Source organism: Hyla sarda, chromosome 5 (assembly GCF_029499605.1).
Source record: "Hyla sarda isolate aHylSar1 chromosome 5, aHylSar1.hap1, whole genome shotgun sequence".
In the NCBI taxonomy this organism is placed as follows: Eukaryota; Metazoa; Chordata; class Amphibia; order Anura; family Hylidae; genus Hyla; species Hyla sarda.
This window is the reverse complement of record NC_079193.1, coordinates 23,429,708-23,501,796: the sequence shown is the minus strand read 5'-3', so window position 1 is coordinate 23,501,796 and position 72,089 is coordinate 23,429,708. Positions and strand designations below refer to the sequence as shown.

At 43.6% G+C, this 72,089-nt stretch overlaps 1 long non-coding RNA gene and 1 pseudogene across 1 annotated transcript; both read left to right on the top strand.

Moving 5' to 3' along the window:
- The first annotated feature begins 50,090 nt into the window (after positions 1–50,090).
- Positions 50,091–62,870, top strand: LOC130272953 (uncharacterized). Its single transcript, XR_008843801.1, has 3 exons — positions 50,091–50,151; positions 61,865–61,924; positions 62,813–62,870. It is a non-coding gene; the product is annotated as an uncharacterized LOC130272953 (long non-coding RNA).
- A 113-nt stretch (positions 62,871–62,983) lies between these two features.
- On the top strand, positions 62,984–63,091 carry LOC130274690 (U2 spliceosomal RNA; annotated as a pseudogene).
- Positions 63,092–72,089: the final 8,998 nt, after the last annotated feature.

The following is a 72,089-nucleotide window of genomic DNA, read 5'->3' as shown; positions in this document are numbered from 1 at the left end:
GAATCTATGTGCTGCCTAAAGGGGGGATCTAACTATGTGATGCCTAAAGGGGGGATCTAACTATGTGCTGCCTAAAGGGGGCTCTATGTGCTGCCTAAAGGGAGGCTCTGACTATGTGCTGCCTAAAGGGGGGCTCTAACTATGTGCTGCCTAATATGGGGGAATCTATGTGCTGCCTAAAGGGGGATCGAACTATGTGATGCCTAAAGGGGGGGCTCTATGTGCTGCCTAAAGGGGGCTAAAGCACGTTATTCCAAACCATTTAGATATGTTAGGTGATTTATGCATTTTATGGATTAAAACCAGACTCTGCATCAACTATGTAATTTTCCATGGGAGTTTTGCCATGGATCCCCCTCCAGCACGCCACAGTCCAGGTGTTAATCCCCTTGAAACAACTTTTAAATCACTATTGTGCCCAGAAAGAGTCCCTGTGGGTTTTAAAAGTCGCCTGCCCATTGAAGTTAATGGCGGTTCGCCGGTTCGCAAACTTTTGCGGAAGTTCGCGTTCGCGGTTCACGAACCGAAAGTTTTATGTTTGCGACATCACTAGTCTCCAGATCTATGCCATGCTTATTTTAGACTGCTCCCCATGTCCCCATTTTTTCTTACAGAAAACTATTACCCACATTCATGGCCCCACTTCTTATTCTCACATTGCTCTCCATGGTCTGCTCATTTGCAGACTGACTCACTGACTCATGTTCCAATTCTCCCCCACAGACTGCTCCCCATTCCTCATCCCAATGACCACACTTTCTCTCACTGCCTTCTCCCAATGACTTCCTCCCTCACAGACTGCTCACCATGGTCAACTCTTTTTTTTTTTTTTTTTTACAGATTTTTCCTCATGCCCTTCTTCAACCACACATACTATTCGGTCATGGCCCACTTATTCCCAGACTGCCCTTAATGAGCCTCTTCTCACTCACAGACTGCTCCCCATGCCTTGCCCTCATGGTCCCACTTTTTGCTTGCACACTGCACCCTGTGGTCGCTCATTTACAGGCTTCTCTTCATGCTTCTCTTTTCCCTCACAGACTGCTCCTCATGTTCTTCTTCTACCTTGTATACTGCTTTATGTTACACTCATGTTTCAGAAGACAGGAACTTCGGTGGATGTGGATCCGCTGGACCTGTGTGGCAGATGACTCACACCGTACCAGGGAGGTCTAAGGTGCCGCTGATTTTCACCAGCAAACACTTGGATGCCCAGGACGGGAAAAGGGGGTAAATAAACCAAGAAAAACCTCCAAACCCCAGTCACCAAGGGGACGGGGTAAAAAAGCCCTATTGAAAACTCCCTCCCTAACTATATAAAACTTCACTTTTATTGTACTATTATTAAAAATATACATGTGGCCATTTGTCTCTTAACCCCTGAGGACGTGGGTCATACCACGAAACATGTAGGGGAGACAGATTGATTACATTTTAATTGCAGCATTTTCCCCAATAGACAGTGGTCTGCAGCCACTGTCAAGTACATATTACTGTGAACTCCAGACAGGAGAAGCAACACTAGTTGAGGGAATAGCCTGATAATTTTATTCACTACAGGGGACTTTTTTAATAATAGTACAATAAAAGTGAAGTTTTATATAGTTAGGGAGGGAATTTTCAATAGGGTTTTTTTTACCCCGTCACCTTGGTGACTGGGGTTTGGAGGTTTTTCTTGGCTGATTTTCACCAGAGCACGCCGCAAAGCGGGATGGACTTGCTGCGGCAGGTGGCACCCAGGTCGCTACCCCTGGCACGGCTGGACCACAAAGGCGGCTGAGGAGATGTGAGGCACAGGAGGCATAAGACAGCTCGTAGTCAGGATAGCAGAACTTGCTGAATTCAGGCAGGAGCGGCAGGAATCAAGCGGTCAGGAGGAATAATATGCCTAGGCATGGAGTCAAAACCAATGACGTGAAGACCTGGTGTGAGCATCTGCTCTGATGTTCTTGTCTGCTGGACGGAAGTGGATGAAGAAGTTGAACCTAGAAAAGAACAGTGACCATCTTCCCTGGCGGGGGTTCAAACACTGAGCAGACTGAAGTTATAGAAGATTCTTATGGTTCGAGTAGATGCTGACCGGATGAGAAGAACCTTCCAATAAATGTCACCATTCCTCCCAAGCTAGCTTGATAGCGAGGAGTTCACGATCTCCAATGGAGTAATTCCTCTCAGCAGAAGAGAATGTCATGGAGAAGAACCCACAAGTAACAGTCTTGCCCTTGGCATTTTTCTGAGTAAGAACGGCACCCGCTCCAATAGATGAAGCATCAACCTCTAAAGCAAAGGGCCTCTCCGGATCAGGTCTTCTAAGCACGGGAGCAGAGGCAAATGCAGACTTTAAATGGGAGAAGGCCTCTTTAGCCTCTTGAGGCCAAGACTTAGGATTAGAAGCCTTCTTTGTTAGAGCCAAAATTGGAGCAACCAAGGATGAAAAATGTGGGATAAATTGAAGATAATAGTTAGCGAATACCAGAAAGCATTGAATAGCACGTAGGCCCGAAGGATGAGGCCAATCCTACACTGCAGACAACTTATCTGGATATCTGCAGGCCCCGATGAGAGACAATGTAGCCAAGAAACAGAAGACTAGACTTCTCGAACAGACATTTCTCCAGTTTGGCGGAGAGATGATTCTTCCGTAGTCGCTAAAGAACCCGACGAACATGAGTACGATGCTCTTCTAAGTTGAAAGAGAAGATCAGGATGTCATCTAGGTATACGACAACACAGGAGTAGAGAAGATCACGGAAGATATCATTGACAAACTCTTGAAAAACGGCTGGAGCATTGCAGAGATGAAAAGGCATTACGAGATACTCAAAATGTCAGTTACAAGTATTGAAGGCCGTTTTCCATTCATCTCCCTTGCGGATACAAATGAGGTTATACGTTCCACGTAACTTGGAGAAGACCTTGGCACCACGTAGATGGTCAAAAAGTTCTGAGATAAGAAGTAGTGGGTAACGGTTCTTGACCATGATTTTCTTAAGTTCCCTGTAGTCAATGCATGGAAGGAGTAAGCCATCCTTCTTCCCTACAAAGAAAAAAACAGCTACAGCAGGAGAAGAGGACTTACAGATAAATCCCTTTTGGAGATTCTCCCGGATATACTCAGCCATGGCTTTGGTCTCAGGAACCGATAGAGGGTATATCCTTCCATGAGGACACAAGGAGGAGTGGTACCAGTCAGAAGATCTATCGGGCAGTCATAAGGACTATGGGGAGGCAGAGACTTAGCCTGTTTCTTGCAGAATACATCAGAGAAATCTTGGTAAGGTGGAGGCAGACCAGGCAAGGAGGAGGACGAGAAACAATTTTAGGCTTGACTGGACTGAGACAAAGATTTTGACAGAACTGTCCCCAGCGAATAATTTCTCCAGTTCTCCAATTTAGTTGCGGAGAGTGGCGTCGAAGCCAAGAAAGGACAAGAAGAAGCTCAGAAGTACAGTTAGGCAGTACATAGAATTCAATATTTTCTTTATGCAAGACACCCACTTGCATGACAAGAGGCTCAGTACGGAATAGCACCCTACAGTCCAAATTTTGTCCATTAAAAGAGGAGACGAACAAAGGCTTGGCAAGCCGAGTAACAGGAAGTTGATATTTGTGGACGAAAGAAGTATCAATAAAGTCCCCTACAGATCCAGAATCAAAAAATGCTCTAGCGCTAAAGGAAGACTTGGCAGAAGCGAAGACTTGTACAGAAATGGTAAAGCGAGGAGAGATGGTATTCACACCTAGGGACGCCTCTCCTACGTGCCCTAGGTGCGAGTATTTTCCCGAATACTGTGGAAGAACAGAAAAGTCTTTGAGGAAGTGCTCCGGGCTAGCACAATACAAACACAAATTCTCACTGCGTCGTCGTGATCTCTCCTGTTGCGTAAGACGGGAACGATTCACTTGCATAGCCTCTTCGAGAAGAGGCGCAGGAAACTGTAGAGGTGGACGTTAAAACAAGGGTGCCAGGGGAGGATATCTCTCTGTTCGAGCAGGTTCCCTCTCTAAGCACAGTTCTTCCTGCCTCTCAGCAAAACGTACATCAATACGTGTGGCCAGGTGGATAAGTTCAGACAGAGAAGAAGGAGGATCACATGCAGCTATGGTATCTTTTATCCGGATAGACAGTCCTTTTTTGAATGTGGCACACAAGCCCTCATCATTACATGAATGTTCTGAGGTTAGAGTGCGGAATTGAACCGCGTAGTCACAAACGGTAGAATTCCCTTGAAATAGGTTCAGCAAAGCCGTTTCAGCAGAAGAGGCGCGTGCGGGTTCCTCAAAGACACAGCAAAATTCTGCCAGAAAAGCTGTCAAGTTGGAAGCTACCGGATCACCGTGGTCCCAAAGAGGTGTAGGCTAATAACAAAGGCCATCTTAGCACGTTCTGTCAGAAACAGTTCAGACATGAGCTCCAAATGCATGGAGCACTGTGTAATGAAGCCTCTGCATAACTTGAAATCACTGTCACATTTAGAGGGTAATGGTAGACGTAGCTGGGAGCCAGAAGACACTGCAGGAGCTGGAGGAGGGAGTGGGACAGGATGTGGGTGCTACTGCTGTTGCAAGGCCAAAAGTTGTTGTATCATAGCAGACAGTTGGGTAAGTTGCTGCGCCTGTCGCGCCAATTGCTGAGACTGACATACCGCGAGGGAGGGAAGATCGGCGGCTTGAGGCAGGGGTACCTCAGCAGGATCCATGGCCAGATCTTACTGTAACACTCACATTTCAGAAGACAGGAACTCCGGTAGATGTGTATCTGCTGGATCTGTGTGGCAGATGACTCAGAATGTATCAGGGAGCGGAGTCTAAGGTGCTGATGGTTTTCCCCAGAGCCCGCCACAAAGCGGGATGGACTTGCTGCAGCAGGCGGCACCCAGGTTGCTACCCCTGGCATGGCTCGATCACACAGGCGGCTGAGGAGATGCGAGGCACAGGAGGGATAAGACAGCTCGTAATCAGGATAGCATAAGGTCAAAGCAGGGGGCACAGTAGCGTAGCCAGGACATAGCAGGAGGTCAGTGGGCATGTGGCAGAGGAGCAAGGTCAAGTCACAGAGCAAAGGATCAGATACACGGTAAGGCAACTCTCAGGAATGCTTTCTCTCAGGCACAAGGCAACAAAGATCCGGCGAGGAAGTGAGGAGGGAGGAGGAATTTATCAATGAGCCACTGGTGAATTACACTAATGAGCGTGTTGGCCCTTTAAATCTTAAAGCTCCGGTGCACGCACGCCCTAGGGGATGGGGACACACACGCCAGAGCAGAGAGGCAGATCCAGGGGCAGGAGAAGCGCAAGGTGAATGACGGACTGGGGCGTGTCACGCAATGCGAGTCCCAGCCCCGCCGGCAACAGCAGGTAATGGGACCATGAGCTCACAGCCAGCGTGTGCGGCCGAAACGCATAACGTAACACTCCAGATGTTCTTCATCTACCTTGTATATTGCTCAATATGTTCTCCTCCATTCTCACAAACTGTGGCTTTCTAGCAACTTCCACCATTCTGTCACAAAATAACATTTTGAGACCCCGAGGTTACAGACCATGGTTCATACACATCGCATGAATATTTCATGGATTCAAAAAAAAGCTCCTTAGGGGCAATAGAAGGAAACAGCAGCAATTTTAACACGAAGGAACAGATACAAAGAAATGTATATAGGATTTCTATTAGCCGAATCTCAGATGTTTATTTGTCTCTGTAGAGTAATGATTACCGAACTGGAAACATCATAATTCACAATACAAAAAGGACATGGAAGGAAGAACCTGAGACTTTCATCCTATTCCCGTGTAATGCCTCATCTGGTTTTGTCCATGGATTTGCAAAAAGAGGAGAATTATGCCCTGGGGAAGATTAGTTCATCTAAATGTTAAAAGGAAGCAAAATAATTTCCCAAGGAGCGATAGTTTTTTGCCTTTCAGAAATCGAGTCACTTCATCATGTAACCTCAGGCGTCATTCTTCACTCAATGCGATCCAGAGAAGGACACACAAAGCCACCGCTCTGTGAATTGTCAATTTTTCTGTAATTTATTCTGCATTCTACCTACTGGAATAATTATATATATATTTCACCGGGGAACTACATTCCTGGATTTAACCATGATTTATAAGATTACACATTGTGCACCTGAAAGATGAGCAATGAATTGTTTTCAGCCCATTTTGCCCATCATTTCAAGTCAAAATGGACCTGTGTGTGGCTGGAAGATGTCAAAATGGCAGTGGAATGCCCACCATAGAGGCGAAGCATGTGACTGCTTTGGGGTCTGGTGGGGCAGGGGGTCGGGCTCTAAATCCCTTTCTCACTTGCCATGCCTATAGTTTCCGATAGCCTCCGCCAGGGGTTGATCAATGGTAAGTAGTTTTTTGACTTATAAATATATAATGAGTGTACGGAGCCCTCCCATAGGCTTGCATTGAGGGGGCGAAGTGTGACGTCACACGGGGCGGGGCCGTGATGTCACAATGCTCCGCCCCCCCATGATCGCCAGTAATCAGACCTAGAGCGAACATGCTCCGGGGACTGATTATAACAGGGTGCTGCATGCAAGATCATGGGGGTTCCCAGCGATGGGACCCCTGCGATCAGGCATCTTATCCCCTATCCTTTGGATAAGGGATAAGATGTCATAGCGCCGGAGTACCCCTTTAAAGAGAGATTATTAATATTACACAAGGGAATAAAGATATGTATCTTAAATATTTTTGCATTTTTTTTTTCATTTATTTTGATACACTAATTATTAAGGAATTTTAAAAAGTGTCATTTTTAGGAGTCTTAAATGTTCTGTCATCAGAAATTATTTTTAAAAGATCACTTAAAGGGAACTTGTCATAAGATTTTACCATAAAATCTTCTTCCTCACTATACACAGGAGACGTTCCTGCCCACAGGGATGATGAGGATATGACGTTATATAGTCTCCCCCGTTGTCCCTGTAAATAGCCCCCTGAACCGGGAGCTATATTACTCAGTCTTGTATTCTTTGGCTGTAATCCTGCCCCCTCAGTGTGATTGACAACCCGGGTCACTGCAGTGACCCGGGTTGTCAATCATACTAAGGGGGCAGGTTTACAGTCGGAGAATGACCCAGGTTGCCGAGCAGTGACCCAGGTTGTCAATCACAATGAGGGGGTAGGATTACAGCCAGAGAAGATAAGACTGTGTGGGCATAGCTCCCCGCCGAAAGGACTACCTACAGGGCCGACGGGGGACACCTTCTAACTGTATATTCTCACCATGCCTGCGGGCAAGAACGTCCCCCGGGGATGGTGAGGAAGAAGATTTGACTATATATAAAGTGTTGTTATGCATTATATATCGGAAAATCTCATGACAGGTTCCCTTTAAGACTCATACCAGGTGATGGACCAGCAGAGAGTCAAAAGGAATGTTTGTAAATTTGTGGGAGACATTCAACAAATTCCTCAATTTCTAACTTGAAAACCTTATGTCCAAGGATTTATGTGTCTCTTGTATTTCGGGGAATCCAGATGGTTTCCAGATGAGATGTAGTGTGTGTTGAAAGGAAACAGTCATTTTTGTTAATATGTGTGAAAAATACACATCACACTCCCCCCCCCCCCCCCCCAATGGATACAGATAAGGTGGACAGTGCCCCCTTCTGGTGTGCCACCTCTTTTTGACCTTGGCTTATATATATTTTTTTAGGTTACAAATATTTGACACCAGTGCCAACCTTCGATGTATATGATTTTTTTCAGCCATGTGGAGCTCCTCCCATCCTTGATTTATCTTTGTCATATTACAGAAAGCTTGTTAAGAGAAGAAAAAGCCAGTGCACTCACCCGTTCAAATGGACTTCTGTTTATTCAAAGTACATAATAGTACAAACGTGATAGTCCTGAACAATATCCCCATGTGAAAGGTGCAGAGCAGGATGGTTAGCAAGCAGGGACGTTCACCGGAGCACGGCGGTGCCGTTTCACGCCAATGGGCGTTTCTTCAGGCGCCCTCCTGAAGAAACGCCCATCAGCATGAAACGGCACCGTCGTGCTCCGTTGAATGTCCCTGCCTGCTAACCATCCTGCTCTGCACCTTTCACAAGGGGATATTGTTCAGGACTATCACGTTTGTACTCTTATGTACTTTGAATAAACAGAAGTCCATTTGAACGGGTGAGTGCACTGGCTTTTTCTTCTCTTAACAAGCTGTTATATGGATGTATGTTTGCCATTGCTGCACCCCTGCACAAACCCCGTAATTAAATACCCATGAAGATTGGCCATATAGGATTACTAGGCAGTGCCCAGTTCAACATTTTTCCTCCTACCTTGATATTACAGAAAGTGATAAACTTCAGCTTCTGTCAAACAAAATGTAATGCACCCAATAAGCCATGGAAAGGCTGACCATACAACTGGCAGCGCAGCCACTTTGTTAGTGAGCATCGGCTGCTGGGACTTGAGGTGCCCCTGAGGTCGTACCTGGAGGAGCGGAGTTGGATGACGTTAGGGACTTCAGGACGGCCAGGAGAGCCAGCCTTGGGCACCGGGACAGTAGCTCAAATGGGCACTATTATTAAAATGAATTTTTGCTATTGCACTCCTAATGGTAAATAAAAAAAAAACTTTCTAATGCACTGTGATTTAAAATTGAGTTAAGATTTTCTATATTTTACTTGTGTTTAAAAAAAAAGCTGCCACTAGGTGTCTCCCTACTAGTCCAGAACACATTTCCCACTATCTCTTGCACAGACTTTGGACTCCTGCTGGCCTGGCAGAAGTCCAAAATCAGAAAATGAAGTCTGGAGTGCTGAGAGGGGGTGCAGCCTTAGCCAGTCATACCTCATCTCACACTGAACTGCTCTGGGCTGTGTGTAGCAGAGTGAGGGAGGAAGTTCTCCCCTGTATGGCTTCAGATGATGTCACGCCTGCTGGGGAACGCCCCTTCCCAGTCTGTGAATCTGACTGAGACTGAGCAGAAAATACAGAGAAATATCAAGGTAGAAAACTAAAAAATAATAAAAATAAAGGCAGGGGGTGGTTTATCACGATGGGGGCAGTGAACTGGGAGGATTGTAACATTTAACAAGATCATTACAGGTACTCTTTAACTACTGTCTGAATCAGCTTTCAGTACTCCACTGCTTCTCCAGTCCGGGGACCAGCCATAGCAAGAGATAGGTCCTGACTTCATACCAGATGAGCAGTGGAGCATCAAAGTAGGAGGCAGAATGGCTGGAGGACCAGTGCCTACCTTCTATATGGGGGCCTATGATAGTGTGGGCCTATAACAAACTATACTATATTGGGGAATATAGTCTAAAGAGAAGGCCTTTGGCTGCTGCCTACAACTATATGAGGGCGTAGAACTACCTATGAACTATATAATATATCTATTGTATATATTCAGATACAATATATAGGGGCCGGGAGCCGCCTGGGGCAAACACTCTATATTTGTACATATTACATAAACTCTTAATATGGTCAGCCAAGTCATAGGTGCATGGGCAACATCTACATGGAGTTGGTATATTATGTTTTCCTCCAGCTACTATGGTTCTTCACTCTAAAATTTGTAATAACACTACCAAGCAGGGTAGGTTTGTGTGCAACCACTAAATACTACACCAAAGCAATATATTAGAGTAATTGGATGCTTACAACTAAATGTAACAAAATATACCTTCATTGAGCAAAAATTTGATAAAAACAGCCAATCACATTAAAAATAATATGGACACCAGGACACATACTGGACAGTATATATGGGAAGGCAGACTTACGCTGAACCACAGGATAAATAAACAATCCTGCAAGATCAAAGTCACCTATGGATACTGAATAATGTCAGATAGAAGATATACTGCACTTAACAAGATGAAAAGAGTGGTAACAAAATGCAATAAAGATTAAAAAAAATCCTGGGACTAACAAAGGATAACCCTAACCAACCATGTGTGCTGCCATAACCATACATTCCCACCCAACACACGTTTCACTGGGAGCTTCATCAGTGTTTCCGAACCATGGGAGTTGTGGTGCTAAGTGATACAAAGCTCAAAAGCGCTGGCCATAAAAACAGAAAGCAGAAAACTTTTAGTATGTTTTCATTTTACTTTACGCAATAAATATTTTCGCATCTTGTTTCCTTTGCTATAAATGTAAAGCAATGGCAGGTGGGATTTTACGCCCGGGGCAATTCTTTTACAGCACTGTGATCGCACTGATGATGGACAGACAACACACCGCAGCCATAGTGGGGATAAGAGCAGACACCGAACCTAGCCATTTAACCCTTGCAATCCTACAATTCAGTAGCAATTGTGCCTGGTTCTGATAAATTTAAGGGACGGCCATGGGATTAACAGAGAATGTTAGTGAAAACATAAGCATAACACAGGCCATGATAAAATATACACTCACGGTATTAGATACATCATGCTAGTCCCGGGTTGGATCCCCTTTTGCCTTCATTCTTGGTGGCATACTTTATATAAGATGCTGGAAACATTCCTCAGAGATTTGACTCCACATGGACATGATGACATCACACAGTTCCCCCATATGGACATGATGACATCACACAGTTCCCCCATATGGACATGATGACATCACACAGTTCCTCCATATGGACATGATGACATCACACAGTTCCTCCATATGGACATGATGACATCACACAGTTCCTCCATATGGACATGATGACATCACACAGTTCCTCCATATGGACACGATGACATCACACAGTTCCCCCATATGGACATGATGACATCACACAGTTCCCCCATATGAACATGATGACATCACACAGTTCCTCCATATGGACATGATGACATCACACAGTTCCTCCATATGGACATGATGACATCACACAGTTCCCCCATATGGACATGATGACATCACACAGTTCCTCCATATGGACATGATGACATCACACAGTTCCTCCATATGGACATGATGACATCACACAGTTCCTCCATATGGACATGATGACATCACACAGTTCCTCCATATGGACATGATGACATCACACAGTTCCTCCATATGGACATGATGACATCACGCAGTTCCTCCATATGGACATGATGACATCACACAGTTCCTCCATATGGACATGATGACATCACGCAGTTCCTCCATATGGACATGATGACATCACACAGTTCCCCCATATGGACATGATGACATCACACAGTTCCTCCATATGGACATAATGACATCACACAGTTCCTCCATATGGACATGATGACATCATACAGTTCCTCCATGTGGACATGATGACATCACACAGTTCCCCCATATGGACATGATGACATCACACAGTTCCTCCATATGGACATGATGACATCACGCAGTTGCTGTAGATTTGTCGGATCCATGATGAGAATCTCCGGTTCCACCACATCCCAGCGGTGATCTATTGGATGAGATAAGGTGACTCTGGAGGCCATTGGAGTCATGGAGTAATAAGAGGCATAAAGCATTACCTTTTACCTTTGAGCAGCCCCTCATACTCGCTGGGCCAGGTGTTCTGCAACTGACCCAGCAAGTTTAACGAAAAAGGCAAAGCATACACTGCCATTGACAGGAGTCCCTGCTCTTGTAAGTACTTCCTATGGCATTTAACACTTTCAGTCTAGGACACCATGTGAAGGGAATCCTAAAAGTTTTTATAAAATTCAGAATTGGTTTGCTTATTTCTACTCACAGAGCATTGTCTAGACTAGATACAATTATACTCACTTTTCAGCTGAGAACAGAACTATGTTCTATGTAGTAGTTTGGAGACCAGGTTGTTTAGCTCACAGAGCATTGTCTAGACTAGATACACTTATATTTAGTTCTCAGCTAAGAGCAGGACTGGGTATTTACAGACAGTGACTATGAGCATTTGTTCTCATTCACTTTAAAATGATGAGGAATTGAGATATAAAGTAGATTATTCCCGTAGTTTAAATGATGGCCGCCCGTCCTAACCTTTGACGATGACAACCTGTCTACGTACATGATGGATGTTTTACGAATAGCAAAATCTGGAAAGAACAGGTCCACCATACACACTTCTAGGGAAATATTTGTCAGATGATGTCACCAGCGCCCGTTCTGTTTGGGATTAAAATTCTAATGTCAATCAATATCCTGTATACTGTCAGTGTATGGAGATTGTATCACATGTCTATGCTGCTAATGATATTATCATTATTATTATTACGATATTAAGCTTTGTTATGAGTTTTCACAGCTGTAATCCCAATAAACCACTGTAATCTGTAGGAGAGAACCTGGCAGGAAGTGGCCTATTCCCTACAGCGCCACCACAGGGGAAATGAAGCATTACACAAGGGGCTGCTGTATAATGCAAGAGAGACGCTCTATGTATCCTAATAGATGAAGGTCTTGGATAGGGAAATCTCCCACTTTTAAATTAGAATGCCAAAATACGATATTAAAAGGGTACTCCGACATTTGGTAAGAAAAATAAAATGGCGCAGAAACATTTAGCATTTCTCCCCTGTCTCCTCCAGTCTGAAACCACCAAAAATCTGTTTGTTTTCAGAATCTTAGTCCCGTACTTCTTGCTTGAGCAATTGATCAGTACTTACATTCCCAGAATTCATTGCTTTCCCTCAGCTCTACATCACAGTCCTCCCACCCTGCCTATTCACCTCCCACAACACTCCTGCCAGTTCCCTGCCCAGAGCTGTTGCAGAATATCTTCACAGCAGATTATGGCACAATCAGTGATGTTACAGCACCTGCTGTATTCATTCCCTGTATGCTACCCCTTCCTGTTTCATTGTTCATCACAAAGCAGCATGCTGTAACCACACCTCATTCTTCCTAAATGTCCCAACAAAGATATATATATATATATATATACACATGATAGGGAGATGGTCATGTAGGCTGGAGGGGCTAAGGTGATGACATCACTCAGGGGGTGGGGCTAGAGCTCAGAAATAAGATCCAGTCATGCCTCTTTAAACAGTGGACAGGGGATGATTCATATCTTGATAAAGAGGAGCCGGGAAGCACACTGGCAATGAATGAACAACACAACTTTCTCAGGGGAGAGGAAAGAGCCAGGGAGCTGCTCACCCAATACCAAACTAACATTGAGAGGACTTCATAAGTTCCTGTCAGGACAGAGTGAGAAGTGTGAGAATTGCTGAGACAACACCACAGTGACAATATGGACTACACAACTTCCTGTTAAGAGAGAGGGAGGAGCCAGGAAACTGCTAAGACAACACCATGTTGACAGTGAGAGGACTACACAACTTCCTGTCAGTGGTAATTCATGCATAAGCATGCTGAAGCCAGTACAATTTGTGATAACACTATACTAGCAGGTTATACAACTTAAGTTTTATTAGTAAGTTATATATTTTGTGGGGGGCGCTTGGTTCTAGCAGTCAGACCTTAAAGATAACAATGACGAGAGGTAAAATCTACAATGACTTTTTTTGTATGAATTCGGGTAGAAAAACAGACATGGTGCACATCCACAATCTTGTATAATGATCTGATTGCTTCTCAGCATAATGTCAAAAACTAACAGGTTGTTAGTATACATTTTTGATCAAAAAGTACAAGCCCACTCGCCACGTCAAGGCCACCTCATTAGAGTGGGTCCCTAACGTCCCTAGCATAAAATGGCGCAGCACTGGGCGGCGACCACCACCGCCCCGACACCAGTGCCCACGGGGGGGAAACGACCCACTGGCAGAGCAGCCCCAATGCCACTCAAACCAGTCTATGGGCCGCACCTCCCCGCAGACACGCGCCGCGGCAGCAACGGACGCCGCACAGCAAGACTGTAGATGTGCACCATGTCTGTTTTCTACCTGAATCCACATTGTGTTTTCTATCCCCTCTTTTTTTTTTTTTTTTTCCTGCACTCTTCCCCACCCCCTCAGCCCAACCCTATATAAGTAGTAATTAGCTACACAAGGGCCTTTTCTTTCCTGGCAGCCTCCCAGTCTGACTGGGAGAGCATGGTAAGTGAGCTATTACACCTTGTTCACACTGGTGTGGTGCTGTGCGGTGTCCGTTGCTGCCGTGGCGCTGTGTCTGCGGGGGGGGTGCAACCCATGGACTGGTTTGAGTGGCATTAGGGCCGCTCTGCCAGTGGGTCGTTCCCCCTGTGGGCACTGGTGTCGCCGCCCAGTGCTACGCCATTTTATGCTATGGACATTAGGGACCCACTCTAAATAGGCGGCCTTGACGTGGCGAGTGGGCTTTTTGATCAAAACGTATATACTAACAACCTGTTAGTTTTTGAAATTATGCTGAGAAGCAATTAGAACATTATACAAGATTGTACATGTGCACCATGTCTGTTTTCTACCTGAATTGACTTTTTTTTTATGTTTTGCCAAAGCCAGGATCTCAGAAGAAAGAAAAGTATTTAAGGGGTATTCCCCCTGACATCTCTGTCCATGTCAGGAACTATCCAGTGCAGGAACAAATCCCCATAGCAAACCTCTCCTGCTCTGGACAGTTCCTGACATGGACAGTAGTCAGACTGGAAAGAACTACACAACATCCTCTGGAGCATACAGCAGCTTATAAGTACTGGAAGGGTTAAGATTTTTAAATAGAAGTAATTTACAAATCTGTTTTAACTTTCTGGCACCAGTTGATTAGAAAAAAAATAATGTTTTCCGCTGGAGTACCCCTTTAAGGAATGAAACATCATTAAGGGGTATATAAGGAACCCTTATAGATACCAGCCAAACATTTAAAGCTTTAAATTCTTACCATTCCAGTTCCACCAGTGTTTCCCAAGCATTGTGCCTCCAGCTGTTGCAAATCTACAACTCCCAGTGTGCCTGGACAGCCAATGGCTGTCTATGCATGCTGGGAGTTGTAGTTTTGCAACAGTTGGAAGCATTTTACTTGGGAATACACCACCTTCCATTATTCAATATATTTTAGCTCTATTTGAGTCTACTTTTTGAGTTTATCCTACAGAACAGTTCATCCTGCTCTTCCAGCTTCATCAGCACAATGCAACATAATAATAAAAAAAATTAAAATAATCAAAGTGATAATACCACTAATAATATAATAAAAATAATCAAAGTAATAATACTACTACTAATATAATATTATTATTATTATTAATAATAATAATAATATAGTTCATAATAATACAAATAATAATTTTATTAATCTAGCGCGAGCAGATTACGCAGCACTTTAACATTTTGGGGCACAAAGAAAAAATAAATCAGACAATGCTTCATATTTACGAAGTGTTAATTAAATCCCTGTTTGTGTGAAGTTCCAGCTTGCATCCAGAAGAGGGCGCTGTTTCCTCCCTGTCATTTTTCAGCATTTGTGACTTAAAGGGGAAATCACAGGAAAAATCAAAACACTGAAATAGTTCATATTTTTTGTAGCTGGAAAGAGACGTCTCCCCTCTTGTATAACGAACAGAAGATATTGTGTATCCAAGTGTATCCGATCAGAGATACAGTCCATACACGCAGCCTATGTGCCCAGTGCTGATTATCAGAGGTTGATGCCATCTGTTATTATTACGTCCTGTCACCTGGCATCCTGGCACTATGGGAGATATCAGAAGATACAGCCGTGCCCGGGGAACATAATGCCGAGCTGTGACAACAAACACACAGCAATCTGGGTAAAGCGGGTCCCAGTGTAAGTATATTTCCAGGTAATAACAGGGAATGTGTATAATTATGTGTAAACTGTCTCATCTATGCCAGGTATTAAAGGGGTACTCTGGTGGGGAAAAAAATGTTTTCAAATCTACTGGTGCCAGAAAGTTATACAGGTTTGTAAATTACTTCTATTTAAACATCTTAATCCTTCCAGTACTTATCAGCTGCTGTATGCTCCAAAGGAAGTTGTGTAGTTCTTTCAAGTCTGACCACAGTGCTCTCTGCTGCCACCTTTGTCTGTGTCAGTAACTGTCTGGAGCACGAGTGGTTTACTATGAGGATTTGCTCAAATTCAAGACAGTTTCTGACACTGACAGAGGAGGCAGCAGAGAGCACTGTGGTCAGACAGAAAAGAAATATACAACTTTCTCTGGAGCATACAGCAGCTGATAAGTACTGGAAGCGTTATATGTTTAAATAGGAGTAATTTACAAATCTGTTTAACTTTCTGGCACCAGTTGATTAGAAAAAAACAGTTTTCCGCTGGAGTACCCCTTTAAGGAATGAAACATCATTAAGGGGTATATAGGGAACCCTTATAGATACCAGACAAACATGTAAAGCTTTAAATTCTTACCATTCCAGCTCCACTAGTGTTTCCCAAGCATGGTGCCTCCAGCTGTTGCAAAACTACAACTCCCAGCGTGCCTGCACAGCCATCGGCAGTCTGTGCATGCTGGGAGTTGTAGTTTTGCAACAATTGGAGGCTCCCTATTTGGGAAAACACTGCCTTCAATTATTCAATATATTTTAGCTCTATTTGAGTCTACTTTTTGAGTTTATCCTACAGAACAGTTCATCCTGCTCTTCCAGCTTCATCAGCTCAATGCAAAATGATAATAACAATAATAATAAAATAATAATAATAACAATAATCATCATCATAATACTACTAATAATAATATAATAATAATAATAATAATAATAATAATACGTTTTAGAGATGAGCGAATTTACAGTAAATTCGATTCGTCACGAACTTCTCGGCTCGGCAGTTGATGACTTTTCCTGCATAAATTAGTTCAGCCTTCAGGTGCTCCGGTGGGCTGGAAAAGGTGGATACATTCCTAGGAAAGAGTCTCCTGTACTGTATCCACCTTTTCCAGCCAACGGGAGCACCTGAAAGCTGAACTAATTTATGCAGGATAAGCCATCAACTGCCGAGCCGAGAAGTTTGTGACGAATCGAATTTACTGTAAATTTGCTCATCTCTAATAATTTTATTCATCTAGCGCCTGCAGATTACGCAGCGCTTAAAAATTTTGCGGCGCAAAGAAAAAAAGTATCAGTCAATGCATATTTACCAAGTGTTAATTAAATCCCTGTTTGTGTGAAGTCCCAGCCTACATCCAGAAGAGGGCGCTGTTTCCTCCCTGTCATTTTTCAGCGTTTGTGACTTAAAGGGGAAATCACAGGAAAAAATCAAAACACTGAAATAGATTATATTTTTTTGTAGCTGGAAAGAGACGTCTCCCCTCTTGTATAACGAACAGAATATATTGTGTATCCAAGCGTATCCGATCAGAGATACAGTCCATACACGCAGCCTATGTGCCCAGTGCTGATTATCAGAGGTTGATGCCATCTGTTGTTATTACGTCCTGTCACCTGGCATCCTGGCACTATGGGAGATATCAGAAGATACAGCCGTGCCCGGGGAACATAATGCCGAGCTGTGACAACAAACACACAGCAATCTGGGTAAAGAGGGTCCCAGGGTAAGTATATTTCCAGGTAATAACAGGGAATGTGTATATTTATGTGTAAACTGGCTCTTATGCCAGGTATTAACCCCTTAAGGACCAGGCCATTTTACACCTTAAGGACCAGAGCGTTTTTTGCACATCTGACCACTGTCACTTTAAACATTAATAACTCTGGAATGCTTTTAGTTATCATTCTGATTCCGAGATAGTTTTTTCGTGACATATTCTACTTTAACAAAGTGGTACATTTTTATGGTAACTTGCATCCTTTCTTGGTGAAAAATCCCCAAATTTGATGAAAAAAATGAAAATTTAGCATTTTACTAACTTTGAAGCTCTCTGCTTGTAAGGAAAATGGATATTCCCCCAAAAAATTTTTGGTTCACATATACAATATGTCTACTTTATGTTTGCATCATAAAATTGATGAGTTTTTACTTTTGGAAGACACCAGAGGGCTTCAAAGTTCAGCAGCAATTTAGAAATTTTTCACAAAATTTTCAAACTCACTATTTTTCAGGGACCAGTTCAGTAGATTTGAAGGGTCTTCATATTAGAAATACCCCACAAATGACCCCATTATAAAAACTTCACCCCCCAAAGTATTCAAAATGACATTCAGTAAGTGTATTAACCCTTTAGGTGTTTCACAGGAATAGCAGCAAAGTGAAGGAGAAAATTCAAAATCTTAATTTTTTACACTCGCATGTTCTTGTAGACCCAATTTTTGAATTTTTACAAGGGGTAAAAAGAGAAAATTTTTACTTGTATTTGAAACCCAATTTCTCTCGAGTAAGCACATACCTCATATGTCTATGTAAAGTGTTCGGTGGGCGCAGTAGAGGGCTCAGAAGGGAAGGAGCAACAAATGGTTTTTGGGGGGCATGTCACCTTTAGGAAGCCCCTATGGTTCCAGAACAGCAAAAAAAAAAAAACACATGGCATACCATTTTGGAAACTAGACCCCTCGAGGAACATAACAAGGGGTAAAGTGAACCTTAATACCCCACAGGTGATTCACGACTTTTGCATATGTAATAAAAAAATAAAAAAAATGCTTGGTTTCCCTAAAATTTTACATTTTTAATAAGGGTAATAGGAGAAAATACCCCCCAAAATTTGAAGCCCAATTTCTCCCGATTCATAAAACACCCCATATGGTGGTGAAAAGTGCTCTGCTGGTGCACTACAGGTCTCAGAAGAGAAGGGGTCACATTTGGCTTTTTGAAAGCAAATTTTGCACTGGGGGCATGCCGCATTTAGGAAGCCCCTATGGTGCCAGAACAGCAAAAAAAAAACAAAAAAACACACGGCATACCATTTTGGAAACTAGACCCCTCGGTGAACGTAACAAGGGGTAATGTGAACCTTAATACCCCACAGGTGTTTCACGACTTTTGCATATGTCAAAAAATATATATATTTTTTTTACCTAAAATGCTTGGTTTCCCCAAAAATTTACATTTTTAAAAAGGGTAATAGCCAAAAATCCCCCCCAAAATTTGAAGCCCAATTTCTCCCGATTCAGAAAATACCCCATATGGGGGTGAAAAGTGCTCTGCTGGCGCACTACAGGTCTCAGAAGAGAAGGAGTCACATTTGGCTTTTTTAAAGCAAATTTTGCTCTGGGGGCATGCCGCATTTAGGAAGCCCCTATGGTGCCAGAACAGCAGAAAAAAAACACATGGCATACCATTTTGGAAACTAAACCCCTTGGGGAATGTAACAAGGGGTAATGTGAACATTTATACCCCACAGGTGTTTCACGACTTTTGCATATGTAAAAAAAATAAAAAAATTTTTTTTACCTAAAATGCTTGGTTTCCCAAAAAGTTTACATTTTTAAAAAGAGTAATAGCAGAAAATACCCCCCAAAATTTGTAACACAATTTCTCCCGAGTACGGAGATACCCCATATGTGGCCCTAAACTGTTGCCTTGAAATACGACAGGGCTCCAACGGCGCCCTCCCCAGTTGCCGGGGCGCCGCCGCCGGGCCACGTGACGTGCAAAGGGGCGGAGCCAAAAAAAAGAAGAGATTTTGTAAATACCTGGGCAGCCGGGTTCTAAACAACGGCCCCCGACACATGCAAGGGCTCGGCTCCCCGTGGCCACCGGGCTGCATGTATGCAAAAGGGGGCAGAGTTTGTCGTGCAATTCTTCCCCCCCCCCCCCCCCCAGTTTTCTCACCCCAGGTTTCCCTGCCAGACTCAGGGCCACCACGGACCGCGCCAGTGGTGGCAAACGTTCACATAGCGTCCATGCCACACAGCCGGTCACAACGTTTGGGCCATGTAGTTACTAGTAACATTCATACCGTACAGTCATTCAGCAATCATACCATGCAGTTGCACAGCACTCATCCCGTGCAGTCACTCGCAGCATTCATACCGTACAGACGTTCACAGCATTCATACTGGGCAGTCACTTATAGCATTCACACCGTACAGTCACTCATAGCGTTTTCACACGTACAGTCACTCATAGCTTTCTACACCGTGCAGTCACTTATAGCATTCACGCCGTGCAGTTACTTGTTGTTCACTGTGCAGTCACTTCTAACTCGTACCGTGCAGTCACTCACAGCGTCCATACCGTGCAGTCACTCATAGCATCCATGCTGCACATTGCTACACGGCCTATGCTCATATCTTCGCTCCACACGTAACACATACACGGTACCTACACTCATTTGCGTACTGCTTTCGCGACACATGGCAGTTTCCATACTGCACGTAGGTCACGGTGCGCGTAGTCACTCATAGCGTTTCATACCGTGCAGTCACTCTTAGCATTTCATGCAGTCGTTCATACCGTACAGTCACTCAATAAAAAAAATAAAAAAAATGTGTATATATAGTACATACATGCGTTGTAGCATTATATGCAGGAGGTGCACTTACAGTGTCGTATACAGTACACAAGGTTATAGTAGTATGCAGTAGGTTACAGGGTTAGGCATAGTACATACGCTCGTGGCATATTTGCAGTGGGTACGTTGAAGTATCATATACAGTACATACTCTCACAGTGTTATATTGCAGTGGGTAGTTAGTATTGTATTCAGTCCATGCGCTCATAGTGTTGTTGTAGTGGGTATAGTTAGTTCATATACCAGTGTGCATGCTATAGTGTTATTTGTAAGGGTCACAGTCATAGCTGCTGTATACAGTAAATATGCTCATAGTATCACATGCAGTAGGTACAGTCAGGATAGTTTGCAGTACATATGCGCAGTGTCATATGCAGGGGTGCAGTCACACTGGTAGGGTGTACAGCACACACGCTCATAGTGTTATAGGCGTTGGCACAGTTAGGTGGCACAGTGCTTATGCTCAGTGTCAGACACAGTAGGTACAGTTAGGGTAGTTTGCAGTACATATGCACAGTGTCATATGCAGTGGGTACAGTCACACTGGTATGGTACACAGTGCATATGCTCATAGTGTTATAGGCGGTAGGCACAGTTAAGGGGCACAGTGCTTATGCTCAGTGTCAGATGCAGTAGGTACAGTTAGGGTAGTTTGCAGTACATATGCACAGTGTCATATGCAGTGGGTACAGTCACACTGGTATGGTACACAGTGCATACGCTCATAGTGTTATAGGCGGTAGGCACAGTTAGGTGGCATACAGTGCTTATGCTCAGTGTCATATGCAGCAGGTACAGTTAGTGTTTTTGTTACAGCACGTATACTCATAGTGTCATATGCAGAACCCACAGTTAGTGTTGCATACAGTACATGCGCCCATAGTGTCTCATGCAGCAGGTACAGTTACTGTTGTGTTCGTTGTGTCACACGCTACGTGTACAGACATAAGGTCATACACTCAGACCTTGGGCACTGTTTGTGTGCTTGTCGTGGTCATATTGCACTTACGTGTGCCGTCCTTTCCATACATACGCAGGTCGCTGTCCAGAACATATGCTCATAACCATTGTCGTATATAGCTTTATACTGTCTTACCATACTCACGCTCATAGCTTGCATTGTTCATACGCCCATGGAGTTACACGGAATATACTATACATACGTTCGTACCTTCATACTTTACAGATGCTCATAGATTGTTCTCTCCAATCATTAATAGTTACACTGAATATACCTCGGTACCAGTATAATTTGCATACGTTTAAGTTGGCACTGAACATACGTTTGTAGCATTCCACGGTGCGTACGTTGCAGTTTGTGGTCAGCATTAATCTGTTTAGTCCATTCAGGCAACAACACGCGAGCGTCCATCACGTCCACAGCGAGGTTTGAGTTAGATTGTCTTGTTACAGGCAAGATGATTACGCAAAGACCTGTAACATCTACAGGCACAAGGGTACACAGGACCTGTCTAAACTACACGTACGATAGGCAAGCAGACACCGATCATGTCTACTGGACACAATGCTTGTATTATATACAGCAGGTACAGTTAGTGTTTTGTTTACAGCACGAACACTCATAAGTGTCACATGCAGTAGCCACAGTTGGTGCTTCATTCAGTACTTGCACTCATAGTGTCCTTAGGCAGCAGGTACAGTTTCTGTTGTGTATATTTCATGCGCACGTTGTGCTATATGCAATGTGTACAGTCAGTGTTAGACACTCAGGCATTGGGCACTGTTCGTGTGCTTGTCATGGCCATATTGCACTCACGTGTGCCGTCCTTTCCATACATACGCGGGTTGCTATCCAGAACATATGCTCATAACAGTTGTCGTATCTAGATTCATTCTGTTTTACCATACACATAGCGTGCACTGTTCATGTGCACGTTGTGCTATATGCAATGTGTACAGACAGTGTTAGACACTCAGGCCTTGAGCACTGTTCGTGTGCTTGTCGTGGTCATATTGCACTCACGTGTGCCGTCCTTTCCATACATACGCGGGTTGCTATCCAGAACATATGCTCATAACAGTTGTCGTATCTAGATTCATTCTGTTTTACCATACACATAGCGTGCACTGTTCATGTGCACGTTGTGCTATATGCAATGTGTACAGACAGTGTTAGACACTCAGGCCTTGAGCACTGTTCGTGTGCTTGTCGTGGTCATATTGCACTCACGTGTGCCGTCCTTTCCATACATACGCGGGTTGCTATCCAGAACATATGCTCATAACTGTTGTTGTATCTAGCTTCATACTGGCGTACCATACACATAGTGCGCACTGTTCATATGATCATTGTGTTATATGCAATGTGCACAGATAGTATTAGACACTCAGGCCTTGAGCACTGTTCGTGGGTTTGTCATTGTCACTTTTCACTCACGTTTTCCGTCCTTTCCATACATACGCGGGTTGCTATCCAGAACATATGCTCATAACTGTTGTTGTATCTAGCTTCATACTGTCGTACCATACACATAGTTTGCACTGTTCATACGATCATTGTGTTATATGCAATGTGCACAGATAGTATTAGACACTCAGGCCTTGAGCACTGTTCGTGTGCTTGTCGTGGTCATATTGCACTCATGTGTGTCGTCCTTTCCATACATACGCGGGTCGCTATCCAGAACATATGCTCATAACTGTTGTCCTATCTAGCTTCATACTGTCTTACCGTACACATAGTGCGCACTGTTCATACGCTCGTTGTGTTATATGCAATGGGTACAGACAGTGTTAAACACTAAGGCCTGGAGCACTGTTCGTGTGCTTGTGGTGGTCATATTGCACTCACGCGTGCCGTCTTTTCATACATATGCGGTTCGCTATCCAGAACACATGCTCATAACTGTTGTCGTATCTAGCTTCGTACTGTTTTACCTTACACTTAGCTTGCATTGGTCATACGCTCATGGTTGCAGATGGGGTACGATACACATACGTTCGTAGCTTTCATACTGTGCAGATGGTCATAGCTGGTACGCTACAATCACCAGTAGTTACACCGCACATACCTCTGTGCCAGTGTACTTCGCATACGTTAAACTTGCACTGAAGGCATATCACGCGGCATACAACACTTTCAGGTCTTATCTAACTCAACACAATAGTCCTTTCTCTTTGACACTAATGTCATTCATCGGGTTCTGCCACTCTTCTCTGCACTTGTCTCATAGTACCATCAAATCTCATCTTTCAGGTATCCAGCACTTCATTTCTTTATCTCTCCCGGACAGGCTTTCTTTTATTTCGTCTCAGGCTGTCAAGGCTGCGCTCAGAGGGGTCTTGGCCCGTAGCTCCAGTATTCCGGCTCTCAGGAGGCCTATCAGCGGTGAACTGTTAGGTCATTGTCTGACGTGTTGGACGGTAACCCGTTCGGTTCGAGAGAAGCCTGATACTGAAGTCAGCAGTGTACCTAGCGTATTAGGGTTTCCTCCGACCGGGAGAATTCTTGCGTGCCAGGCGGGGTATGGCACGCTTACAGATAGCTCACTTAAGGTGGCAGGGTTCTTGGTTTGAGATTTCACTTTCTGTCACCATAACTTCCCGGTGGGGGCTGTGGTCAGGTTCTTCACTTCAGGCAACAAGTGGTGCCCGGTGGCGGTGTTGTCGCAACTGGCAAACTTTCTCCGCGACAAGCCTTCGGAGCCGCCACTGTTGCCTTTCGGTGCGGGGGCTCTAACCACCTCTTTATTCATATCACATGTCCGCACATTGCTTCGTACATTAGGCCACAACCCTAGGAAATATTCAGGACACTCATTTCGGATAGGAGCTGCGTCAGCGGCCTCCAGGCACGTAGAGCACATGTGATACAGAAGTTGGGCAGATGGCGCGCTGACACATACACCACTTATGTCCCAGATCCCTCGAGGGAGATGGCAGATGCGTTTCACTATTTGGCGTTATAATAAACATTACTCAAATTACCCTATATGGTGTTGTCTTTTTGCCCTCTAAAGGCAGACCCTCGGCGCGGTTTTCAGGCACACCACAACCGCTGTTCTAGGGGCAGGTAGATGTTAGTTACAGTGATATTTATCATGTTTCTTTCAGGTTTCCCTGGTGGCAGGTTACAGGTAAGACTACGTACAGTAATAAGTCCTGACCACAAGTTGTATTTAATTCAATTTCTATTATGTTTCTACAACTCCTAAACAGACTTATGTGTCGCCATGGTAACAGACAGCAAACTCAGTGTAGTCTGATCCCATAGTCTATCCTAGCCCACTGAATGTACAGTATGTTAGCCTAATACTATGATCAGATGGAAAAGATTTATAACATTGAGGTCCTCTTCCATAGTAAAGGGACATACAGGGCCTGGGTACGTCAGTAACCTTTGTAGCCCCCATAGCTGTGCCCCAAGGCTTTGGTGGCAGTTTAGACTTGTGTCTGCCGAGGATTGCCCCGAACTTTCAAAATTTTTATGCACATTTTCCCATTTAAGAGACTGAAGAAACTGCACCTAACTAGTCTGTGTCCTGGATTGTTCTTCCCTCTCCACGGTCCATGGACTGTCACATCGGTTTAGCAGGGGCAGTGATACATTTGTTTGTGAACATATTAGGAAAAAATTCACTTTCTCCTCTCTGCAGCGTCTGCCATTATCGTTACATTTAAATGTTTGATTTGGTTTTGCCGGAGGCTTCGCAAAAAGAAAAAATCCTGTTCATAAATAAATGATAATGGAAAGAATTCTCTGCGGTGTCTGCCTTAGTTATGTGCTCAGCGATATTCCAACTTACAGTGAGAAGTCAAAAATAGGCAAACAATATCATTGTCAAAGATTATATTCTGTAATATAATGTTATACTACCGGCGCACAACACCCACTTGATGCACTGTTGATTCATATTCTGGGTTGCGTCCTCATCCTACACCACACATTGTACCGATATTGCATGAACAATAAATTAACCCTTCACTCGCCAGGGCTGGGATAAGTTATTTTGGTGCCATGGGCAGGTTGACAAATTGCTGCCCCCTCCAATTAATTCCAAACTAATTACCCGATCACAACAGGTATCTACTCACTCTTGAATTCAGGGGCAAGTATGAGCTACCACTATACAAGCACCAAAATAACCAATGATACTGTCCTATAGTGATTATATAGTGGACAGATATCAGGTCTATATAAGCAGTCTTGGAGTATACAGCACTGGTCAGATAGAGTGACAGGCGGAATATATCACTATTACATGTGGTGATTTATAGACGACGTCTTCTTTGATTGTACATTCTCTTTGCATTTTAAATTCGTCTAACTGGTGAAGGGGCTGAACTGTGCAGACTCTAGCAGCCGAGGGGAACGCCCACTAGGCTCTAAAGCTTAATTTACATATATTTATGAACACCAGAGGGGTCCATAATTAATGAGAGGTATGTACGGATTCTGTATCAAAAGTCCTATACAGCCATGTCCTTACTTTATACCATAAAAACCCACTGACAGGTCCACTTTAAGTATTGAAACAGGGATCCAATTGCATTCTGCTTCCTCAGAGTTTTCAACTAGATCCTGAAGATGTGGCTACAGTTAAAAGTGGCAGAGTCTGTGCCCTCAATTCTTAGGGCTAGTGGTTGGGTAGGCCTTCCCTTCCCGACTGAGACGCAGTCATTCACCTTGCTACAGGGACTATAAACAGAGCTTTTAAAAACCATATATAATAAATACATAAGTATTAGAAAATTATATAACTTTATTAAACTTTAGAACATATAACCTTTATCTGCTGAAGTTTTTGTTGTGTCTAACCAGGTCTATAGCTGTATTATTTTAAGATGCTTTGTTGGCATTATTTAGGTGACATACATTATGGGGACACTCTGCAAGCACTGTTTATTGGTGGGAGGTCCACAACACATCCTGCATCTAAAATCTGAAGATAATTCCTTAAAATATAAAGATATATAGGATGAAACATAAAAGCTGTAAGTATATTTGCGGAAGTCCAGGGTGTATCAGCACATTTCCTATTATCTGTCTGTCTCGTGGGCTGAGATGTCCGCCCAGGGCGGAACATTAGAGAGATTAATCTTCTAAGGAAATGAGGTCCAGGATTCAACAACCTGAAGGAAAAATAAATCTTTACTTTCTTGAGAACATTCAAGTTGGGGTATAATCTGCAGGCTTATTTTTATTCAGCTGTAATGTTGCTCACGAATATTCGCAATGCAAATTTTATTCGCGAATATCGCATATTCGCGAATTCGCGAATATTCGCGAATATATCACTATATATTCGTAATAACGAATATTGTATGTTTTTTTTTTCACAGTACACATCACAGTGATCATCCCTCTCTGCTTCCAGCTTGTGTGGTATAAAGAAGGCTCTAATACTACTGTGAAAGACCGCCGGGCGAATTTTCGCTTATATGCGAATTTTCGCTTACACTAATTTTTGCATATGCGAATTTTCGCTTACACTAATTTTTGAATATGCTAATTTTCGCATATGCAAATTTTCGTATACGCGAAGTTTCGCATATGCGAAAATAGAACACGATTATTACGAATATGCGAATTTAGCGAATATATGACGAATATTCGTCCATATATTCGCGAAATATTGCGAATTCGAATATGGCCTATGCCGCTAAACACTATTCAGCTGTAAGATTTTACCAAAAATCTGAATATTTTACACAAATAAACCATTTCAGTTTGTAAGACTTATTTTCAGGGGTTTTACCTCATAAATTCTTTTTTTTATACCAAAAGTGCTAAAATGTCATAAATAAAATTTTTCTAGCAAGTTCCAAGTGCCCGCTTTGGTGCTGGTTGTAGTCTATACTGCTGGGGGTAGGCTGGGCATAAAATCAGTCTCCAACCTGCTCTGGCAGCGGACAATTTAGTCATTGCATACTTGTATACAATTCAGATTTACAATCCAAGCAAGATAAGAAGAAGGCAGAAAGCTATTTCTATTTGTTTCCTTTGCTCTTGAAGTATTAATAGCCCTGAATTTGGTGCAACTTGCTAAACATGGGAAAACCGATAGAAACTGCACCATTAAATTATGACAGTAATATACTGTATACTGAATGGGGGAGATTTATCAAAACCCGTCCAGAGGAAAAGTTGCTGAGTTGCCCATAGCAACCAATCAGATCGCTACTTTCATTTTTTAAAGGCCTCTGAATAAGGAAAGAAGCGATCTGATTGGTTGCTATGGGCAACTCAGCAACTTTTCCTCTGAACAAATTATGATAAATCCCCCTCAATATCTCTATTGTAAAAAAATAAAAATAAAATAAACATGTCCTAAAGGTGACAATAAGATACAAATATCTTCTCTGTTTCTTACCCTGCAGCAAGTATTACTTGTCCACCCAGTTTTCTTTGTTTTGACTTTGTATGCCTAAGGCCAGAACTAAGACACAAGATTATATCGTAAAGAATGTAAAAACATCTCCTAGGGCTCTTCTTCAAGATGAAGTTTGTGAATAATGGAATAATGTTTACCAAAGAGATATGGCTATCTGAGAACCTATATCATATGGTCGGCAGGAGGTACCAACTCCAAAAACAAGAGACCATACAAAAGCAATGTGAATAAAATTATGGACAAACTTTATTGAGGTAGCATATATACTCGAGTATAAGCCGACCCGAATATAAGCCGAGGCCCCTAATTTCACCCCAAAAACCCAGGAAAAGTTTTTGACTCGACTATAAGCCTAAGGTGGGAAATACATCATCCCCCCATGTCATCATCCCCCCCACGTAATCATCCAGACCCCCGTCATCATCACCGCCTGTCTATCTCTTCATCAGTGGTCTTCAACCTGCGGACCTCTAGATGTTGTAAAACTACAACTCCCAGCATGCCCGGACAGCCATCGGCTGTCCGGGCATGCTGGGAGTTGTAGTTTTGAAACATTTGGAGGTTCCAGGTTGAAGACCACTGCGGCCTTCGTCATCATCCAGACCCCCCTTTAGTTTTCTACTCATTTCCCCTCGGTGGGAAGGAAGGGTGAGCTGGTCCGGACCATCTATGCTGCAGGGACCGTCCGGTGGGGAGGGTTAGTCATTTCCGGGTTGTCCTTTTTCACCAGGGGGGTCCTATTCTCCGCTCCGGGCCTGCCCCGGACTAGTGACGTTGCCTTGACGACAACGCACAGGGATGTTCATGTGCGTCGTCGTCAAGGCAACGTCACTAGTCTGGGGCAGGCCCGTAGCGGAGAAGAGGGCCCCCTGGTGAAAAAAGACAGCACGGAACAACTAACCCTCCCCACCGGACGGTCCCTACAGCATAGATGGCCCGGACCAGCTCACCCTTCCTTCCCACCGAGGGGAGGTGAGTACAAAACAAAAGGGGGGGGGGGCTGGATGATGACGAAGGCCGCAGTGGTCTTCAACCTGCGGACCTCCAGATGTTTCAAAACTACAACTCCCAGCATGCCCGGGCATGCTGGGAATTGTAGTTTTGAAACATCTGGAGGTCTGCAGGTTGAAGACCACTGAGAAGGGATTGATAGGCAGAGAGTTCACTCGAGTTTAAGCCGAGGGGGGCGTTTTCTGCACGAAAAATAGTGCTGAAAAACTCGGCTTATACTCGAGTACATACGGTATAACAAAACCTAAAAAAAAACCACAATAAAAAAACATATATAATGTATGGGTATGGGGTGTCCCGGTACCGGATTACATCCGTTACCTTGTGGTGAGGTCCCCAAAGTCAGAGTCCCTAGGTACCGGTGGGGTCCTCATCAATAGTTAGCCCCTTGTCACCCCTTTAATAGTTAAAATTATTCAAATTCAATGTGTAAATATGTAAATAAAGTGTACTTACCTTGTTGTGGTGTCGCAGGACCTGCGGGTCATGTGATGCGTTCCAAAAACTCTATGGTTATCTGGTTCAAGGACCTTTGGAGGAAGTCAGGTGATCGCCCACCATGCATTGTAATGATGAGTGACAGCTGACACGGACCAATCCAAACCAGCCCTGCCCCTGCCCATATAAGGGAGTGGCGGCCATTATTTTCTTTTTTTCCTCGTGGGCTGCTGATGAAGGAGGATCTGCGCAGCTGTCATCAGCAGTGACTAGGCCCAAGCCTTGCGGCAACGGCCATCTTTACAAAACTGTGAGTTATCTCAATCCCTGTTAACAACGCAAGATCAATGGACCTAAATAGACCCCTAAATCCGGACGGATCTCTGCACCAATCCTAATTCTAATAACTCTTTGGATAAGTCATTGGTCCTCAGCATCTGTCAATCACTGCCGTGCTATATAGAGACTGTATTGCTAAGACTGTTGCTGTTAATTGGATGTACCGCAAGTACCTCAGTAAAGTTTATACAAGTTCAAGTTCATCTCCATTGTGGACCTTCATTCATTTAAGCACGCACCCATCGTTTCTCGGAAGGGTGGCGATAGGCCGAAGATTTACCTCAGCGTATTAACCCTCTCCCTGGCGTCACGAGTGACAGGGGTTAAATTAACCCCTCATATACTGAAGCAACACCCCAACCACACTAAACCCCAAGGCAGTTACCACAAAGCCTTTTTGGCGTCACGAACAGGATTCGGGTGTGTGCCTACTACTGTTGCCACTAGTGAAGTTGTACTCCCCCCAGAAAGTAACGGACTTTATTCATGTACTGTGATTTATACTCCGGAGTAAGGGGTTGCGCGCACGGTGCTATGTGGAGGAAGTGCGCATGTAAAGTAAGGGAGGAGGCGAAGAGTACAGCGGAGTTATAAGTTAAAAGAGAAAGAGCTGAAGTCAGCCCGGGGCCCTCCTGCGCACATGATCCAGAGACCCCGCCCACTGAAGCCCTCGGTGCCGCGGCGGCCATTTTGTTGGAGTCTAGTTCTGGAGACCAAAAAAGAGAGAGAGTTCAGCATGGGAAAAGCATTAGAGGCAGGGCAGAAGCTGGATGGCATCACGCCCGATCAGGGCAACCGAGTACTGATGGACCGTTTCATAGAAGGGGCACTGAACAAATGGGACAAAGCCCAACTTAGGATGCTGGCCGTGCAAAATCCCGACATGGCTTTCCCAGCTTTCAAGAGACTCGCGGTTAAAGTGATCGAATCAGGACCCCAGGCAGAGGAGGCTAGAGTTCCCGCTGCAGAATCTTCGGGGCCCTCGCCCCAGTCACCTTTCACCTCTCAGCCTTCCCTTCCAACACCTTCTTCTAGCCCTTGGACAGCTGATCTACAAGACATTAAGCAGGACATTGAACAGTTAGCCAATGCCTTTAAAGAAATGGCTGTGCGGCCCAATCCTTCTAGAGCTGCAACACCTCCACCTAAGAAACCTAACCCCCCGCCCTGCTGATTCACCTAATACCCCTCCTGTGAGGCCACCTGGAAGTCAGAGACCTGTCTGTAGTTATTGTAACAAGAATAGACACTGGAAGAGCCAATGCTGGGCTTTAAACGGGCGTCCCCTGGGGTCGAGGACCGCACCCCAGGAATAGATGCCGAAGGTCCAAAACTAACCAGCGACAAGAAAGGACTGTCTATGTATGTAGCTTCTTGTCCTTATGTACAGGTGATAGTTGAAGGTATCCGGTTACAAGCTCTGATAGATACGGGGTCTCAGGTGTCCACTATTCTGCAGGGGGTTTTCTATAAGTATTCGGGCCCAGAAAGGTTGTGTGAACCTAAAGAAGAAGAGTTTAGAGTAATCGCAGGGAACGGGAAACCAGTACAGAAGAACAAACGATGATCCGGCACCGGTTGAAAAGTTTGCAGCTTTATTTTCTCCGTATCAAATAAGACAGACATCACACAGTAAACTGTGTGATGTCTGTCTTATTTGATATGGAAAAAATAAAGCTGCAAACTTTTCAACTGGTGCCGGATCATTGTTTGTTCTTCTGTGTTGGACATTAGCACTTTGCTGAGTGCGGACCCGTGCATGGAAGCTGGTAGAGGTGAGCTGGACTGAACATTTACTTTATCTAACGGGAAACCAGTACCCAGGCATGGCTACTGGGAGCCCATGGTGAAGGTGGGAGAACATGTGCTAGAAAGGCAGGGTGTGATTGTCACCAATGTTAGGGATGACAGGGCAGCTGACTTCATCTTAGGAATGAATATCATGAGGCACTGTTTTGATGATATTGTTTGTGCACTGCATGCTTCTCTCCCTCATTTGTCACCTACAGGCCGGCGAGCTGTCCAACACCACCTCAAAATCCTCCAAGCAGAACAGAAGTTTGTGAATCATCAAGGAGAAATCTGTCAAGTAAGGATCCAAGATATACGTGCCGTTATGCTACAACCACAGACGGAGACAGTTATTTGGTGTCGTGCCCGACCTGGGGTGAAAAATCAAGATTATCAAGCGCTCTTGGTACCTATCATACTGGAAGATTGTCCCTTGGTGCGAGCAGCTAGAAGCCTGGTGACAGTACGTAATGGGAAAGTTCCTGTAAGACTCATTAATCTCTCTGAAGTTGCCATCCGGCTACCCAAGTATACTACTGTGGCTAAACTGCACAGCAGAATCTGGTGGAACCTTGGTGGGACCAACTACAAATAGGGGACGAAGATACCCCCAGGGAACAGGTGGAAGGAGTCATCCAGGTAGCTAAGAAATATCAAGAAGCTTTTAGCAAGTTCCCCACGGACTTTGGCAGAACCACGATGATCAAACATCGGATTCTCACTGGGGACAGTCCACCCATTAAGGAGAGGTATAGCCCCGTGGCTCCAGGAATGTATCAGACCATAAAGAAGATGCTCGTGGAAATGAAAGAGGCTGATGTCATCCAGGAAAGCCAGAGTCCTTGGGCCGCAACTTGGTCCTTGTGAAGAAAAAAGATGGGACTATCCGCTTTTGTGTAGATTACTGAAAATTGAACGGCGTAACCCACAAGGATGCCTATCCTCTCCCTTGTATTGAAGAATCCTTGACTGCGCTGGGGTCTGCTGCCTACTTTTCCACACTGGATTTGACGAGTGGTTACTGACAGGTACCGATGGCAGAGGAAGACAGAGAGAAGACCGCATTTGTGACCCCCATGGGACTCTTCGAGTTCAAAAGTATGCCCTTTGGACTGTGCAATTCACCGGCCAATTTCCAACGCTTAATGGAGCGATGTTTAGGACATCTTAACTTCCAGAGTGTTCTGTTGTACCTAGATGATGTCATTGTCTATTCCCGGACATATCACGAGCATCTGGATCACCTGAAGGAAGTTTTCCAAGTCCTTATCCAACATGGGCTCAAGGTTAAACCCTCCAAATGTCACTTGCTAAAGCCACAGGTACACTACCTGGGACATGTCATCAGTGCTCAAGGAGTTCAGCCTGATCCGGACAAAGTGAGTGCTGTAAGAGAGTGGCCCACACCCAAGAGAGTGCGAGATGTCCAAAGTTTCCTGGGATTTGCTGGTTATTACCGACGCTTCATCCCCCACTTTGCCCAAATTGCTGGGCCCTTGACCGAGTTACTGAGAGGAACTGCCCGAGAGAATTATAATGGGAGGCTACCCATACAGTGGGCCGAAGAGCAAGAAGATGCCTTCCGAGCCCTGAAATACCTCCTCACGTAACCCCCTATTTTGGCGAATCCTAACTACAGTCTGCCGTTCCGTTTTTATACAGACGCCAGTTTCAAGGGTCTGGGAGCAGTCTTACAAAGAAGCAGGAGATCCAGCACTATTCTTTGCAGCTTTATTGAAACACAGCACTCGGATAAAATCAGCCAACACATCAGACGCGTTTCGAGCGCATGCACTCTTTTTCGGTGATGTCACAAGTAACTCCAGGTGAGGTTAAATACCTTTCCATCACAGGGAGGGGAAAATAATTTTCCCATATCCCCACCTCTTGCTGGAAATTTGTGACATAGTTCACATTAGTAAAAACAAGCATTTATTTAAGATATATAAAATCTAAGAGGAACATGCATGCAATGAATATTGCCATATTGTTCATACAATTGTGGGATCAAAGAAATGGGAAAAAGAGGTTTATAATGATACTTTGGTTATCAGTATTTCACTTAACAATTTTTGTTATATGAAACATTAAATATTAAACATTAATAGTGAAACAGCAGTTCATGACGGACATTAAGTCCCATCGGGGAACGAGTCCCCAATGTGAACTGCCAGTAAGCCTCATGGTCTGCAAGTTTTTTCTTTATGCAACCTCCTCTTGTTCCCATTTTCACATGCTCAATGGTGAAGATTTTAAAAGTATTTTATTTTCCAGCGTGTACAGAACGAAAATGCACAGATGCCGCAGATCGTTGTCTCACTGCAGTGAGTGTACTATCATTCAAGTGTTCGAGTGCTCTGATTTTCAGTTTTCTTGTGGTGTATCCTACGTATTTTAAATTGCACTCTGTACATTCTATCATATAAATTACATTACTGTAATTACAGTTTATGTAATTATAGATAGAGTATTTTATTGTACCATCAAAGTTTTCAAACTGGGTGGTCTGTTTCACATACTGACATGTGCGGCATACCTTATGCCCACATTTGAAAAAACCTTTTCTTTCTATCCAATTACTATTTTTTCTTTTTTGTGAAACAACCACACTAGGAGATAATTTAGCCTGCCGTTCCGTTTATACACAGACGCAAGTTTCGAAGGCCTGGGAGCAGTCTTATCTCAGGTGCAAGATGGCAAAGAGAGGGTAGTTGCCTACGCCAGCCGGCATCTCTGAGGCGCTGAGAAGCATGACGCTAACTACAGCTCCTTCAAACTGGAGCTCCTGGCCCTGGTCTGGGCCATTACTGAGAAATTTAAAGACTATTTGGCTGCTACTCCCTTCACGGTCTACACTGATGACAACCCCTTGGCCCATCTGAACACTGCTAAGTTGGGGGCTCTTGAACAGTGCTGGGCCTCCCGGTTGGCCAACTATGATTTCAACATCAAGTACCGCAGTGGAAAAACTAACGTTAATGCGGATGTACTTTCTCGCATGGCCCCGGGGGAAGCACTTTCTACTGAAGATGTGTGAGAAGATGTGGAGATGCCTCCCTTCTACCGAAGGTTCGTGAGCCAGAGTGCTCTAACTGTCCAGAAGGGTGACGAGCCGGAATCTCTCAAAGTCCCTGAAGATTTATCCACCTGAAAGACACGTCAGGACGAAAGCCGGGTTATCGAGGACCTCTTAGATTATTGCCTCCACAAGAAGGTGCCCACTCGGCTGCAGAAGACACAAGGGGACTTTGAATTGAAACGGCTGTGGCGACAGAGAAATAGCCCGTTCCTACACAAGGGGTTGGTATACCGAAATTCCTTGGACCCAGTTTCCGGAGATCGCATACATCAGATTGTGGTCCCTAGAAGAGATGCAGCCATGGTCCTGAATGGTCATGATCAATCCGGACACTTCTGGGTCCATAAAACGGAGGCCACCGTCAGAAGAAGATTTTACTGGATAGGGATGCGGGGAGACATCGAGAAATGGTGCGCTGAATGCTCCGTGTGGAATGTTATCAAGAATCCCCGAAGGGACGCAAGGGCCCCTTTACATCCCATCTGTACGGAGAGGCCGAACCAGATTGTTGCCTTGGATCATGTGAAGCTGGCTACTGCCATGCTCTAACCATGGTGGATCATTATTCCAAGTGGGTGGTCGTGGTCCCTGTCAAGTATCTTACTGCCAAGACAGCTGCTCAGCTCTTCTATCGTCACTGGATCCAACCTCTGGGGTGTCCCAAATCAGTCCTCACGGTTTGGGGAACTGCCTTTGAAGCCCAGTTGTTCCAAGAACTTTGCCAGTTGCATGACTGCAAGAAGCTCCGGACGACGGCCTACCATCCCCAAGGGAATGGGCTCTGCGAGAGGATCAATCAGGTGTTCATCCAAATGCTCAGAGCTGCCTCTGTCTCAAAGCACGAAGAGTGGCCCCGGTTGTTGCCTGAACTCCTGGAAATTTACAACAACACTGTCCACTGTTCTACGGGGTATACGCCCTTTTTCTTGATGATGGGCCGAAACGGCCTATTGCCAAAGGATCGGACCTTCAGGCTGCAGGCACCTTTCAACAATTCCCCTCAGGTTTCCCAAGATCGGGTGTCGGAGCATCAACGAAGAATAGAGGAGGCCAAAAACATTGTTGAGAAGAAAATGGGTGAAATTCATGGGCGTCAGCAGAAAGATTATAATCGACATGCTTCAGCTCAGCCCTTACAGCTTGGAGATAAGGTGTGGCTCCGAAAGTTCCCTAGGACCCATAAATTGGACTCATTGTGGGAAACGGAACCCTATACCATTACTGCAGTCCCTTACCCTGAAATGGATGTATATGAGATACAGAAAGAAGGGTTTGAGCCGCAGGTGGTCCACAGTAACAGAATAAAAGTGTGCCTGAAAGAAGGCATGCTTCGGCCACCTCCAGCTACTCCACCTACTCCACCTCCGACAAGGCCAGTGAATATGTTCCGGGAGAAGGGATTCATCCCACCATGGACATTCCTCTGTTCCCCTCTCATCAGCCTACCATGTTTTGGGGTATACCGTTTCCAGCTCCACCCAGCCAGCCGCCACTGGTTGCTCCGCCCAGTCTGGTGCCAGTAGCCGTTCCACCCAGCCAGTTACCAATAGCTGTTGCTCCCTATCAACCACCATTGGTTACTACACCAAGCATCAGTCCTACTCCTGTGGCTGCTCCAAGTCTTGATGCACCTTCTCCACCTGACTTCAGAGAACCTCCCAGTCCAACCGAAGATATTGCTTCTGTTTCCAGCCCTCCAGCTGGTCCCTCGGGGACTGAAGTTCTTGCAGAATCACCAAGTGAAGAGACTCCTGATGACTCGGAGGTGGTGTTGCGGCGGTCTCAAAGGACTACACAGGATAAACTACCCTTAAGGTACCAAGATTCACATTCAGTACCTGCACACATGGTACCTTTGATAACTCACCTCAATGCACTACCCATATCTTTTCAGTACTCTAAACTACTCACTTAAATGTACTACCTCATTCTACTTCAGTACATACACAAAAACAAATATATCTCACATTCAAGAAACACTTAGGAATTGTAGCCTATTGATACCCAATTCCTGCTACTGTTAGGTACACTTATATTTCTCTTCTCTGCATTACATGTGTGACATGCTCTACCTGGACAGTAGGAGCTCTTGCGAGTTTAGAATTAAACACGTATTTCTAAAGGTAACCTAGTTAGGTTATACTGTTGTGTTCTAGGGGTACGTAGCGTGTAGCCGATAGACCCTAGTAGCCATCCTTATTGGTAGATAGCCTCTGGCAAGCCAATATACCCTTCTGTGTACTAACAGGTGACTCATCGTGGAAAAAAGAAAAATGTGGTGAGATTTTAAAATGTTTACACAGCTTGAGACTAAAGGTTATAGAGAGCTGTGTACTAATGTATAGTTAGCCTCATAAATGTTCTAGAGAGCTATATGTAAATGCTAAAGGAGCTAGAAACTAAAGGTTAGATAGCTTCCTCAATGTCTAGATAGCTTAAATATTGTCTAGTTTAGATACTAGTAAGAGTATCCAGAGAATGTGAATGTGTGTAATGTTTACTTAGGTTTTGTCAGGATGTATAAAAAAATTTTTTATAGGTATAAATCTGTTCTAGTCCTAGTTCCTCTGCCTTAGGGGACAGGCGTCGAGGTCGACTTATTTTAAGTAAGGGGGTTTGTGGTGTGTTGGTACCGTATTATACACGTTACCTATATAGAGGTCCTCATAGTCAAAGTCCCAAGGACGTCGGGGTCCCTCTTTTGTAGTTTTCCCCTTGTCACATCTCACTTAGTTGATGACTATATAGCAGTTCTATGTAATATTAATATAAGTATAAATATGTACATATTTAGTTATCTACCTGTTTAGAGCGTAGCAGGACCTGCGGGTCACGTGAATAGGTTAGAACTCTATGGTTTTGCTACAGGATCTTTGGAGGTTCCCGTGACGTGTTCACCCACAATGCACTGGAACGGTGAGTGACAGTCGTTACGGAACAATCCAAAACGGCCAGCCCCTGCCCATATAAGGGACCCGCGCCATCTTGATCCCTCTCTTGGGTTTCTGACTCTGGAAGAGGTAGGACCTCCTCAGCTTACAAGACGATTTACTAGGCCAAAGCCTTGCGGCCTCAGCCTCTAACATAGCGGATAGACTAAGCAATTCCCCGCTACTCATCGCAAGATCACTGGACCTAATTACTCCCCTAAATCCAGCGGATCTCTGCTATACAATCCTTCAGAAGCTAAATTGGGCTTACCTGATCCTAACCGACTGTCAATCGCTGCTCAAGCCATATGTAAAGAGACTCTTATCTGGACTGTTACTATTACTACATGTACAGAAATTTCTCAGTAAAAGTTCCTGCAAGTTTTCAGTTAACAGCCGTTGTGGACAATCCTTTATTTCTGCATCTCCTATTGCTCTTGGGAAGGGTGGCAATAGGCCTATCAAGAAACACAGCATTTAACCCTCACCCTGGCGTCACGAGTGACAAGGGTTAACAGCGCCCTTAACTATCCCGAACAGCAACACCGTAACTACCCTACACCACCACAAGACAGTATCCTCTCATCCGCCACCACACTCATTTTGCTGTTAAACTGGCAACATTGACACCGCAGGGTATGAATGAGACCATAGAGAATGTTCGTTAATTGTATATTGTACAATTGTGCTTAAATGGCTATGTTTCTGTTCACATTGTGCTTTATAATATGCGATTTTTATGTGTATCATTTTTTTAATAGTATTTGTGTTATATGTACGTATTAGGTGTTGTCTATAATTGTGTCATGCATATATAGAGTTTTATCTATAAAATTTTTGTACCTTCTGATCCATTTCTCAGCACTGAAGAGGTTAATACCTAACTTTTATAAACTAGCACCTTACTCCTACTTCTCATGCCTGAAGAAGCTGCGCAATCGCAGTGAAACATGATGCATTTTAGAAATAATGTTTTTATCTCCACTAGAGATGAGTGAATCGAAGCTGACGAGCCCCAATTCATTATGAATTTCATCAAAAATTCGATTTGCAACGAATGCGAATTTCGCCTGATTAATATCGCCTTGATTAAACTTCATTTTATAGCGCTCCAGGCTATTGGAGACCTAAAATGGCGGATCCACATGTGAGTACATGGGGCAGGGGATTATGGGAGGGCGGGAAAGGGCAGGGGATTATGGGAGGGCGGGAAACAGCGGCGGAAATGAAGGTAGGCGGGCTGACCCTGAATCACATGTGAGATGCAGACTATCAGCATTCATTGACCCCTGTGATGTCACAGCCCCTATATAATTGGCGGCCATCTTGCCTCACTTCATTTAATCTATGCACTCAGATGTAGAGGATGGGACTGTGTGTGTGTGAATAGCTCATACCACAGCATTACACTGCAACTGCTAGTCACATCAGCATTAGGGAAAGACAGGAGTGCAGAGTGCTGTGCTGTTACACTGAGAAGGATCATTGATTGCTAAACCTCCTATTCACGTTATTGAGCATTGCAGCAGAGAGGGGCAGATAGCTGTCAGCTGCCTCATACAGATCTCCAAGCAGCCTGAACTTTATCAACCATCTTACCACCTCATTTTTCAGCGTAATTCAGTAATTTTTTTGCTCCAGAAATCATCTGCTGCTCAGAATTGTGCAATTTAGGGTTTAATCCCTGCATTTTTTTGTTGTTGTGGTGCTGCACTATTGGGTCCTGCTGCTGTTCACAAATACGTTCTTTTTCAGCGGACTGTAGTGCATTTGTCTGCCCTAATACGTGCATAACACATGCCTACATCAAAGCAGTCTACTATTCTGTATCTGTAACAAGTCTAGATACAGGGAAAGTCCTGACTCCTGGCAAAAGTAATCACCTGCTGGTGTTTTTAAAAAATACAGATTTTTCTGCATATAGTTGCGCATATTTCTGTACTCATCAGTGCATACCGCATACGTACATCCAAGTAGTGTAACATTTTGTACCTGTTAATCTGCAAGGGCCTACATACTGTGAAAGTCCAAACAATAGTATTCACCAGCTGGTGTTTTACAAAAATACTGATTTTTTTCTGCGTATTGTTGCGCATATTACTGCCCTCATCAGTGTATACCGCATACGTACATCCAAGTATTGTACAACTTTGTACCTGTTAATCTGTCAAGGGCCTACATACTGTGAAAGTCCAAAGAATAGTACTCACCGGCTGGTGTATTACAAAAATACAGATTTTTTTTCTGCGTATAGTTGCGCATATTACTGACCTCATCAGTGCATACCGCATACGTACATCCAAGTAGTGTACCATTTTGTGCCTGTTAATCTGTCAAGGGCCTACATACTGTGAAAGTCCAAACAATAGTATTCACCGGCTGGTGTATTACAAAAATACAGATTTTTTTCTGCGTATAGTTGTGCATTTTTCTGCCCTCATCAGTGCATACCGCATACGTACATCTAATTAGTGTACCATTTTGTACCTGTTAATCTGTCAAGGGCCTACATACTGTGAAAGTCGAAACAATAGTACTCACCGGCTGGTGTTTTACAAAAATACAGAATTTTTTCTGCGTATTGTTGCGCATATTTCTGCCCTCATCAGTGCATTTCGCATACGTACATCCAAGTATTGTACCATTTTGTACCTGTTAATCTGTCAAGGGCCTACATACTGTGAACGTCCAAACAATAGCACTCACCGGCTGGTGTTTTACAAAAATACTGATTTTTTTCTGCGTATGGTTGCACATATTTCTGCCCTCATCAGTGCATACTGCATACATACATCCAAGTATTGTACCATTTTGTACCTGTTAATCTGTCAAGGGCCTACATACTATGAAAGTCCAAATAATAGTATTCACCGGCTGGTGTTTTACTAAATTACAGATTTTTTTCTGCGAATAGTTGCGCATATTTCTGCCCTCATCAGTGCATACAATATACGTACATCAAAGTAGTGTAGCATTTTGTACCTGTTAATCTGTCAAGGGCCTACATACTAGGGATCGACCGATTATCGGTATGGCCAATATTATCGGCCGATAATCACGATTTTGAGCATTATCGGTATCGGCAATTATCTTGCCGATAAGCCGATAATGCCCCGCCCCCGCACCGCCCCCACCGCACCGCGTCGCACCCCCCACCGTGATGCTAGGCGGTATACCGTTATGGATTTTTTCCCATACCGCTATACCGGTCGGGCCCCTCCCCCACCCTCCGAGTGAATAAAAAAATTAAACTTACCCGTAATGGGGGTGGTCCAGGCCATCCTTCCTTCATGTAGTGTCCGGGGGCGTTCCGGGTGGAGGGTGGTCCGGTCCGGGCTGTCCTTCTTCTCCCACGGTCTTCTTCTCCACTCCGGGCAGGTCCGGCCTAGTACGCTGCATAGACGCCGCTACGCCGTGACGTCAGGTGCATCGCTGCGCACGGGCGTCACTGAGCAGCAACGTCTATGCAGCGTACTAGGTCGGAGCCTGCCCGGAGTGGAGAAGAGGCCCGCCGGAGAAGAAGGACAGCCCGGACCGGACCACCCTCCACCCGGAACGCCCCCGGACACTACAGGAACGATGGATGGATGGCCCGGAGCACCCTGGCAGGTAGGGGAGAGAAGCGGGTGGTGGCGGCGGCGGCGGCCTATGGCCCCGCAAAAGCCACTGCAGATCATTGATTTAAAGCGCCCGCTTTAAATCAATGATCTGCAGCGGTGTCGCAGGGGGTTAAATAGCCAATAACTTATACCGGAATATCGGCATAGGTTATCGGCTATCGGCCCTAACCTGCACCGATTATCGGTATTGGCCCTAAAAAAACGATATCGGTCGATCCCTACTACATACTGTGAAAGTCCAAACAATAGCACTCACCGTCTGGTGTTTTACAAAAATTTAGATTTTTTTCTGCGTATTGTTGCGCATATTTCTGCCCTCCTCAGTGCATACCGCATACATACATCCAAGTAGTGTAGCATTTTGTACATGTTAATCTGTCAAGGACATACATACTGTGAAAGTCTAAACAATAGTATTCACCGGCAGGTGTTTTACAAAAATACTGATTTTTTCCCTCGTCAGTGCATACCGCATACGTACATCCAAGTAATGTACCATTTTGTACCTGTTAATCTGTAAAGGGCTTACATACTGTGAAATTCGAAACAATAGTACTCAAGGGCTGGTGTTTTACAAAAATACAGATTTTTTTCTGCGTATTGTTGCGCATATTTCTGCCCTCATCAGTGCATGCCGCATACGTACATCCAACTAGTGTACCATTTTGTACCTGTTAATCTGTCAAGGGCCTACATACTGTGAAAGTCCAAACAATATTATTCACCGGTTGGTGTTTTACAAAAATACTGATTTTTCTCTGCGTATAGTTGCGCACATTTCTGCCCTCATCAGTGCATACCGCATACGTACATCCAAGTAGTGTAGCCTTTTGTACCTGTTAATCTGTCAAGGGCCTACATACTGTGAACATCCAAAAAATAGCGCTCACCGGCTGGTGTTTTACAAAAATAGAGATTTTTTTCTGCGTATTGTTGCGCATATTTCTGCCCTTATCAGTGCATACCGCATACGTACATCCAAGTAGTGTACCATTTTGTACCTGTTAATCGGTCAAGGGCATACATACTGTGAAAGTTCAAACAATAGTATTCGCCGGCTGGTGTTTTACAAAATTACAGAATTTTTTCTGCGTATAGTTCCGCATATATCTGCCCTCATCAGTGCATACCGCATACGTACATCCAAGTATTGTACTATTTTGCACCTGTTAATCTGTCAAGGGCCTACATATTGTGAAAGTCCAAACAATAGTACTCACCGGCTGATGTTTTACAAAAATACAGATTTTTTTTCTGCGTATAGTTGCGTATATTACTGCCCTCATCAGTGCATACCGCATACGTACATCCAAGTATTGTACCATTTTGTATCTGTTAATCTGTCAAGGACCTACATATTGTGAAAGTCCAAACAATAGTATACACCTCACCTGCTGGTGTTTTATTAAAATACTGATTTTTTTTGCATATTGTTGCGCATATTACTGCCCTCATCAGTGCATACCGCATACGTACATCCAAGTATTGTACCATTTTGTACCTGTTAATCTGTCAAGGACCTACATACTGTGAAAGTCCAAACAATAGTATACACCTCACCTGCTGGTGTTTTACTAAAATACAGATTTTATTTGCGTATTGTTGCACATATCTCTGCCCTCATCAGTGCATACCGCATACGTACATCCAAGTATTGTAGAATTTTGTACGTGTTAATCTGTCAAGGGCCTACATACTGTGAAAGTCCAAACAATAGTACTCACCGGCTGGTGTTTTACAAAAATGCAGATTTTTTTTTCTGCATATTGTTGCGCATATTTCTGCCCTCATCAGTGCATACCGCATACGTACATCCAAGTATTGTAGAATTTTGTACGTGTTAATCTGTCAAGGGCCTACATACTGTGAAAGCCCAAACAATAGTACTCACCGGCTGGTGTTTTACAAAAATGCAGATTTTTTTTCTGCGTATTGTTGCGCATATTTCTGCCCTCATCAGTGCATTCCGCATACGTACATCCAATTATTGTACCATTTTGTACCTGTTAATCTGTCAAGGGCCTACATACTATGAAAGTCCAAACAATGGCACTCACAGGCTGGTGATTTACAAAAATACAGATTTTTTCAGCGTATTGTTGCAAATATTTCTGCCCTCATCAGTGCATACTGTATACGTATATCTAATTAGTGTACCATTTTGTACCTGCTAATCTGTCAAGGGCCTACATACTGTGAAAAGACAGCCATAAGCAATCACCTGCTGCTGTTCTAGACAAATACTGTTTAAAGAGTAGTGTAGCGTATTGTAACACCCTCATATACACACTAAGTATGTCAGGCAGAGAAGTGAGAGGACATGCACAGAGGAGTGGCAGAGGCCTAAATACTTCAGGCAGACTTGGCAGCAGACTAGGGGCGAGTGGCAACAGGAGTCACAGCATGAGGCCTGTGCTCCCGTTATCAGCCAGCGGTCGTGTCTCGACCAGCAACCCATCTGCCGTCGTCGATTGGTTAACACGCTCATCCACTTCATCACAAGTGACATCTGACACCCCCAGTCAACAGTGGGTGGGTTCCTCAGACACAACCCTCAGTTGGCATGGCCCGGGAGCAGTCCGTGTCCTCCCATTGCCTTTGTCCTATGCTGTTCCCTCTCCTAGATAAGTATCTTATGCTGTGGGTTCAGCTCCACTATTCACTGAGGACGATCTAATAGAGGACAGTCAGCAGCTACTGCCCAGCCAAGAAGGGGGGAGACATGCGCCGCTTGCTCCACTAGGCGGCCAAGTATTGATGCGGAGAGTGACATGGGAGGCGGTGTTGCCAGGGTTCAGGGTCCTGAAGCAGACACGTGCCCGGGGTAGACCACCGGCTTTGCAGCAGCCTACCTTTCTGGGAGTTAGTGGAACAGGGGTTCCTAGAGACGGTGCCAGTAGCAGTCATTTAGTGCAGACTGTAGGTGGGAAATTCAGCTACTCGGCGGAGTGGCAGTTTTTCATCAGGCATCCGGAGGAGGTTCACGTAGCCACATGCAAGACATGTCGGCAGAAGGTGAAGCTTGGCCAGGGTCCCAATGTCAGCACCATGGCCCTGTATCAACACATGTTTCGCCACCATAAAGCGGTCTGGGAGAACCGTGGATCCGATGGAGTGGTCCAGCCTGCTGCATCACCCAGTAGCCATCCGCTCCCTCTTTCATCCAGCTAAGGCTCCAGCGCCTCAGCCGAAGGGAGATGTGTGTCAAACCCTCCTTTTGTGGCTCCAGATGCTCCTGCTTCTACCGCTTTTAGTCAGCTATTCCGCTAACAATCCATCGGCGAAGCCATGTCCAAGAGACAACAGTATGCGCCCACTAATCCAACAGAGCAGAAGTTGAATGTGCTCCTGTCCAAGTTGTTGGTGCTGCAGTCCCTCCCTTTTCAAGTGGTGGACTCTGCACCTTTCAGAGAATTGATGGCTTGTGCCGAGCCGAGGTGGAGAATCCCAAGCTGTCATTTCTTTGCGAAGAAGGCAGTACCAGCCCTGCATAAGTTTGTACTAGAGAAGGTGGGACAGTCCTTGAGCCTGTCGGCGTGTTCAAAAGTGCACGGCAGCGCCGACGTGTGGAGCTGTAACTATGGGCAGGGACAATACTTGTCTATTACGGCCCACGGGGTAAATATGGTTCCTGCACAGCCACAAAGCAACTTAGACAGGTCACACCGCTTCCTCCTCCACGCTCTCGCTCTCAGGCAGTTGGTCCTGTGTCAGTGTGCGACTCCGCCTCCTCATTTTCCACCGTGTCCTCGGCCTCCACTGCACGTAGAAATCTCGGTGGCCCTTCATCGTACTGTGTAGGGCACGGCGGTGTCAATCTGTTCTTCACATGGTTTGACTTGGCGAACGGAGTCCCACAGGGGAAGAACTGCTAAAATTCATTCGTAAAGAAATCCAAGTATGGCTTACTCCAAGAAATCTGGAAATGGGAACCATGGTGACAGACAATGGGAAGAACATTGTGTCCGCGCTGCGACAAGGAAGTGTGAAACATGCACCCTGCATGGCGCACGTGTTGAATCTGGTTGTCAAGCACTTCCTCAAGTCTTCACCCCATTTGCAAAACATCCTGAAAATGGCAAGGAAACTGTGCATGCACTTCAGTCACTCGTACACCGCAAGCACACCTTCCTTGAGCTGCAGCGTCAGAACGGTATTCCACAACATAGTCTTATTTGTGACGTTGCCACACGTTGGAATTCCACCCTCCATATGTTGGACAGACTATACGAACAAAGAAAAGCCATCACCGATTTCTTGATGATCCAAGCAGATAGGAGTACTCCCCTGTGTAACCTCAATGTGAACCAGTGGCAGCTCATACGTGACACCTGCCGTTTGCTGAAGCCTCATTATTTGTGAGTCGCCTGGATTACGGCATGAACGACATAATTCCACTCCTACATTTCCTACAACAAATGATTGAAACGATGGCTGTCACGGCAATGGAGACGTTGCGCCTACATCTCAAGGCTACATGAGCCCTGTGGGGGCTGAACTGGAGGAGGAGGATGAGGGGCAGAGTGGAGCACAGTTTAGGTTGGATGAGATGGACGGTGTTTCTAGTCATTGGACAGGAGAGGAGGAGCAGCCAGAGGAGCTGGAGGGTTATGAGGAAGGCGAGACAGACGACCCAGACACACCGTGGCAGTATGCAGTGGAGAGTATGGAGTATGCAGAGGAAGGTAGTCCCTCCGAGTCACTGGCGCAAATGGCATGATGCATGCTCAGTTGCTTGCGTAGTGACCCCCAAATTGTCAAAATTCGTCAGCGGGATGACTTCTGGCTTTCCACCTTATTGGACCCTCATTACCGTCCCATAATGGGGGCTTTTTTTACACCCACTGAGGGGGAGGACAAACTGACCTACTACAGAGAGATCCTACGTAGTCAGTTGGCCGATGCCTATCGGCAACATGGTCCATCCACTCGCAGGTCTGACTCGGGGGCCCTCTGCGCTCACCTTCCACTGCCAGGGCTGCTGGGGAGGGGAGGAGTGGCAGGAGCAATACCAGCTCAATCAGCAGCAGCGAGTCTACAATCGCTGATGAGTAGCTTTCTTCACCCACATAGTGAAGCAACTCATCATCAGCAGGTAGACATGGAGCAGGACCTGAACCAGCAGGTGGTGGCATACCTTGACATGGCCATGCAAACAAACATTGAAGATCCGCTGGACTTCTGGGCAGCCAAACTCGATTTATGGCCACAACTAGCAGAGTTTGCCCTGGAAAAGCTGTCCTGCCCGGCCAGTAGTGTGCCATCAGAGCGGGAGTTTAGTGCGGCCGGGGCCATAGTCACCCCAAGGCGAACTCGTCTGTCCATGAAAAATGTGGAGAGACTGACGTTTGTCAAGATGAATCAGGGATGGATCAGCCTGGATTTCCACCCACCAATGCCTAATGCCTCAGAGTAGATTGACCATGCTGCTACACCAACACTTCCCGATTATGGTTATGAAACCCTCTTAGGTTATCAATTAGGGTTATGAAACCCTCTTTGGTACTGCGAATGCCTGCTCCTGACTCATCCCCTGTCTTTCAGGAACTACTTGCCTCACTGACGCTTCTGGCCGTGGGCCTTTAATTTTTGGATGTTTATCAGTAGCTAAATACATGCTTAAGGCAAATTTCAATATTGATCTTTAATGAAGGGGTTATGAAACCCTCTTCGGTACTGCGAATGCTTGCTCCTGACTCATCCTGTGTCTTTCAGGAACTTCTTGCTTCACTGATGCTTCTGGCCTTGGGCCTTAAATTTTTGGATGTTTAGCAGTAGCTAAATACATGCTTAATGCAAATTTCAACATTGATCTTTAAATGTAAGGGGTTATGAAACCCTCTTGGGTACTGCGAATGCCTGCTCCTGACTCATCCTGTGTATTTCAGGAACTACTTGCCTCACTGACACTTCTGGCCTTGGGACTTTAATTTTTGGATGTTTAGCAGTAGCTAAATACATGCTTAATGCAAATTTCAACATTGATCTTTTGTGAAGGGGTTATGAAACCCTCTTCGGTACTGCGAATGCTTGCTCCTGACTCCTCCTGTGTCTTTCAGGAACTTCTTGCCTTACTGATGCTTCTGGCCTTGGGCCTTACATTTTTGGAAGTTTAGCAGTAGCTAATACATGCTTAATGCTAATTTCAACAATGATCTTTAAATTCTCGGCGCTCTGCCAGGGCCGTCGCCTACCCCGCCGGGGCCGATCCGAGGTCCTCACTAAGCCATCCAATCTGTAGTAGAGACAGGTGTTGTGTACAAAGGCAAATAACTGCAATCCCCGATCCCTATCACGAACAGGGTTCAGCGGGTTACCTGCACTTGTCGGTGAAGGATAGACACACGCTGGTCCGTTCAGTGTATCGCGCGTGCAGCCCCGGACATCTGAGGGCATAACACACCTGTTATTGCTCGATCTTGCGATTGATCGTGCACTGTAAGGGGTTATGAAAGCCTCTTGGGTACTGCTGATGCCTACTCCTGACTGCTCATGTGTCTTTCAGGAACTACTTGCCTTCATGATTCTTCTGGGCTTGGGCCTTTAATTTTAGGATTTTTGAAACAGATACATACAAGCTTAATTTAAATTTCAACATTTATGGTGCAATGTATGGGGTTATTAAACCCTCCTGGGTACTGTTTTTTTTTAAATTTTCTGATAATTTTCTCAGTAATAAACTTGAATTTTCCAGAATAATAACCATTACACCATTGAACGCTTGTTGTGTGTGATTTTTTAATAAAAATTTTCAAAAATAATACGGAGATGGATGAACTCTGCTCCTTTATTTCATAAAACATTACTTTAGAGAAGAATGTCTTTTTGTGGTCCACCGTCCTGCATTATAGACTCTTCTGGACTTTTGGATATGCGCTTGTTCTTAAACAAAGGTACAAAAAAAAAAAAAAGGCCGGTCAGGGCAATGGAGACGTTGTGCCTTAATCTCACGGCCACATGAGCCCTGTGGGGGCTTGTTGGATTTGGTCCTTTGTACCCACACGCTGGGGTCTGGGACACTCAAAGTTTGATTTAAATTTTAAATAAAAAAATCAGAAATTTCAATGGTTCCTCATGCATCAGCCAACTCCAGGCAGTGTCATTCAGGCAATATATTTTTTACTGATGCCGCTGCTGGGCCTGGGTCTGGGAATTTTACATTTTCTCATAGGTAGCACCTGCTATCCAAAAGTCTTCTTCATAAATTTCTGCAATTGTTGTGTTTTTTTGGAGGGATTGTGAAGCTTTGGTGCGTACTCATGCATTAGTCAACTCCAGGCTGTGTCATTCAGGCAATATATGGTTTACTGATGGCGATGCTGGGCCTGGGTCTGGGAATTAAAATTTTATCATAGGTAGCACCCGCTATCCAAAATCTTCGGTTTAAATTTCTAAATTCATCTTTTAATCTTAGGGATTGTGAAGGCCTAGTGCCTACTCATGCTGCCAACACCTCCACGCTGTGTCATTCAGTCACTATATTGTCTCCTCATGCTTCAGCCTCATCTAAGCTGTGTCATTCAGCCCTTATATATGGTGTCCTCATGCTGCCAACATCTCCACGCTGTGCCATTCAGCCAATATAAATGGTATCCTCATGCTGCCAACACCTCCACGCTGTGCCATTCAGCCACTATATGGTATCCTCATGCTGCCAACACCTCCACGCTGGGCCATTCAGCCACCATATGGTGTTCTCATGCTGCCAACACCTCCACGCTGTGCCATTCAGCCACCATATGGTGTCCTCATGCTGCCAACACCTCCACGCTGTGCCATTCAGCCACCATATGGTGTCCTCATGCTGCCAACCCCTCCACGCTATGTCATTCAGTCACTATATGGGGTCCTCATGCTGCCAACACCTCCACACTGTGCCATTCAGCCACTTTATGGTGTCCTCATGCTTCAGCCTCATCCAAACTGTGTCATTCAGCCACTATATGGTGTCCTCTTGCCGCCAACCCCTCCACGCTGTGTCATTCAGTCACTATATGGTCTCCTGACACTGATGCCACCACCAGGCTCTGTCATTGTGCTGTGCGGCAGTGATTCTAAAAGCGATGCCGGTAATCTGCATGTTATTCTGAATAACAGTATTATTTCACTACCCCAGCACACTCCATATGCGTTTTAGAACACAGCAAAGTGTTCTATACCCCTATTGAGGCTGTCTGTAGGCTAGAAATAGCCTTTTTAACATAGATTCACCGCAAAAAAATTCGGATCAAAACAAACTTTTTTGGAAGATTCGGCGAATCGGCCGAATAGAATTTTTCAAAAGTTCGCTCATCTCTAATCTCCACCTTTGGCTGCACTGTTAGTTGTTCCTGCACCCAGCTGAGCCGGCGTTCACTCCTGAAGCTACCTCGATCTACATACTTTTTCTGTGCAGGACACCAAGGAGGGCTTTAGGGGCTTATAGATGGAAAGATTGTGTAGAGAAGGGGGGGAGGGGGCACGGGAAAAATGCAGAGTCTAACATGTTTGTCCTGCAGATGTTAAGTGTTCGACATGGTGGCCTGATCTGGACGGAGAAGAAAAGGAAAGAGGAAGCCGCTGATCAGAAGAGATGTACTGGCGAGTCTCTAGATGTAACTGTAATCACTTACATGGTGCACAGATTCTGTGTACAGCTGATATCTACCGCCATATGGTCCTGTATATAATTACTTACATGGTATACAGATCCTGTGTACAACTGATATCTACCGCCATAAGGTCCTGCATATAATCACTTACATTGTATACAGATCCTGTATAGTATACTGGTCTGTGTATAGTGGTTTTATTCAATACAGTATGGCGGTATTATCCAGTTATTGGGTGGTGGTATATATTTACTCCTTGTATACTGGTATTGTTAGTCAGGGGAAATTATTTAAACTCCCTTAAAGTGTTTCTTATATAAAATGTAGTTTATTTTGTGTGTAGGGCTGGTGGAGGGATTTGGGTAGAATAGGGGCAGAAGTGTGACCAGCAGTAGAGCATTGCATGAGGCTCTTACTTTTTTGGTCCGGGGGACCTGAGTGTTGTCAGTTCGCCCCTGGTGGTAAACAACCTTATATAATAAACATCAGAGCAAAAAGTGCCTGGAACACATCCATCCTGTGTCTCAGGTTCTGTCGTGTGATCATCAGCACCGTCACCTCATAGGAATTCCTTTCACTCCACAACTATAAGTCTTCACATTCAGCCAGGATTACAGAAGAATCCTCCTCCTTCATCTTGTAGACGTCTCTTTGACCCATCTTGACATCACCACCAGATATGAAGACTTCTGCTGTTGTTTTCTTGGTTGTCCTCACAGCCGGCCTCTTCCTCCTGTCAGAAGCTGCTAAAGGTTTGTACCTTACTCCTATTCCAATGCACATGCCAGGCGGATGGTGTAAAGCCATTAACACTTTATTATCTTGCATTTTTTGTCTATTTTGTATATAACATACACAACAACATACTGTACTTAGGTGTACATTGTACTTAAAGGGGCTATCCAAGATTAGAAAAACAGAGCTTATGTTATCCAAACACAGCGCCACTTGTCCTCAGGTTGAGTGCGTATTGCAGTTCAGTTCCATTTAACCCCTTAAGGACGCAGCCCTTTTTCACCTTAAGGACTGAGCCCTTTTTCGCAATTCTGACCACCGTCACTTTACAAATTAATAACGCAAAAACGATTTAACCGAATATTCTGATTCTGAGATTGTTTTTTCGTGACATATTCTACTTTATTTTGGTGGTAAATTTTCGGCGTTAATTGAATCCTTTTTTGGTGAAAAATCCCAAAATTTCATGAAAATTTGGAAAATTTTGCATTTTTCTAACTTTGAAGCTCTCTGCTTGTAAGGAAAATGGATATTCCAAATAAATTTTATTTTTCTTCACAAACACAATGAGGGACATTTATCAATGTTTGCTTATGTATTCTTTTTTTTAGTAATTTTTTCCTTACATTTTTTTTGCTTATGTGTGACTTATTTATCAACTGGTTTCAGCCTGTTGATAATTTTCTTTCACGTAAGCAATTTTTCCTTTTTTACTTTGGTAGTAGCTTTTTCTGCTCCATGTTTGAGCTGGAGTAAATTTAGTCAATTTTTAACCCTGTTGCGACTTTTTTTTGCGCAGTTGCGACTGTCGCAGTTAATAAATATTTGACTACCCGTAGTCCATTTTAAAATTATTACTACACAGTAAATTTTAGGAAAACTTGCTTTTCTCGCTTTCCAGTCAAAATGTCGCACGAAAAATCGTGTAGTCGCAGTTGCGACAATTTTGCGACAATTATAGTAAAGAAAACCTGACTAAACCCATTGATAAATGTCCATATATATGTCCACTTTATGTTGGCATCATAAAATGGACATACTTTTGCTTTTTGAAAAAATTAGAGGGCTTCAAAGTAGAGCAGCAATTTTCAAAAATGTCATGAAAATTGCTAAATCTGAAGGGACAGATGTTACAGAACTACAACTCCCAGCATGCCTGGGCAGTCGAGGCATGCTGAGAGTTGTAGTTTGGCAACATCTGGAGGGCTACTGTTTGGGCACCACTGTAACAGTGGTCTCCAAACTGTGACCCTCCAGATGTTGCAAAACTACAACCCCAGCATGCCCAGACAGCCTTTGGCTCTCTGGGCATGCTGGGAGTTGCAGTTTGCCCCCACCAGTGGTTGCCACAGTAAAGATCGATTTACTTTCACTTTCAATTCCGCCCCCCCCCCCCCCACACTGTTGATTCCCTACCTGATCAGGATCCTGCAGGCTCCAGCGAAGATCCCAGGTCCCCAGGCATCTTCTCCTGCAGGTACGGCCTACATCTTCTTCCCAGAGCCCCTCGACATCCAGGGGCGGGCAGAACGAGGGGTTGCCATGGGGCGGGCAGAACGAGGGGTTGCCCCCTGTCCTGCGCTGCCATTGGTCAGAACTCCGTTCTGAGTAATGACAGGGGATAGGAGTAGATCGCAGCTTTGCGACCTCACTCCTATCCTTTAGGCTGATCGGGGTTGTTGCTGACAACTCTGATCAGCCCTATTTTCCGGGTGATCGGGTCACCAGAGACCCGATCAGCCCGGAATTGGAGAAAATCGCATGTCTGAATTGACATGCGATTTTCTCCGATCGCCGACATGGGGGGGGGGTCTCAGGACCCCCCTGGGCGATGTGCCAGGGTGCCTGCTGAATGATTTCAGCAGGCATCCGGCTCCGGTCCCCAACCGGCTAGCGGTGGGGACCGGAATTCCCACGGGCGTATGGATACGCCCTGCGTCCTTAAGGACTCAGAATGCAGGGCGTATCCATACGCCCTGCGTCCTTAAGAGGTTAAGTGAATGGAGCCAAGTTGTAATACCACATAGAACCTGTGTACATGGATGGTGCTCTTCTTGGAAAAAAAAAATCTCTGTTTCTCAAATACTGGATAACTCCTTTAAAGAGGTTTGTGATTTACAAAACTCATTTAAGATATTTTATAGAATTGTAGAGAGTTAAAATGTAGAGGATGGCCCCTTTTAGAACCAAGAGCATTTCTTACCAATTTCTTGTTTGTATACATTACGCAGACAGCCCATTAATTTTCATGGAAACTGTGTAATGCTTTATTTCTCCTGCGGGGGTGCTGCAGGGGAAATAAATACTTGCTATTTGTTTCCCACACAGTTTACACATGATCTTGTGTGTCCCAGTAGTAAGACAATCTGTGATCAGCTGATCATGAGAGGAGCATTGTTATAAAAAGAGATTGCTTAAAGTTGGTAACCCCTTAACAAAAAACCTTACAATAGTATGGATGATAGATAGATAGAGGGATATGAGATATAGATAGATATGAGATAAATAGATATATAGATATATGAGATAGATAGATATGAGATAGATAGATATGAGATAGATAGAAAGATAGATATGAGATAGATGGATATGAGATAGATATGATATAGATAGATATGAGATATAGAAATAGATAGATAATATATGAGATATATGACATATGAAATAGATAGATAGATAGGAAATATCCACAAAGGTCACAAAGAGTAGATAGGGGTGCAAGCAATGACTGTGGTCCCAGTCGCAGACCGTGTCCATCGATAGTTACTCCAAAAGAGTCGCAGCACACCCAAACATCATAAGGTGCAAAAAACTGAGCTTTATTGTCCCATGTAGTACGACATTTCTATGGTATCACACCATCTTTATCAAGCATGGTGTAATACCATAGAAATGTTGTACTACATGGGACAATAAAGCTCAGTTTTTTGCACTTTATGCTGTTTGGGTGTGCTGCGACTCTTTTGGAGTAACTATAGATAGATAGATAAATAAATATGAGCGATATGAGATAGATATGAGATAGATAGATAGATATGAGAGATATGAGATAGATAGATAGATAGATAGATAGGTATGAGATAGATAGATAGATAGATAGATGGATAGATATGAGATAGATATGAGATAGATAGATAGATATGAGATAGATGGATAGATAGATAGATAGATAGATAGATAGATAGATATGGAGATATGAGATAGATAGATAGATATGAGATAGATGGATAGATAGATAGATAGATATGGAGATATGAGATAGATAGATAGATATGAGATAGATAGATATGAGATAGATAGATATGAAATAGATAGATATGAGATAGATAGATAGATATGAGATAGATAGATAGATAGATATGAGAGATATGAGATATAGAGATAGATAGATAGACCTGACTGATCCCAGCCATCCTAGAAGCATCTCTGCTCATGAGTCCTTACAGACAAGACAAGACACCATACGGTATGTGTTACTCTACATACATACATTTAACCCCTACATGTCATCATGATGCGTCTAATGACCCTGAATGTAAAGGGACTCAACACACCTGTGAAACGATAAGAAAAGAGGGGGTGTAGCCATTCTTGATACCTTCCTAGACCCAGGTGGGAGATATATAATAATTTCAGGAAAGCTCTACAATATACCCATAGTCCTATGTAACTTATATGCACCAAGCACATCACAAATTCCATTTCTCACTAGAGTTTTGGCAAAATTGCCAAAACTGCCCCAGCCACTCTGCTGATAGGAGGGGATTTTAACTTACCATTTTCCACAACTATGGACAGACACTCCCTTTCACACCCAAATCCATCTCCTGTTATAACCCGCTTATCCTCTTTTCTTAGGAAACTGGTTAGGCGCCATCATCTATTTGACCTATGGAGGGTTCTTAACCAAAATAGTAGGGAGTACACTTTTTACTCAACACCACATACCACCCACTCAAGGATAGACATGTTTATAGGAAATCTCCTTGGCCTTAGACTAGCAGGCAGTGTGACAATTCATCCTATTACGTGGTCTGACCACGCTCCTGTAACATTGGACCTCAAACCGGCTTTTACACCACGTAAGGTTTGCCACTGGCGACTTAACGAAACTCTGCTTAAACAAGAGGTCCATTGGATGAATTTGGAAACATGTTTGAGGTCATACTTTGAGCAAAATTTGGGCAGTGTCGATAGCTTTTCTACAGTATGGGAAGCACATAAGACTGTTTTTAGAGGCCATTGAATTTCTTTGGCTTCTTGACTTAAAAAAGACGCCATGGGAAAGACCAAAGATTTAGAGAGTAAACTTAAAGCTTTAGAGGATAGAATGGCCCATAGGCCTTCAACTAATATCCTAAGACAAATAGTCCAGACCCGTAATGTCCTAAAGGACCTGGCGGTGGGGAAAGTAGAAAAGCTTCTCGTCTATACGAAACACAAATATTACGCCCGAGCTAACAAATCACACACTCTTTTGGAAGCGCAACTGAACTCTCTAGCCTCACACACAACTCCGCAAGCCATTAAGGACACAAACGGCCATATAGCCTATGACCCTGAACGTATGGCTGATATATTCAGAGAGTATTATTCTCAGTTATATCACCTCCCCTCTTTTTTACCCTCAAACAAAACCCAGAGGGACAAAACAATTAAAGACTACTTGGGAAAATGTGGGTTACCAAAAATTACATCCAACGAGCTTAATTAAACTCTCCAATTTCTATGGAAGAATTAATTGATACTAGTGTTGAGCGGCATAGGCCATATTCGAATTCGCGAATATTCGCGAATATATGGACGAATATTCGTCATATATTCGCGAATATTCGCATATTCGTTATATTCTCGTTTTATTTTCGCGTATGCGAAAATACGCGCATGTGAAAATTAGCATATGTGGAAATTCGCATATGCGAAAATTAGCATATGCTAATTTTCGCATATGCGAATTTCCGCACGCCACACAGTAGTATTACAGCCTTCTTTACACCACACAAGCTGGAAGCAGAGAGGGGTGATCACTGTGATGTGTACTGTGAAGAGAAAAAAAAAAAAAAAAAAAAAAAGAATATTCGTAATTACGAATATTTAGCGCTATATTCACGAAATTCGCGAATTCGCGAATATGCGATATTCGCGAATAATATTCGAATTGCGAATATTCGCGAGCAACACTAATTGATACCATTAAAGCCCTACCTAATGGTAAATCGCCGGGTCCTGATGGACTATCCTACTTATATTACAAAACCTTCTCAGATATCTTGGCCCCCCATCTATTAACACTGTTTAAATATTTTCTTCAGGGTACACCTATCCCCCACATGATGCTAGCTTCTCATATCACTGTGATCCCTACACCTGGGAAAGACCCATCAGAATGCGCAAGTTCTAGATCCATATCTTTACAAAATTCGGACCTCAAACTATTCACTAAAATTCTGGCGGACAGACTGAGCAACATGGTACCTGGCCTTGTGAACAAAGACCAAGTTGGCTTTGTCATTCATCGTCAGGCGGGGGACAACACTAGGAGAGCCATTGACCTCATTGACATATTAAATAAGACAAAGTCTTCGGGCCTTCTTTTGAGCCTGGATGGAGAGAAAGCCTTTGACCGGCTTAGCTGGCCTTTCCTGCTGTCCACGCTTCAGAATTATGGTATAAATGGTCCCTTCCTTACTGCTGTCTCCCAATTATACACCACACCTTCTGCTCTGATCAAATTACCATATGCCACTTCTTCTAGATTCCAAATTTATAATGGCACACATCAGGGGTGCGCCCCCTCTCACTGCTCCTATTTGTGCTCAGTATAGAGCCATTAGGAGCCTCCATTCGGAATTGTCCTGATATAGAAGGTTTAATGGTTAAAAATAGGGAATTCAAAATCTCGCTATTTGCGGATGATGTCCTTTTGACCATTCGTAACCCCTTAATATCCTTACCCAATCTCCAGGCGGCATTAACTGATTACGGGCATTTGTCGGGTTACAAGATCAATACTTCAAAAACAGAAGCCCTCCCAATTAATATGCCCCCAACTGATCTCTTAAATCTGAAACAGTCATTTGCCTATAAATGGCAGGATACGTCCTTGGGTTACCTAGGAGTCCGTCTTACACCCACATACTCTTCTCTATATAAGCAGAACTTCCCTCGTCTCTTCCAAAATATACAAACATTGTTAGACAAATGGGCCCCAATATCACTCTCCCTGTTGGGAAGAATAGCAGCTGTAAAAATGTCTATTCTACCAAAATTCCTGTATCTTGTGGAAACTTTGCCTGTCCCCATTCCCAAAACTGCCATTAAAAAGTTCCAAACTATGTTGCTTAAATTCATATGGAGGGGTGGGAGACATAGGTTCTCGGCGGCGGTCCTATCTGCTAAAAAAACAGTTTGGAGGCCTGGCCATGCCTGATATATATAAATATTATTTGGCGGTGCACCTAGTATTCCAGATAGTGATGACATCAGGACTGTCTCTCCTTGGATCACAGCCAAGATATTTTATTTAGCCGACTTGGTTGATCCCATTACTCGAAAGCTTCTAACCCCACAATCTATTAGTGACAAATTTCACTTAAGAGAGTCCCTGTCCCACTTCCACACCATTCAGGAACATTTAGGGATTCACCCATCCCATCCCTCCTTCCCACCTCCAACACCCTTTGAATCTATCTGTAAACGAGACACCTCCACTAGAGGCTTGATCTCAAGAATTTATGATATCCTAATATCTCCAGAGGACACGTCCCAACTACGACACCAATATATGACCAAGTGGGAATCTTATTTAGGGAAATCCCTCACCTTTGCACAATGGCAGGTCATATGGTCACGGGCAGCTAAGTCCTCGACTTGTATCACACACAAAGAGAACCAGTACAAAATCTTACTACATTGGTATCACATGCCTGAGCTGCTGCACCGCCTCTTCCTGCAGCTTTCATCCTCTTGTTGGAGGTGTAATAGAGATGTTGGTTCTATACCACACATATTTTGGGACTGCCCACTTCTAAGACACTTTTGACTGGAGGTGCAATCACTAGTTAGGAGGGTTATAGGGTCCCACATCCCACTGTCAGCGGAGACATATCTTCTGAACATCCCCCCCAGCAGAATCACTACCATTCAGTCTAAACTCTTCTTACATATACTCACTGCGGCCAAGTGTCTTGTGGCTCAGTGGTGGAGGAAAACTGATTCCAGATACTACTAGATAAAATCGCAGATATACGGAGAATGGAAAATATGTCCGCCATGGTGGAAAACAGACTGGATGCTTTAGATACTTTGTGGCGCCGGTGGGATGAATATGTGGAGTCCCTGAGAGTGGTCTGAGGCGGTGGACGGACCCCGAGGAGCTGGAGCCGAGCGGATACTTCTCTATTCTCTTTATCTTCCCTACTTATCCGTCCCTTTATCTATATCTTCCATACTTACCTGTCCTTTTCTCTATATAACTTTCTACCTCTTACAAACTTTTTACCTCCTGTTTTTTATTTTATTTATTTTACATTATTTTACATCTTCTTCATTGTATATTGCCTGGATTATTGACCATAAGCTGAGCTGTAATGGATCCGCCATCAAGAGATATTATTAGTATCCTCTAATAGCACTTCATATTATCCTCGCTTCATTCTTTATTATCTGTTAGATAACGGCTTTTATCTAAGCTTCATGTCTCTTATGTGGGGTCTTCCCCGGATACTCACAGAGCCGACCTGAAATAATCTGGACTTTACAACATCTTTACAGCCGGATCTAAGTTATCATATTGTAATCTGGTCTTTTTAATATGTAATGACTCTGTTTATTATTCTATGTTTTATAAAGCATTGGTACGGCCTCACCTGGAATATGCTGTTCAGTTTTGGTCGCCTGTTCATAAAAGGGACACTGCGGAGTTGGAAAGGGTGCAGAGACGCGCGACTAAACTAATATGGGGCATGGAACATCTTAGCTATGAGGAGCGATTAAAGGAGTTACAATTGTTTAGTCTTGAGAAGAGACGTTTAAGGGGGGATATGATAAACGTATATAAGTATATAAATGGCCCATACAAAAAATATGGAGAAAAACTGTTCCAGGTTAAACCCCCCCAAAGGACGAGGGGGCACTCCCTCCGTCTGGAGAAGAAAAGGTTTAGTCTAAAGGGGCGGCACGCCTTCTTTACCGTGAGGACTGTGAATTTATGGAACGGTCTAACTCAGGAACTGGTCACAGCAGGAACAATTAACAGCTTTAAAACAGGGTTAGATACATTCCTGGAACAAAATAACATTAATGCTTATGCAGAATTATAAAACTACATCCCTTTCCCTTATCCCCTTACATCCTTCCCTTCAATCCCCTGGTTGGACTTGATGGACATATGTCTTTTTTCAACCATACTAACTATGTAACTATGTACTTTTATTTTCTTATTCTCAAATATCTGTTTTAAAGAAAAATTATTTAATAAAAAAACAGTTATATAAAAAAAGATAGATAGATAGAAGATAGATAGAGAGATATGAGATAGATAGATATGAGATAGATATATATATATATATAGATATGAGATATAGAGATAGATAGATATAAGATAGATAGAGAGATATGAGATAGATAGATATGAGATGGATAGATAGAGAGATATGAATTAGATAGATAGATAGATAGATAGATAGATACATAGGCGTGAGCAGCCTATTGCATTAGGGTGTGCACCCTAAAGCACAAACTCACGCCGCACGCGGATATGTCCGCCATTACCGGCGGGTCCCTGGCTGCGATCAACAGCCGGGACCTGCCGCACATGATCCGGGCATCGCTCCGATGCCCGTGGTTATGCTTAGGACGTAAATGTACGTCCTGGTGCGTCAAGTATCACGTCATCAGGACGTACATTTACGTCCTTCATCGTTAAGGGGTTAAATGGAACTTAATAAAAGGTATATTTTATCATATGGAAGGTCCCTATTCAAATCAGTGCCTATAAGGTATGTAGGTTGGTTTTTAGCTAGCTAGGTCAGTTGGTAGCTAGGTGGATTGGTAGTTGATAGCTAGGTAGATAGCATGTGGGCAAAGTCAGATCACAATACACAGTGTCACTTCACACTTTGTATGTTTAGTTCACAAATAGAACAACTGATAGAGTCACTTCATACAATCATAGATGCAGAGCCTCTAGTGTTATTCAAAGTGCACATATAATTAGGTGTTACTGTTTCACATTTTGTGTAAACTGCACAAACCCTTCTTGTATAATTGCACAAAGTCCTGTGTATTACATGGGGTCCCTATATTAGTAGTGTTGAGCGGCATAGGCCATATTCGAATTCGCGAATATTCGCGAATATATGGACGAATATTCGTCATATATTCGCGAATATTCGCATATTCGTTATGTTCTCGTTTTATTTTCGCATATGCGAAACTTCGCGTATGCGAAAATCAACATATGTGAATATTAGCATATACAAAATTAACATACGCGACAATTCGCATATGTGAAAATTAGCATATGCTAATTTTCACATATGCAAATTTTCGCACGCCAGTCTCACACAGTAGTATTAGAGCCTTCTTTACACCACACAAGCTGGAAGCAGAGAGGGGTGATCACTGTGATGTGTACTGTGAAAAAAAATAAAATAAAATAAAAAAAAAAACGAATATTCGTAATTACGAATATATAGCGCTATATTCGCGAAATTCGCGAATTCGCGAATATGCGATATTCGCGAATAATATTCGAATTGCGAATATTCGTGAGCAACACTAATAAACATTTCATAATAAAAATGATACATTTCATTAGATACAATTTTTTCCATCACCACTGTATCTTTTTTATTATGATTTTTTTATGATACCCTACGAAATTTTTATAAAAAAGGTATCTCCATAATTTTTTAGGATCGCTAAAGTCCAAAAAAAGAATAAAAAGATTTACCGAATGTACCCGAATACCAAATGTATGCGAAAAATCAAACTATATTCGTTCGTTTACGGATAACGAATGCATTCGTTATTTACAGCATTATTGTCGGGAAATAACGAATGTATTCGTTACTTTGCTATTCGTATTATCGTGGCTATTCGGGAATGTTCAAAATATGTTTTCGTGCATTCGGATCGGTCCGAATGCACGAAAACGGTAAAATTCGTTAATTTAGACATTCGTGCCGAACCGAATTGCACATGTCTAGTGCTAATATAGGGACCCGATGTAATACACAGGACTTTGTGCAATTATACAAGAAGGGTCCTGACATCGAGGCAAAGTTATGCATCTTATGTTTATGAATGTGCAGTTTACACAAAAAAAAAATAGTAACACCTAATTATATATGCACTTTGAATAACACTAGAGCAGTGGTCTTCAACCTACGGACCTCCAGGTGTTGCAAAACTACAACTCCCAGCATGCCCTGACAGCCGTTGGCTGTCCGGGCATGCTAGGAGTTGTAGTTTTGCAACATCTGAAGGTCCGCAGGTTGGAGACCACTGCACTAGAGGCTCTGCATCTATGATTGTATGAAGTGCACTCCATCAGTTGCTCTATTTGTGAGCTAAACATACTAAGGACATTAACTCACATATAATTGGACTGCAAAATAAAGAGCAGTAATAAAAATTCATAGAAGTAACTGCATAATAGCGTGTCTGTGTGAAAAGGGTCCAGTAGAGCAGTGTTTCCCAACCAGGGTGCCTCCAGGTGTTGCAAAACTACAACTCCCAGCATGCCTGGACAGCCAAAGGCTGTTCAGGCATGCTGGGAGTTGTAGTTTTGCAACATCTGGAGGCACCCTGGTTGGGAAAAACTGCAGTAGAGTAAGTGTGAAGTAACACTGTGCATTGTGACTAAAAGCCCCCCACCGGGTCACCACCCCACAGGGTCACCACCCCACACGATTCCCCATCCCAAAGTACCAAAGAAAATAACAAAAAAAACTCACCTAGTCCCCCGCAGCGATCTCCTTAAGAGCCATGCCGCGTTCTCTCTTCTCCACAGTGCAGGCGCCGATGATTGACGTCATCAGCGCCTGCGTCTGGGAAGAGGTCACGGCCTTCTCTGACCTGTGTGCGCGCGCAGTTCAGAAGCTCCGGCTGTGAGTGACCAGCTATAAATGCCTCCCTGGGTTAAATAGACCAAGGGAGCATATAATACAGCAAAGTCTGCGGGCAGAACAGGGGAGGATTACCCCATGATCTGTCCCCCTGCATGATTTTCTGGGGGGATGTGTCCCCCCCCGATTCCTACGCTCCCTGGATATCCCAAATTTGACAGGAGCCTGGGCTTGATTAGGGTGTGCCCAGGCACACCCGGCACACCCCGTGCGCACGCCTATGATGTGAAGTTATGCTTTTCTGATGTATCAAATACTTTTGTCCGTGTTTCCCAACTAAGGTGCCTCCAGCTATTGCCAAACTACAACACCCAGCATGCCCGGACAGCCAAAGGCTGTCCGGGCATGCTGGGAGTTGTAGTTTTGCAACAGCTGGAGACACACTGGTTGAGAAACACCGCTGTAGAGGTTTTTTTTCCTCTTCTGTATGATAGAGGATGACTCTCTGTGAGTTGAGGATTTGCTGTTGGCTGTCTGGGCCTGCTCCTGCAACAGCTGGAGGCACCCTAGTTGTAAACCAACGACTTATGTCATGCAATAAAATGCTAATTATTATTTTTTAAATCATACAATGTGATTTTCTGGATTTTTGTTTTAGATTCCGTCTCTCACAGTTGAAGAGTAAATATGATAAAAATGACAGACCTCTACATGCTTTGTAAGTAGGAAAACCTGCTAAATCGGCAGCGTATCAAATACTTGTTCTCCCCACTGTATATTATTAGCAATCCATACAAAAGTGTGACAAAATGACTCATGATAAGAAATAAAAAGTAAAAGGTGTATGTGAAATTACGAACTTAATGAATAAAATGGCGGGTATATAATTAAAGGGCTACTCCACTGGAAAATCTTTTTTTTTAATTTAGATATTTATTTATTTATTTTTAAATCAACTGGTGCCAGAAAGTTATACAGATGTGTATATTACTTCTATTTAAAAATCTTAATCCTTCTAGTACTTATGAGCTGCTGTATGCTCCACAGGAAGTTATTTTCTTTTTGAATCTTTTTGTCTGACCACAGTGCTCTCTGTTGACATCTCTGTCCATGTCAGGAACTTTCCAGAGTAGGAGAAAATCTCCATAGCAAACCTATCCTGCTGTGAACAGTTCCTAAAATGGACAGAGGTGTCAGCAGAGACCACTGTGGTCAGACAGAAAGGAAATTCAAAAAGAAAAAAACTTCCTCTGGAGCATACAGCAGCTGATAGGTACTGGAAGGGTTAAGATTTTTAAATAGAAGTAATTTACAAATCTGTTTAACTTTTTGGCATCAGTTGATAAAAATATTTTTTTTTTCCAGTGGAGTACCCCTTTAAGGGTTAAGTTTTTTCACTCACATGCCTTCTGCTTTGTCTGTGCCGATGGGTTAATCAGTTCCTTTTGTACTAAGTCCTGGAATATTTCCAATACTTGGGACCAGGATTGCACCAGGTAAGAATCCGGGTCTCGTGCTCCATTGTGTGACCATCAGGGTTGTTGTTCTGGGAGTGTAGTGGGAACGACATTCACTTCATTGATATAAAAGTCGTCACATTCCCCAGGTTTACAGAAGAATCCTCATCCTCCATCTTGTAGACGTCTCCTTCATCTGCCCTAAACATCTCCTCCAGCTATGAAGACTTCTGCTGTCCTGCTCTTCCTCGCAGCCGTCCTTCTCCTATCACAAGCTGCTCCAGGTTTGTACCTTACTTGTCTTCTAAACCAGTGTCAGGCTCTCTTCTCGGCCTTTTGGCTAAGATCAAGTGTAGTATCTATTCTTATCAGTTCCATGCCGATGGCAGGCGACGCCAGTGTGGAGATGGTGGGGATGGGGGCTGCATGGTAAGGAGTAGGTGTACCAGGGCATTTCAGGGCTGGTTCTGAGGAATCAGCCCAACGGCTGCCCCGATGTGACCTGCTTCTTCCGAGTCTCGCCATGAGGTTGAGAGGGTCTAGAGCCAAGGTACTTTTGCGCTTCGGGGAGTAGTGACCCCGAGGTGCCGAAACTCAATAGGAGTATTGGCTCACTGAGTGGAAGCACGGGCACCTTGATCTCTTCCCCTTGTTGCACTCACCTCTTGATTCCTGGCCTTCTGGCTAGGATCAGAGGATTTTTTATAGATCCGGCTGGATGTCCGGCCAGTATACCTGCACACATTCACTTATTTATTTCTTTTTGTCTCACTGTGACACTTTTTGCGTGTCCACAGCATTTGTCAGGATGCGGTAGCCCTTCTGGGTGTCCCTCCTGGTGGTCTAGGGGAGGTGTGTGTGGCCATTAGGTTCCGCACCTCCCTGCAAACACCCTGGGTACTCCTACTTCGGCAGGGTACCGACCATTATCGGCTCTGCGAGCAGATACCTTGGCTAACGCCAAAGGGGATGCCGGAAGCATTTGTGGTCCCTTAGTAGCTTCGGCGAAAAGGGACATCGAACCTGGAACCTCGCAGGTACCTTTTGGTCCGGAGGTGAAGGGTAAGGTTTGTTGGGGGGCCTCTCTCCTTTTGGAGAAGGGCTTGCGATAGACCGCATCCTCTGGGCACGTTTTTTTAGTGTAACACGTTTGCACTTTTTCTTGCACTTTGGGTGATTCGAAAGCAGGTTCCTCGGCTCTTAAATAAAAAATAAAAAAAAATAAACCAGTGTCAGGTTGGTGCTGCTAAAGCAGTTACTCTTCATTCTCTTTTAGTTTTATACCTTTTTTTACCTAGAGACTTCCTCTACATTGTACTTAGACTTCCTTAAGATATACTTTTTGAAAAATGCCACATACTGTGTATTAGTGTATTTTTTTTTTTTTAAAAGCTCATCATAAGTCATGTAATTTAAAGATTTTATTAAAGGAGTACTCTGGGATATGAAAACTTATCCCCTATCCTAAGAATAGGGGATAATTTTAAGATTGCGGTGGGGTCCAACCACTAGGACCCCCCATGATCTTCCGTACAGAGCCTCCGGCAGTCTGAGGGAAGTGGGCATGTTCGACCACTGCACGAAGTAGCAGCCAACACGCCCCCTAAATGCAGCATTATGGGAGAGCCAGAGATTGCTGAATACATCGATCCAGCTCTCCAATAGAGTTGAATTGAGGGGGCATGTAATGCGCCACTTTGTGCGGTGGTCAAACACGCCACCATCCCTCAGACCCCCAGTGGTCAGACCGCCCCCGATCTGAAACTTATCCCCTATCCTTAGGATAGAGGATACGTTTTCATATCCAAGAGTACTCCTTTAAGGATAAGTTTCTACTTGTTTTTTTGTGATGCGTTCTTTGGGTGGAAAAAAACGCATGAAAAAAAACGCGTATTTTCATTTGTGTGGAAATTGCACCTTGGCAGTTTTTTTTCGGTATCCAAAATGTGTTGGGTACCAAAAAAAAAAAAAAAGGATGCAGCAGTGATGGAAAACATTATATTAAACGAAATGTATATGTTTTATAACAACATTTTTATTATTGTTTAATAAAGTGTGTGTGTTTCACTTTTTCTCTCTATTTTTTTTTACATTTTTTAGGTAGCACTACTACTCCCAGCATGGAACAGACTGTTCCATAATGGGAGTAGTAGTACCTGTACTAATAGACATATCACCCAGGTGTCAGTCCTGACACCTGATGCGATCGTCCATTATATAGCAGAGATGCGGCTCTATACAGTGCTCACATCTCTGGTCTGTACTCCGGCCAGTGATGTGAATAGAACATGGTAATTGGCCGGATGGTTGCAGCCAATCACCGCTCTCTGAGGGAAATATGAATGAGTGAGTGGCCGGCCAGAGTACAGAGCAGAGAGGCGAGCGCTCTATACAGCTACTCTGCATCTCTGCTATAGACAGGACGATCACATCGGGTGTCAGTAGTGATACCCACTGTGATCTGTTCTTACCTGAAAGTACTACTACTCCCAGCATGGAGCACACTCTGCTTCATGCTGGGAGCTGTAGCATAAATAGACAGATCGCAGCAAGTGTAACTTCTGACACCCACTGCGATCTGTCTATTAATGCAGGTACTACAGCTCCCAGCATTGAGCAGAGTGTGCAGAGTGTGCTCCATGTTGGGAGTAGTAGTACCTGCAGTTAAGGAAAGATCACGGCAGATGTCACTACTGACACCCACTGTGATCCTCCTGTATAATGTATAGATGCGGCCGGACTCTCTTCTATGGTCCCCTGCACGGCCGTATATTTACACATATTCCTATTTCCCACAGAGATTTGTGATTGGCTGGAACCATCTGGCCAATCACAACTCTCTGTGGGAAGTATGAATATGTGTATACAGTATATACATCAGTGCAGGGGACAATAGAAGAGAGTCCGGGCCGCATTTATACATTATACAGGAGGATCGCAACGGAGATCTTTCAATTAGTACAGGTACTACTACTCCAATCATGGAACAGTGTGTTCCATGCTGGGAGTAGTAGTACTACCTAAAAAAATTTAAATAAAGAAAAAAGTGAAACACACTCACACTACATTTTTATTCTTGCCGGCTACATTTTTAGGTCCCCGCCCGCCCACACAAATTGATCTCTGTTTAAAAAGTAATACAAATTTTGTTATAAAAAAAAGATACATTTCGTTAGATACAATTTTTTCCTTCACTGCTGAATCTTTTTTTTTTTTTTTTTTTATGGTACCCTATGAAATGTTATTAAAAAAGGGTATCTCCATCACTTTTTTGGATGGCTAAAGTCCAAAAAAGAATGACACCCGCCTATAGTTTTTCTTGGCGTTTTTTCACTCCCATAGACTTCTATGGGAGAAAAATGCCACTATTTTGACAAAAAAATCGCCAGTGGCTCAACATTCTGCGATTATTGAGGATCTGAAAAACGACAAAAAAGAGTGAAAAAACACCAAAAGGATTAAAAAGACACCAAAGTGAAAAACGCCAAGGGGAATAAGAATTTTGCGATTTCTCATTGATTTACAGCTAACATCTGGCCGCAGCGTTTTTTGGCCGAAAAAACGCCATGCGGCAGAACTAGCATTTTTCTTGGCGTTTTTCAAAAAAAAAAAAAAAAACAAGTAGAAACTTAGCCTGAAGAATAAGAGAAAAATACAAGAAAAAAATCTCACACAATTGTCTTTTTTTATTTTTTTTATCCTACATTGGTCTTTGGGAGAAAAAAATGCTACTAACTAGCTAAAAAAAAAAATTCCATAACCAGAGCATGCTGCATTTAGAAAAATCTGCCACTGACCAAAAAAAATAAAAATAAAAATGCATTGCCTTGTGTAAAGAAAGTCTTGAATAATTTCCAGCTCAGAGAACCATTTAAAATCAGGATCAAGATAAAAAGAGGTTGTTTGGAGTATTTCCCATTTGCATGCCTTATACAGACAGCCCATTGATTTTAATAAATACTGTGTAATGCTTTTTTTCTCCTGCAGGGGTGCTGCAGGGAAGACTTTTTATTGGTTTCCCACACAGTTTACAGGTGATCTTGTGTCCCAGCAGTAAGACAATCATTGATCAGCTGATCATCAGGGGAGCATTCTAAGGCCCCAATCAGTAAATTGCTGGATCACTCATGTGGGCCATTGTGGCAATTAGCCAATGTTTTTTTAGCAGGTCACATCAACCCCATCAGCTGACAAGCGCAATTGCATATCGGCCATGAGATACATAGTGATACATAAATAGACATAACAATTAGATGTAAATGTTTCTGTTACTTTGTATTATATTTACGGGACAATTTTGACACAAAACAGATTCCCTACAATAGAAACATCTGGAAATGTATAATATGATTTCACATAGTTACATTATGTGATTGTATTGTCTTAGTCAGTAGTTATCTTTTGGCTGTATGGTGATTGTATTGTCTTAGGCTGCATTCACACTTTGTGTTTACATTACGGGTGCCGGATTCGGCTGGGGGAGGGGCAAACCCCTCCTGGCCGGACCTAAAACCGCAGTATACTACAGTTTTAGGTTGGGTCACAAAACCGCATACGGGTCAAAAATGAGCCGACCGGAGACACCGTTTGACTCTGGTCGGCTCATTAGTAAATGGAGAAGTAAATGGAGTTCAGCGCAAGTCCGGCTGGGGTACGGGAGAGCCCGGTTTGCCCCTCCCCCAGCCGGATCCGGCAACCGTAATGTAAAAACGAAGTGTGAATGCAGCCTTAGTCAGTAGTTATCATTTTGCTGTATGGTGATTGTATTGTCTTAGTTATCATTTTGATATATGGTGATTGTATTGTCTTAATCAGTAGTTATCATTTTGCTGTACGGTGATTGTATTATGTTATTCAGTAGTTATCATTTTGCTGTATGGTGATTGTATTGTCTTAGTCAATTATCATTTTGCTATATGGTGATTGTATTGTGTTAGTTATCATTTGGCTGTATGGTGATTAGTGTTGCTCGCGAATATTCGCAATACGAATTTTATTCGCGAATATCGCATATTCGCGAATTCGCGAATATTCGCGAATATAGCACTATATATTCGTAATTTTTTTTTTTCACAGTACACATCACAGTGATCATCCCTCTCTGCTTCCAGCTTGTGTGGTGTAAAGAAGGCTCTAATACTACTGTGTGAGACCGGCGTGCGAATTTTCGCATATGCGAAAATGTGCATATGCTAATTTTTGCATATGCTAATTTTCGCGTATGCGAAAATAAAATGAGAATATTACGAATATGCGAATATTCGCGAATATATGACGAATATTCGTCCATATATTCGCAAATATTCGCGAATTCGAATATGGCCTATGCCGCTCAACACTAATGGTGATTGTATTGTCTTAGTTATCATTTTGCTGTATGGTGATTGTATTGTCTTAGTTATCATTTTGCTGTATGGTGATTGTATTGTCTTAGTTATCATTTTGCTGTATGGTGATTGTATTATGTTATTCAGTAGTTATCATTTGGCTGTATGGTGATTGTATTGTCTTAGTTATCATTTTGCTGTATGGTGATTGTATTGTCTTAGTTATCATTTGGCTGTATGGTGATTGTATTGTCTTAGTTATCATTTTGCTGTATGCTGATTGTTGGTTGCAATGTGCAGTATTTATGTGTCTGTAGCATCAGGTGTGTTTCCTTTTAAATAAAGGAACGATCACAAATAATTTTTAGTTTATTATACTTTGAGATGTTTTTATCAAGAAAATCCACCTCTAAATATCATATGGAAACTGAAGGATTTTATTATATGCTTTTAAATTACTGATCACTGATTCAGATTTTGAAGCAGATTTTTAGGAACCATATAACAAATAGAAAACTGCATGGTGTGTATCTGTGTCCAAACTGCTTGAAATCATTTTTCAAAACCACATAGAGAAGAAACTGCATCATGAATTGACAGGTTAATCCAGAAAAAACAGCAACAAAAATAACAGTGCTGAGGATTTCCCATATCAATCACTGGGATTTGGATTTCAGGTTGAATTCATGTAGAAATAATGGGGGAGATTTATAAAAACATGTGCTGAGGAAAAGTTGCCCATAGAAACCAATCAGATCGCTTCTTTCATTTTTAAAGGGGTTCTCCGGTGCTTAAACATCTTATCCCCTATCCAAAGGATAGGGGATAAGATGCCTGATCGCGGGAGTCCTGCCGCTGGGGACCCCCGGGATCATGCACGCGGCACCCCGTTTGTAATCAGTCCCCGGAGCGTGTTCGCTGCGGGACTGATTACCGGCGACTACAGGGCGGGAGGCACGTGATGTCACGCCTGCACCGGCGTGTGACGTCACGCTCCGCCCCTCAAAGCAAGCTTACGGGAGGGGGCGAGATAGCTGTCAAGCCCCCTCCCGTAGGCTTGCATTGCGGGGCAGAGCGTGACGTCACACGCCGGCGCAGGCGTGACGTCACACGCCGCCCGCCCTGTAGTCGCCCGTAATCAGACCCGGAGCGGACACGCTCCGGGGACTGATTACAAACGGGGTGTCGCGTGCATGATCCCGGGGGTCCCCAGCAGCGGGACTCCCGCGATCAGGCATCTTATCCCCTATCCTTTGGATAGGGAATAAGATGTTTAAGCACCGGAGAACCCCTTTAACAAGACCTCTGCAAAATGAAAGAAGGGATCTGATTGGTTGGGCAACATTTCGTTGCATTGGTTTTGATGAATCCCCCAATGTCAGAATCCACCAGGAATCCATGTGACAATGCTGAGTGTGCAGGAGGTCATGTGATGTGACCACCAGGGCGGCGCCTTATTCCCCAGATGTCTTTGGTTCCTTCCACACTACAATGTTAGGAGGATCTTCTGTGTATTATAACCTATTATTACACTATTTACCCCCATAACAATCTCATCTCTCATTGTCTCAGATTATAGATGTCAGTATTATCCAGAATTCGTAGAAAGTTATTACTATAATACTGCAAAAAAGAAATGTGTATCAATCCTCTATGGCGGCTGCAGTGACAGCATTAAATATTTTTGGACAATTGAAGAATGTATGAAAAGCTGCAAGCAAAATAAAGGTTAGTGTCTAAAATATTTTAATAGATAGATGGATAGAGAGATAGATACCGTATTTATCGGCGTATAACACGCCCTTTTTAGGCTAAAATTTTTAGCCTAACGTCTATCTGCGTGTTTAACACCGATAAGCTGCTGCAGTTCAATGATTTAAAGCGGGAGCTTTAAATCAATGAACTGAACTGCAGAGGCTTTGCAGGTCCAGAGACCGCCAGCGCTGCCGGCTTCTCTGCCCCTGCCTGTCCTGGGGTCTAGAGCCCTGCTGCCGGCCCTTCTCTCCCCCTGGCTATCGGTGCCGCTGCCTGTTCTCTCCCCCTAGCTATTAGTGTTGAGCGGCATAGGCCATATTCGAATTCGCGAATATTCGCGAATATATGGAGGAATATTCGTCATATATTCGCGAATATTCGCATATTCGTTATATTCTCGTTTTATTTTCGCATATGCGAAAATTCGCGTATGCGAAAATTATCATATGTGAATATTAGCATACACAAAATTAGCATACGCGACAATTCGCATATGCGAAAATTCGCATATGCTAATTTTCGCATATGCGAATTCTCGCACGCCAGTCTGACACAGTAGTATTACAGCCTTCTTTACACCACACAAGCTGGAAGCAGAGAGGGATGATCACTGTGATGTGTACTGTGAAGAAAAAAAAAAAAAAACGAATATTCGTAATTACGAATATATAGCGCCATATTCGCGAAATTCGCGAATTCGCGAATATGCAATATTCGTGAATAATATTCGAATTGCGAATATTCGCGAGCAACACTACTGGCTATCGGTGCCGCTGCCCTATTGCCGGCGCCGATAGCCAGGGGAAGAGAAGCAGCGCCAATAGCCAGCGGGAGAGAAGCGGTGGCAGCAGGGCTCTAGACCCCAGGAAAGGCAGGGGGAGAGAAGCGGGCAGCGACGGCCTCTCTCCCCCTGCCTTTCCTGGGGGTTTCTGCGGGGTCATAAACAGTGTATCGGGGTATACGCATGCACACACACGCACCCTCATTTTACCAAGGATATTTGGGTAAAAAACTTTTTTTACCCAAATATGCTTGGTAAAATGAGGGTGCGTGTTATAGGCCGGTGCGTGGTATACCCCGATAAATACGGTAGATATGAGATAGATAGATATGAGATAGAGAGATATATAGATAGATTTGAGATAGATTGATAGATATGAAATAGATGGATAGATATCACGCTATTTGGCGCCAAATTTGCAAGCTAAGTGCCTCATAATTTCATAGTTTCATATCTTCATTTATTGCATTACAGCTGTATAGCTTTTCATGTTCTATCTATATACTCATGTTTTATCTATATACTCATGTTTCATCTATATCTTTGTGCTAGCAGTGTGCTGCTGTATTCTCCTGTTGCTAGATAGATAGATAGATAGATAGCGGCTGCATGCCGCTTATGCCCTTTGAATATTCAATCCTATTATTCCGCCCTTGCCCCTACTTTATATGGCTGATATTTCCTCTATTCATCTTGTGAGGCAGCGCAGCAATGTTGCCATGGTGACACTGATGCTTTCCTTTTATTGGTCCGGATGTTTAGACCCGTACTATAACGGGAGTAGGACGGTGCGCATGCACACTCTGTTTTTACCATGCTAGCGTGTTCTATGGCGTCGGTGCTTGTATTACAATACAATATGTTGCTTTGGTATACGGGGTTAATTAGCACATGGATTGTAATGAACTGTATATTTATTATAAGAATGCACTATGCCCTTTTTTTTATTACACTTTATGATCATGCTTGCACTTAAAGGGGTACTCCAATGGAAAACTTTTATTTTTAAATCAATTAGTGCCAGAAAGTTAAGCAGATTTGTAAATAACTTTTATTAAAAAATCTTAATCCTTCCAGTACATTTTAGGGGCTGTATACTACAGAGGAAATGTTTTTCTTTTTGAATTTCTCTTCTGTCACAACCACAGTGCTCTCTGCTGACCTCTGCTGTCAATTTTAGGAACTGTCCTGAGCAGCATATGTTTGCTATGGGGATTTTCTCCTGCTCTGAACAGTTCCAAAAATGGACAGAGATGTCAGCAGAGAGCACTGTGGTCGTGACAGAAGAGAAATCCAAAAAGAAAAGCATTTCCTCTGGAGTATACATCCCCTCAAAAGTACTGGAAGGATTAAGATTTTTTTTATAGAAGTAATTTACAAATCTGTTTAACTTGATTTAAAAGTTGATATAAAAAAAATAATTAATGCGAGTACCCCTTTAATAATGAGTACACTTATATATATGATGAATATATATGATTGGAGATGAGCAAACTTTTCAAAAATTCGATTTGGCCGATTCGCCGAATTTTCCCAAAAAGTTTGTTTTGATCCGAATTTTTT